Source organism: Arachis ipaensis, chromosome B9 (genome assembly GCF_059453495.1).
Source record: "Arachis ipaensis isolate K30076 ecotype BB chromosome B9, ASM5945349v1, whole genome shotgun sequence".
NCBI classification, from domain to species: domain Eukaryota; kingdom Viridiplantae; phylum Streptophyta; class Magnoliopsida; order Fabales; family Fabaceae; genus Arachis; species Arachis ipaensis.
In genome coordinates, this window is record NC_142444.1 from 149036271 (window position 1) to 149108005 (window position 71735).

The 71735-nt window shown below is 37.0% G+C and overlaps 3 protein-coding genes across 11 annotated transcripts; 1 reads left to right on the forward strand and 2 right to left on the reverse strand.

Moving 5' to 3' along the window:
• The first annotated feature begins 30440 nt into the window (after positions 1-30440).
• LOC107617278 (Duplicated homeodomain-like superfamily protein) lies at positions 30441-38723 on the forward strand. 7 transcript variants are annotated; one of them, XM_021110666.2, is made up of 4 exons: positions 30441-31358; positions 31733-32602; positions 33417-34583; positions 35508-38723. In XM_021110666.2, the coding sequence occupies exons 1-4, from the start codon at positions 31202-31204 to the stop codon at positions 38312-38314; spliced, it is 5001 nt and encodes a 1666-aa protein (XP_020966325.1). In that variant the 5' UTR covers positions 30441-31201; the 3' UTR covers positions 38315-38723. The 7 variants fall into 7 exon arrangements, with proteins under 7 accessions (XP_020966325.1, XP_088353870.1, XP_020966323.1 ...); XM_088497744.1 differs by having other exon boundaries at positions 33420-34583; XM_021110664.2 differs by having other exon boundaries at positions 30442-31358; positions 35505-38723.
• Positions 38724-38979: 256 nt separating this feature from the next.
• Positions 38980-44240, reverse strand: LOC107617279 (Pseudouridine synthase family protein). Of its 2 annotated transcripts, XM_016319015.3 has the most exons (15): positions 43979-44108; positions 43742-43873; positions 43542-43599; positions 42940-42967; positions 42800-42846; positions 42622-42712; positions 42170-42335; positions 41782-41869; positions 41522-41597; positions 41281-41356; positions 41020-41087; positions 40585-40654; positions 39994-40072; positions 39793-39886; positions 38980-39468 (listed from the first exon to the last, which is right to left on the reverse strand). In XM_016319015.3, exons 2-15 carry the CDS (start codon positions 43839-43841, stop codon positions 39418-39420), a joined length of 1092 nt encoding a protein of 363 aa, XP_016174501.1. In that variant the 5' UTR covers positions 43842-43873; positions 43979-44108; the 3' UTR covers positions 38980-39417. The 2 variants fall into 2 exon arrangements, with proteins under 2 accessions (XP_016174501.1, XP_016174500.1); XM_016319014.3 differs by having other exon boundaries at positions 43742-44240.
• A 20866-nt stretch (positions 44241-65106) lies between these two features.
• On the reverse strand, positions 65107-68219 carry LOC107618456 (uncharacterized). 2 transcript variants are annotated; one of them, XM_016320541.3, is made up of 4 exons: positions 67841-68219; positions 66879-67015; positions 66204-66497; positions 65107-66112 (listed from the first exon to the last, which is right to left on the reverse strand). In XM_016320541.3, exons 2-4 carry the CDS (start codon positions 66993-66995, stop codon positions 65456-65458), a joined length of 1068 nt encoding a protein of 355 aa, XP_016176027.1. In that variant the 5' UTR covers positions 66996-67015; positions 67841-68219; the 3' UTR covers positions 65107-65455. The 2 variants fall into 2 exon arrangements, with proteins under 2 accessions (XP_016176027.1, XP_020966326.1); XM_021110667.2 differs by lacking the exon at positions 67841-68219 and adding an exon at positions 67664-67803.
• Between the last annotated feature and the right edge of the window lie 3516 nt (positions 68220-71735).

Below are 71735 nucleotides of genomic sequence, written 5' to 3' on the forward strand. Positions count from 1 at the left end.
GTCCGAAGAAGACTATGAAGCAGACCTTTCAGCAATAGCCATGGTCAACCATGTAGAAGAAGAAGAAGAGGAAATAACCTCTGAAAGGGATGAACCAGCAGCTTCAACTAATCATACTCATGTAGGGTCTTTTGAAGTAAAAACACCTAACAAATGGTTCACCTTTGATGATATCCCACTAGCAAGATATAGAGAAAGGTTAAATGAATTTAGTGCTTGGATTAAAACTCTCACGGCCAACCCAAATCTTTCAAACAGACAAGTCCTTGTAGATTTCATAAATTGGATGACTGGCAATCTCCGAGAATGGGCTAACAACCTTTTTGAGTATGAAAGACTCCAACTCATTAATAGTACTCTTTCTCAGTTTTGGGAATAATATATCAAGAATTCTTGGGAGACATTATAATTATCCAGAAAAGAAATTCCTAAGAATATTTTGAAATGAAGTGTTGTTCACTCAACAGAAAAGACTTGGAGAAACATTACAAGAAGATGGCTGCTAAATATTATCCTCTTGGAGGAAATAATAATCCGCCACTTAAACAAGTCTTCATGGCATCCTTGCCAGATGAACTTCAGCCAGAATTACAACGGATGATGATGACTCTTTGCAAAGAAGTGGCTACCACCATTGGAGAAATATATCAGTTGGCTCTAGCTGCTTTGGACAAATCGTGTGAACAACAACAAATGTTCAAACAGCTCAACAATAATTCAGGCAAACTCAAAGGGGCATGCAATAAATCCTACTTGAAGATCAAATGCAAAGAGCCAAGCATGTGTGAATGTAAGCCAAAGAAGAAGACACATTGGCAACCACCAGCCAGAACATTCCATTAGAAGGCATTCAAAAGGGGAAGAAGGAAGCAAAGATACCATTATTTCAAAAGAATAAAATCCCATACTAAATCAAACAAATGCTTCATTTGTGAAAAACAGGGCCACTTTGCTAAATCATGTCCTCATAAGATAAAGAATGAGATAAAAATGCTTCAGTCTTTAATGGATGCAGCTTCCATCGAAGATGAAGAAGATCTTGAATCAGTACTTGAAGAACAAGAAAGCAGAAATGGTGAAACCCAATATGTTTTCCAAGACTCTGATTCAGGAGGAAGCAGTTCAGAAGAAGACCTACCACCAAAGAGATCAATCTTTTCCATATCCTCCATTGCTTCTATCACCACAAGAATTCCTAAAGGATCAAGCATCCCAAAAGAAGAACTTGGATACCTTGGATCCTTAGGAATAAAACAGATTGATGGTACTCCTCAACCTCATTTCGATTTAAAAGTCAAGACATCCATCTATGACAAACCAATAAAGGCTGTTGCACTAATGGATACTGGATCTTGTGCCACTGTCCTAAAACCACATGTCTTACTAAAAGAAATATGGGCACCTTTTTCCAAAAGGTTCACAGTAGCTAACAGTGAAGTCTTCACCATCAATCTCATTTCCAAAAAACCTATTGGATTGGAGATATTTGCAAGCCAGACCACTTGGCTCAGGGTCCTGGGAAGTTATCTCCCAGACAAAGATGTCCTGTTCGGGTTTGATGCTTTCTTCCGAACCCATGGACTACATATCAAACCCACTGATCTAAGTTACAAAGGGCAGTTCTTGCCTTTTACAGGGATACAAAGCATCCTTGAAATCCAAGAAGCTTGGTGCACGAATTGTGAATCACACTTCTCACAACACGTACCACTAACCAGCAAGTGCACTGGGTCGTCCAAGTAATACCTCACGTGAGTAAAGGTCGAATCCCACGGAGATTGTTGGTTTGAAGCAATCTATGGTTATCTTGTAAATCTTAGTCAGGAAGTCAATTATGTTTATCAGTTGAATTGTGAATAACCCAGAGAGCATAAATTAAAGATTACTTGTTGCGCAGTAATGGAGGATATGTTGGAGTTTTGGAGATGCTTTGTCTTCTGAATCTCTGCTTTCCTCTGTCTTCTGATTCACACACGCACGTCCCCCTATGGCAAGCTGTATGTTGGTGGATCACCGTTGTCAATGGCTACCTTCCATCCTTCCAGTGAAAACTACGCTCACGCGCTCTGTCACAGTACGGCTAATCACCGGTTGGTTCTCGATCCGGTTGGAATAGGATGTATTATCCTTTTGCATCTGTCACTAATGCCCATCCTTCAGGAGTTTGAAGCTCATCACAGTCATTCAATCCTTGAATCCTACTCGGAATACCACAGACAAGGTTTAGACTTTCCGGATTCTCATGAATGCCGCCATCGGTTCTAGCTTATACCACGGAGATTCTGATTAAGAGATCTCAGAGATACTCATTCAGTCGGATGTAGAACGGAGGTGGTTGTCAGGCACGCGTTCATGGTTTGAGGAAGGTGATGAATGTCACTGATCATCACCTTCATCACAGTTAAGCGCGAATGAACATCTTAGATAGGAACAAGTGTGTTTGAATAGAAAACAGAAATACTTGCATTAATTCATCGAGACACAGCAGAGCTCCTCACCCCCAACAATGGGGTTTAGAGACTCATGCCGTCAGAGAATACAAAGTTTAGATCTGAAATGTCATGAGATACAAAATAAGTCTCTAAAAGTTGTTTAAATACTAAACTAGTAGCCTAGGTTTACAACAAATGAGTAAACTATGATGGATGATGCAGAGGCCCACTTCTGGGGCCCACTTGGTGTGTGCTGGGGCTGAGAATTAAGCAATCCACGTGTAGAGGCTATTTGTGGAGTTGAACGCCAGTTTTTGTGCCAGTTTGGGCGTTCAACTCCAGCTTTTGATCCTTTTCTGGCGCTGGACGCCAGAATTGGGCAGAAAACTGGCGTTGAACGCCAGTTTACGTCATCTATCCTTGTGCAAAGTATGGACTATTATATATTGCTGGAAATCCCTGGATGTCTACTTTCCAACGCAATTGGAAGCATGCCATTTCGAGTTCTGTAGCTCCAGAAAATCCACTTTGAGTGCAGGGAGGTCAGAATCCAACAGCATCAGCAGTCCTTTTTCAGCCTGAATCAGATTTTTGCTCAGCTCCTTCAATTTCAGCCAGAAAAATACCTGAAATTACAGAAAAACACACAACTCATAGTAAAGTCCAGAAATATGAATTTTTCCTAAAAACTAATGAAAATAGACTAAAAACTAACTAGAACATACTCAAAACTATCTAAAATTAACCCCAAAAAGCGTATAAAATATCCGCTCATCACAACACCAAACTTAAACTGTTGCTTGTCCTCAAGCAACTAGACAAATAAAATAGAAGACTAATAGGTTGAGAAGCACTAGTATCTTAGAGTTTTTGATTGAAGCTCAGATTCTAATTAGATGAGTGGGACTAGTAGCTTTTTGCTTCTGAACAGTTTTGGCATCTCACTTTATCCATTGAAGCTCAGAGTGATTGGCATCTATAGGAACTCAGAATTCAGATAGTGTTATTGATTCTCTTAGTTCAGCGTGATGATTCTTGAACACAGCTTCTTTATGAGTCTTGGCCGTGGCCCTAAGCACTTTGTTTTCCAGTATTACCACCGGATACATAAATGCCACAGACACATAATTGGGTGAACCTTTTCAGATTGTGACTCAGCTTTGCTTAAGTCCCCAGTTAGAGGTGTCCAGGGTTCTTAAGCACACTCTCCTTTTTGCTTGGACCTTGACTTTAACCGCTCAGTCTCAAGTTTTCACTTGACACCTTCACGCCACAAGCACATGGTTAGGGACAGCTTGGTTTAGCCGCTTAGGCCAGGATTTTATTCCTTCGTGGCCCTCCTATCCACTGATGCTCAAAGCCTTGGGATCCTTTTCATTACCCTTGCCTTTTGGTTTTAAGGGCTATTGGCTCTTTGCTCTTTCCTCTTGGTTTTAAGAGCTTTTGGCTTTTTCTGCTTGCTTTTTCTTTTTCTTTCTATAATTTTTTTCGCTTTTTTAATTTTTTCTGCAAGCTTTGTTCTTTGCTGCTTTTTCTTGCTTCAAGAATCATTTTTATGATTTTTCAGATTATCAATAACATGTCTCATGTTCATCATTCTTTCAAGAGCCAACATATTTAACAGTCTTAAGCAACAAATTCAAAAGACATATGCACTGTTCAAGCATTCATTCAGAAGACAGAAAGCATTGCCACCACATTTAACTAATTAGAATTTCTCTTATTAAAACTCGAGATTTTATTGCCTCTTATTCAAAAGATCTACTACTTTATTCATGTTTGCTGATGATGAGAAAAGTAAACTATAGCTTAATTGGGGATAAAATCAAAATAGACACTAATTACTACTAATGATCATGTAATGAAGACACAAACATAGATAAGCACTTAACATAGAGAAAACGAAAAACAGAGAAAGTAAGAACAAGGAACGAGTCCACCTTAGTGATGATGGCATTTCCTTCTTGAGGAACCAATGATGTTCTTGAGCTCTTTTATGTCTCTTCCTTGCCTTTGTGGTTTGATTCCTAGTGATTTTTTTGTATTTCTATCCTCAGTTGCTTCCAATAATTATGTGGAGGGAAGTGCATCCCCTGAGGTATCTCAGGGATCTCTTGATTTGCAGCCACATGTTCTACCACTGAGCTATAGATCCTTCACATAATTGTTTTACCACACCAAACTTAGAATGTTGCTCGCCCTCGAGCAAAAGAGGAAGGAATAGATGAAGAAGAAGATGTGGAAAAAAAAAACTAGGATTATGAGGAGGGAAGGTGGGGATCCTATGGGGTCCACAGATCTTGAGGTGTCAAGGCATTTACATCCCTGCACCAATTTAGGCATGCAAAATGCCCTTGCACACAACTCTGGGCGTTCAGCGCCAGGTTGGTGCCTATTTTGGGCGTTCAACGCCCATTTACTAGCCATTTCTGGCGTTGAACGCCAGAATCATGCTTGTTTTGGGCGTTCAGCGCCAGGATGTTGCCCATTTTGGGCGTTCAGCGCCAGAACCATGCTCTGTTCTGGCGTTGAACGCCAGACAGGTGCTTCCTCCCGGGTGTGATTTTTCTTCTGCTGTTTTTGATTCCGTTTTCAATTTTTGATATTTATTTTGTGACTCCACATGATCATGAACCTAATAAAACATGAAAAACCATGAAAATAAATAAAAATTGGGTTGCCTCCCAACAAGCGCTTCTTTAATATCTTTAGCTGGACCTTGCTGAGCTTTTAATCTAGCTTCAACCTTGAGCACTCTTGCTCAATATTGCCTTCAAGATAGTGCTTGATTCTCTGTCCATTAACAATGAACTTCTTGTCAGAGTCAATATCTTGAAGCTCTACATAACCATATGGTGATACGCTTGTAATCACGTATGGTCCCCTCCACCAGGATTTCAATTTCCCGGGGAATAGCCTGAGTCTAGAGTTGAACAGCAGAACCTTCTGTCCTGGTTCAAAGATTCTAGATGACAGCTTTCTGTCATGCCACTTTTTTTATTTCTCTTTATAAAGCTTGGCATTTTTGAAAGCTGTGAATCTGAACTCCTCTAGCTCATTTAGCTGGAGCAATCTTTTTTCTCCTGCTAATTTGGCATCAAAGTTTAGGAATCTGGTTGCCCAGTAGGCCTTATGTTCCAGTTCCACGGGCAGGTGACATGCCTTACCATACACCAGTTGGTATGGAGAGGTCCCTATAGGGGTCTTGAATGCTGTTCTGTAAGCCCACAGAGCATCATCCAAGCTCCGTGCCCAATCCTTTCTACGGGTATTTACTGTCCGTTCTAGGATTCTCTTTAATTCTCTATTAGAGACTTCAGCTTGCCCATTAGTTTGTGGATGATATGGAGTAGCCACCTTGTGGTGAATTCCATACCGAACCATGGCAGAGGAAAGCTGTTTATTGCAAAAGTGAGTGCCCCCATCACTAATTAGTACTCTAGGGACACCAAATCTGCTAAAGATATGTTTCTGGAGGAACTTCAGCACTGTCTTAGTATCATTGGTGGGTGTGGCAATGGCCTCAACCCATTTTGATACATAATCAACTGCCACCAGAATATAAGTGTTTGAGTATAATGGTGGGAAAGGTCCCATGAAGTCAATTCCCCATACGTCAAACAACTCAATTTCTAAGATTCCTTGTTGAGGCATGGCGTAACCATGGGGCAGATTACCAGCTCTTTGGCAACTGTCACAGTTACGTACAAACTCTCGGAAATCTTTATAGAGTGTGGGCCAATAGAAGCCACATTGGAGGACCTTGGTGGCTGTTCGCTCACCTCCGAAATGGCCTCCATATTGAGATCCATGACAATGCCATAGGATCCTCTGTGCCTCTTCTCTAGGCACACACCTACGGATTATTCCGTCTGCACATCTCTTAAAGAGATAAGGTTCATCCCACAAGTAGTACTTTGCATCAGTAATTAATTTCTTCTTCTGTATCCTGTTGTACTCCTTGGGTATGAACCTTGCAGCTTTATAGTTTGCAATATCGGCAAACCATGGTGCTTCCTGAATGGCAAATAAATGCTCATCAGGAAACGTCTCAGAGATCTCAAGAAAGGGGAGGGACGTCCCTTCCACTGGCTCTATCCGGGACAGATGATCAGCCACTTGGTTCTCTGTCCCTTTTCTGTCTCTTATTTCTATATCAAACTCTTGCAGAAGCAATACCCATCTGATGAGCCTGGGTTTTGAATCCTGCTTTGTGAGTAGATATTTAAGAGCAGCATGGTCAGTATACACAATCACTTTTGATCCTACTAAGTATGATCTGAACTTGTCAATGGCGTAAACCACTGCAAGTAGTTCTTTTTCTGTGGTTGTGTAATTTTTCTGGGCATCATTTAGAACGCGACTGGCATAATAAATGACATGCAGAAGCTTGTCATGCCTCTGTCCCAATACTGCACCAATGGCATGATCACTGGCATCACACATTAGCTCAAATGGTAATGTCCAGTCTGGTGCAGAAATGACTGGTGCTGTGACCAGCTTAGCTTTCAGCGTTTCAAACGCCTGCAGGCACTTTGTGTCAAACACAAATGGCGTGTCAGCAGCTAGCAGATTGCTTAGAGGTTTTGCGATTTTTGAAAAATCCTTTATAAACCTCCTATAGAATCCTGCATGCCCCAGAAAGCTTCTGATTGCCTTAACATTGGCAGGTGGTGGTAATTTTTCAATTACCTCTATTTTTGCTTGATCCACCTCTATTCCCTTGTTTGAGATTTTATGCCCAAGAACAATTCCTTCAGTCACCATGAAGTGACACTTTTCCCAGTTTAAAACTAGGTTGGTCTCTTGGCATCTTTTCAGGACAAGTTTCAGGTGATCAAGACAGGAGCTGAATGAGTCTCCATATACTGAGAAGTCATCCATGAAGACTTCCAGAAATTTTTCCACCATGTCAGAGAAAATAGAGAGCATGCATCTCTGGAAGGTTGCAGGCGCATTACATAGCCCAAATGGCATCCTTCTATAAGCAAACACTCCAGATGGACATGTGAATGCTGTTTTCTCTTGATCCTGGGGATCCACTGCAATCTGGTTGTAGCCTGAGTAGCCATCCAGAAAGCAGTAATAATCATGACCTGCTAGTCTTTCTAGCATCTGGTCTATGAATGGTAAAGGAAAATGATCCTTTCTGGTGGCTGTATTGAGCCTTCTGTAGTCAATACACATGCGCCACCCTGTAACTGTTCTTGTAGGAACCAGTTCATTTTTTTCATTATGAATCACTGTCATGCCTCCCTTTTTTGGGACGACTTGAACAGGGCTCACCCAGGGGCTATCAGAAATAGGATAAATAATCCCAGCCTCTAGTAACTTGGTGACCTCTTTCTGCACCACTTCCTTCATGGCTGGATTTAGCCGCCTCTGTGGTTGAACCACTGGTTTGGCATTGTCCTCCAATAGGATTTTGTGCATGCATCTAGCTGGGCTTATGCCCTTAAGGTCACCTATGGACCACCCAAGAGCTGTCTTGTGTGTCCTTAGCACTTGAATAAGTGCTTCCTCTTCCTGTGAATTTAAAGCAGAGCTTATGATCACTGGAAAAGTGTCACCTTCTCCCAGAAATGCATATTTCAAGGATGGTGGTAGTGGCTTGAGCTCGGGTTTAAGGGGTTTTTCCTCTTTCAGAAGAAAGTTCAGAGGCTCTTTCATGTCCCCTGAATCCTCCAAATCAGGCTGAACATCTTTAAAGATGTCTTCCAACTCTGATTCGAGACTCTCAGCCATGTTGATCTCTTCTACCAAAGAGTCAATGAGATCAAATTTCATGCAGTCTGTTGATGTGTCTGGATGCTGCATGGCTTTGACAGCGTTCAACTTGAACTCATCATCGTTGACTCTCAGGGTTATTTCCCCCTGTTGGACGTCAATGAGGGATCGTCCAGTTGCTAGGAAGGGTCTTCCTAGAATGAGAGTAGCACTCTTGTGCTCCTCCATCTCCAGCACAACAAAGTCAGTGGGAAAGGCGAATGGCCCAACTCTGACAATCATGTCCTCAATCACGCCTGATGGGTATTTAGTGGAACCATCAGCAAGTTGGAGACATATCCGGGTTGGTTTAACTTCTTCAGTTAAGCCAAGCTTCCTGATAGTGGATGCAGGTATTAGGTTGATGCTTGCCCCAAGATCGCATAAAGCTGTCTTGGTGCAATTACCTTCTAATATGCATGGTATCAGAAAACTCCCAGGGTCTTTAAGCTTTTCAGGAAAGCTCTCTAGAATGACTGCACTGCATTCTTCAGTGAGGAGAACTCTTTCTGTTTCTCTCCAATCCTTTTTATGACTCAAGATCTCTTTCATGAACTTGGCATAAGAAGGTATTTGCTCGAGTTCCTCTGCAAATGGAATCTTTATTTCAAGAGTCCTGAGGTAATCTGCAAAGCGAGCAAATTGCTTATCCTGCTCCTCTTTCCGGAGTTTTTGAGGATAAGGTATCTTGGCTTTATATTCTTCAACCTTAGTGGTTAAAGAAGCCTTTTTAGAGGGGTTGTTATCAGCACTTGTGTGTGTCTGATCCCTCACTGGCAATTGAGTGCCAGAGTCAGAAGCTGGAGTGACGTTAGACGCCAGCTCACTGTCTGTTCCTGGCGCCTGAATGCCAGAAATGTGCCCATTTTGGGCGTTCAACGCTGGATTCTGCCCCAATTGGGCGTTCAACGCCAGGTTCTTGCCCATTTCTGGCGTTGAACGCCAATCTTGCCTTGTTTCTGGCGCTGAACGCCAGTTTTGGGTATGGTCTGGGCGTTCAGTGCCAGCCTTCCACCCATTTTCTGGCGTTTTAGTGCCAGAATTATTTTTCCCTGGGCTCTTACTGTCCTCAGGTGAATCTTTGGTGGGTCGCTCATTTCTTGAATTTTTGATGCCTTGAGGTGGGGTATTTAGTGTTTTCCCACTCCTCAATTGAACTGCTTGACATTCTTCTGCTATTTGCCTTGATAGATGCTGCTTTGTTTGCTTAAACTGTTCGTCCATATGTATATTAGCTATCCTTGTCTCCTGTAGCCTGTCCTTGAATTCAGCTAACTGCTTTGTTAGAAAATCCAATTGCTGATTGAATTCAGCAGCTTGTTTTACAGTACTGAATTCAGCAGTTACTGTTTTAACCTCTTCATTCATGGAAGGGTTGCTGCTTAGATACAGATGCTGATTCCTGGCAACTGTATCAATGAGCTCTTGAGCCTCTTCAATTGTCTTTCTCATATGGATAGATCCACCAGCTGAGTAATCTAGAGACATCTGAGCTCCTTCTGCAAGCCCATAGTAGAAGATGTCTAACTGAACCCACTCTGAAAATATTTCAGAGGGGCATTTTCGTAGCATCTCTCTGTATCTCTCCCAGGCATCATAAAGAGATTCATTATCTCCTTGTTTAAAGCCTTGGATGTCCAGCCTTAGCTGTGTCATCCTTTTTGGAGGAAAATATTGATTCAGGAATTTTTCTGTCAGCTGTTTCCATGTTCTTATGCTGGCCTTAGGTTGATTATTTAACCACCTCTTAGCTTGATCTTTTACAGCAAATGGGAACAGTAATAGTCTGTAGACATCCTGATCTATTTCCTTATCATGTACTGTGTCAGCAATTTGTAGAAATTGTGCCAGAAACTCTGTAGGTTCTTCCTGTGGAAGACCGGAATACTGGCAACTTTGCTGCACCATGATAATGAGCTGAGGATTCAACTCAAAGCTACTGACTCCAATGGAGGGTATGCAGATACTACTCCCATATGAAGCAGTAGAGGGGTTAGAATATGACCCCAGAGTCCTCCTGGACTGTTCATCTCCAATTATGTCCATGATGGATATATGGATATAACTTGGACTGATTTACCTTTTTAATTATTTTATTTTATGGAAAGAGGACAGCTTAACCAAAAATAAAAATTATGATTTTCGAAAAAGTGAGGGGAGAAAAAGTGGTTAGAAAGTTTTGAAAAAGATATGATTTGGAAAAGATTTTAAAAAATATTTTTTTTTATATGATTTTCGAAAATTTGTTTTTTTTTTAAAATAGAGAGAGAAGATATTTTTGAATTTAAAGAGGAGAGAGAAAAACAATAAGATAGCACAAGATTTAAAATTTTTAGATCTAATGCTCCCTATTTTCGAAAATTTTGGAGGGAAAATACCAAGGAACACCAAACTTAAAAATTTTAAAATCAAGTCAAAATTTTTGAAAACCAAAGGGAAATCAACAAGAAAACACCAAACTTAAAGTTTGGCACAGGATTTAATAGAAAAAATTATTTTTGAAAAAGGTTTTTTTTTTTAAAAAAAAAAATATGATAGCCAATTACCATGAACATAAACACCACGTTCTAACTAATTGAGCTATAGATTTAAAGTGTTTTAACAAGGGATAAATAATAAAAGACTCTAAACAAAAAAGAAATTTTTCCTAATCTAAGCAACAAAATAATCCGTCAGTTGTTCAAACACGAACAATCCCCGGCAACGGCGCCAAAAACTTGGTGCACGAATTGTGAATCACACTTCTCACAACACGTACCACTAACCAGCAAGTGCACTGGGTCGTCCAAGTAATACCTCACGTGAGTAAGGGTCGAATCCCACGGAGATTGTTGGTTTGAAGCAATCTATGGTTATCTTGTAAATCTTAGTCAGGAAGTCAATTATGTTTATCAGTTGAATTGTGAATAACCCAGAGAGCATAAATTAAAGATTACTTGTTGCGCAGTAACGGAGGATATGTTGGAGTTTTGGAGATGCTTTGTCTTCTGAATCTCTGCTTTCCTCTGTCTTCTGATTCACACACGCACGTCCCCCTATGGCAAGCTGTATGTTGGTGGATCACCGTTGTCAATGGCTACCTTCCATCCTTCCAGTGAAAACTACGCTCACGCGCTCTGTCACAGCACGGCTAATCACCGGTTGGTTCTCGATCCGGTTGGAATAGGATGTATTATCCTTTTGCATCTGTCACTAATGCCCAGCCTTCAGGAGTTTGAAGCTCGTCACAGTCATTCAATCCTTGAATCCTACTCGGAATACCACAGACAAGGTTTAAACTTTCCGGATTCTCATGAATGCCGCCATCGGTTCTAGCTTATACCACGAAGATTCTGATTAAGAGATCTCAGAGATACTCATTCAGTCGGATGTAGAACGGAGGTGGTTGTCAGGCACGCGTTCATGGTTTGAGGAAGGTGATGAATGTCACTGATCATCACCTTCATCACAGTTAAGCGCGAATGAACATCTTAGATAGGAACAAGTGTGTTTGAATAGAAAACAGAAATACTTGCATTAATTCATCGAGACACAGCAGAGCTCCTCACCCCCAACAATGGGGTTTAGAGACTCATGCCGTCAGAGAATACAAAGTTTAGATTTGAAATGTCATGAGATACAAAATAAGTCTCTAAAAGTTGTTAAATACTAAACTAGTAGCCTAGGTTTACAACAAATGAGTAAACTATGATGGATGATGCAGAGGCCCACTTCTGGGGCCCACTTGGTGTGTGCTGGGGCTGAGAATTAAGCAATCCACGTGTAGAGGCCATTTGTGGAGTTGAACGCCAGTTTTTGTGCCAGTTTGGGCGTTCAACTCCAGCTTTTGATCCTTTTCTGGCGCTGGACGCCAGAATTGGGCAGAAAACTGGCGTTGAACGCCAGTTTACGTCGTCTATCCTTGTGCAAAGTATGGATTATTATATATTGCTGGAAAGCCCTGGATGTCTACTTTCCAACGCAATTGGAATCATGCCATTTCGAGTTCTGTAGCTCCAGAAAATCCACTTTGAGTGCAGGGAGGTCAGAATCCAACAGCATCAGCAGTCCTTTTTCAGCCTGAATCAGATTTTTGCTCAGCTCCTTCAATTTCAGCCAGAAAAATACCTGAAATTACAGAAAAACACACAACTCATAGTAAAGTCCAGAAATATGAATTTTTCCTAAAAACTAATGAAAATAGACTAAAAACTAACTAGAACATACTCAAAACTATCTGAAATTAACCCCAAAAAGCGTATAAAATATCCGCTCATCAAAGCTCCAGAAGAATATAAGGAGGTCCAGCAACAACTCCTTAGTACCTGTTGTGACAGTCATGATCAATTCAACCATCCTGCACCTTTGTGGAAGAATCCAAAATTTTATGTTTGTCTCCCTTCAAAAAGAATGAGGAGATCAACCCAACAAAGGCCACACACTCAGGGATGAATCTTGAAGATCTCAAGTTAGCAAGAGCTGAATGTGCAGCCCTTCTTGTTCAAGGACTCATTGAACCAACCAATTCTAACTGAGCATGTCAAGTCTTTTACGTTGAAAAAAGAGCCGAGCAAAATATAGAAAAAAAGAGGCTTGTCATTGACTATAAGCCACTTAATGTCTTTTTTGGCAAATTGGGCTCCATCCTGAAGATAGATACAAAACAGCATTTTGCATCCCTGAAGCCCAATATCAATGGACAATAATGCCATTTGGACTCAAAGTAGCCCCATCTCTTTTCCAAAAGGCCATGACCAAAATATTTGAGCCCATACTACACTCCACACTTATTTGCATTGATGATATCTTATTATTCTCAAAGGATAATGAAGCCCATAAGACACTCCTGGCCCAATTCACTCAAATTGTCAAAAAATAGGGAATCATGCTATCATCAAAGAAGAGCTCTCTTGCTAAAACAAAGATTGAGTTCCTCGGAATGGTCTTCAAAGATTGATTCTTTCAACCAGGAGATCATATTACCAAAGAATTAATCCACTTCCCTAATGAAAACATGACGGTCAAACAAGTCCAACAATTCTTGGAAAGTGTAAACTACATCAGAGACTTTATCCCAGATGTGACCAGACACACCAGTCAGCTGTCAAAACTCCTGAAAAAGAAGCCCTACCATGGGGACTTGAGCAAACCACAGCTGTCAAAATCCTGAAGAAGATAGCACAAGACCCCCTCCTTTAAAGATTCCCAGCACAGGAAAAAGAATATTGCAGACAGATGCTAGTGATGAATTTTGGGGAGCTGTGTTACTTAAAGAAATTGATGGGACAAGACACTACTATGCGCATGCTAGTGAACAATTCAAAGAATCTGAAAGACATTACCATGCCACTTACAAAGAGATTCTTGCTGTTAAACGAGGGATAAAAAATTCAATTTTCACCTCAGTTCTTATCATTTTACTGTGGAAATAGATAATACCTCTTTCCCATCAATGCTGGAAGTCAAGAAAAAGATCCTACCAGACTCTCAACTCTTACGGTGAAAAGACTGGTTCTCTCGCTATAAATTCGAAGTGAGACACATAAAGGGACACCAAAGCACACTTGCTGATTTTCTATCTAGACCTACCAAAGAACCAATCCCAAAAATAATCCATTATATTTACACTATGAGTACACACAATCCTTCATACACCATTCCATTCCCTGATTGTCCGCTCCACAGAAGCCCATACAGAAGAAAGATTGGTCTTTATCCTCTCAAAGCAAGACCCCGGACAAAATTTCAAATAGATTATCTAGCCAGACAAACCTTGTTCTATTGGCTACATCAGCTCCTTATCATAACCCAAATCCATCCGAACCCAAGGTACTTCAACATGGATACCCCTTTTTGCACTATACCAATAATCCAAGGACCTATACCAGAGGAAATGATGTGGTATATTTGGGCTCTGTCTTCCATATATACACCTGTCATCATAGTGCTGATAAACCCCATTTTTAGGGTTTATCTTGTAGTAATTTTAGGGAATTTTATCACTTTTTACCCACATTTATCTAAGGAAATAGCATGGTTTCATGATTGTCTCCTAATTTGTGTTTAAGTGTGAAAACATGCCCTTAATTGGTTGATTTTAACTCACCTTTGATTTCACTAGATGTCTTGATGTGTGTGTTAGTGATTTCAGGTTGAAAAGGCTAGGAATGGATCAAAGGAATGAAGAGAAAAGCAAGCAAAGTGGAGAAATCATGGAAAATCAAGGATTGGGAGAAATTCACTCCACGCGCACGCGCAGTAGACGCGCACGCGTGAAATGAAGAGGTCGCATGGCAACGCGTACGCGTGGATGGAAAATTGCCAAGCAACGTGTACGCGTGACGTGCACGTACGCGTCGGTGTTCGCACGTGACCCATTTAAAGTGAATCCACTGGGGACGATTTCTGGGCTTTCCAGACCCAAATCCAACTCATCTCTGATGCTATTTAACCCAAGGACTGAATGGGAATCACAACTTTAGAACACATTAGTTTAGTTTTAGTTTAGTTTTGGAGGGAAAGTTAGTTTTAGAGAGAGAAGCTCTCTCTTCTCTCTAGGATTAGGATTAGGTTTAGGTCAATAATATTAGATCTAGGTTAATTTCATGCTTTGATTTACTTTTCCTTTGCAATTTCTTCTTCTTCTACCTTTCCTCTCTCTAGCCTAACATTTAATTCTTGTAATTCTTTACTTTTATGTTGATGCACTTTTGTTCTTCCATTTTCATTTTAATACAATTCATGTTTTGATTTCCTTTATTGATTGATCTGCTTTATTGTTGTTGATTCCTTGCAATTGAGTAGTGTAGATGCCTTCCAAGTGTTTGATAAAATGCTTGGTTGGATTTTAGAGTAGGTTTTTCTCCTCTTGGCCTAGGTAGAGTAATTAGTGACTCTTGAGTTATCAAACTCCTTTGTTGATTGATAATTAGAAGTTGCTAATTAACTTGAATGCCACTAAAGCTAGTCTTTCATCATGATTAGGCTAGGACTTGTGGAATCAAGTTAATTCATCTACTTGACTTTCTTCCATAGTTAGAGGTTAACTAAGTGGGATCAATGGACAATTCTCATCACAATTGATAAGGATAACTAGGATAGGACTTCTAGTTCTCATACCTTGCCAAGAGCTTTTCTAGTTGTTAGTTTATTTCCTTTGCCATTTACATTTCTTGTCTATTAATAAAAAAATCCCAAAACATACTTCATAACCAATAACAAGAACATTTTATTACAATTCCTAGGGAGAACGACCCGAGGTTTGAATACTCCAGTTTATAATTTTAGGGGTTTGTTACTTGTGACAACCAAATTTTTGTATAAAAGGACTATTGTTGGTTTAGAAACTATATTGCAACGAGATTTCATTTGTGAATTCTAAACCGTCAAGAATCCATTCATCAAGTGCCAATCTTCCCTGTATACCATATCCTGTGTAATCGCACTCAAGCACAATCCCATCTAGTCAAGTTATTCTCTATGTATGCCCCCACTTGATGCATGGAGAGGAATGTTATATAACATGCTTGGCCGGCATCAACTGTGGGATAAATCTTCTCAGGCAAAACAGAAATTCTGTTGTTTTGTCACCTTACAGAGGAATTATTTTACTGGAGGAGACCCACACACCATGAACATAGTCGATATTGTTGGATACTCTACCATATGGCCCACGGATGAAAAGACAGTCATAAATGCCTTGGCCAAATACCTCTGTCAACTTTGGAAACCTGGATTATATGGAGAAAGAGATGCAGTTGAAGGACTCCCATTTCAAACATATGTACCGCCAATAACTCTCCAAGAGTTTCAGTCCAGATTCGTAACTTCAGGAATAATTAATCAATTTGGACAATACTCTTTTTATTCTTCAAGAGACCAGCCTAGCACGTCTAGACATATCTGATGCGTGAGCATCTTCTCTATCTTTTCCTAGTAAAATTGCATTCAAATTGTTGAGTTTAATCAAGATTTAAATATATTTTAGCTACTATGGATGCTACTTTGAGTTATGCACAATTCTATTTATTTCAGGTAGCATCCGGAGGGATTTGACGGAGTTTTGTAGCAGAAAAGGGAGAAAGCGAATGATGCTGTCAATCCTGACCTCCTTGCACTCAAACTGGAACAACTTGAGCTATAGAGGTCCAATTGACGTGATTTCAGCGGCATTAGAAAGTTAACTTTCAGAGCTTTCCAAAGATATATAATAGTACATATTTCTCCTCCAGCAACCTCTGCATCCCCCATGTTGAACTTGGTTCCTGCCAAGTTCAGTGTGGATTGGAGAACTTCCAAGGAAGAACTTGCTGCCTTCTCCACGCTGAACTTGGGAAAAGCCAAGTTCAGCGTGGATTCAAAGGAACATGCTGAAGCACTTGCTGCCTTCTCCACGTTGAACTTAGAAAAAGCCAAGTTCAGCGTGGAGCTTAATGAATCCAATGGTCCTCACACTCTTCAAGCCCCGCACAGATCAATTAAATTAATTTTGATTCAAATTTTATTTTATTTACAATTAGGAAAAGATATTATTTTAGTTTTAGAAAATATATTTTACATTAATTAGGATTAGATATAAAAGGGAAAAGAATCAGCCCTTCGGGTTTCTCTTCTCTTCTCTTCTACCTCATTCCGCAATTTACAGTATTTCAGAATCCTTATTTTCTCTCTGAACCATGAGCAACTAAACCTCCATTGTTAAGGTTAGGAGCTCTATCTATTGTATGGATTGATACTATTATTTTTCTATTTTAATTCATGTATTGATTTCTATTTCAAGAATTGTTTTCGTTCTTTATTTTATGAATTTGGGTGGAACGGAAGTACGACCCTTGTTCTAATTGAGTTCTTGTATAACTTGAAAAAGCTCTTTACTTGAACAACAGCTTGAAAACAATTTCTCCCAAACTTCTAATATATCTGGATTTAACGGGATACATGACATATAATTCTTTTTTGTTTGGGTAATTAGAGTTTCTGTGGCACATAAACTAGAATTGAACTTCATCCTCTAATTGGAATTAAGTGACCAAGGAATTGGCGGTTGATGAAAGTTAGAGTAGACTAAGAAGGTCTAAGGAATTAGGGCTTAGTCATATATAGTTTGCCATGAATTGAATCTTGTATGATTAAAATAGTTAGTAAGAAAATTCAATCCGGAAAATAGATATCTCTAAAGCCTTATAACTGTTTCTCCATATATTATTCTCATCAATTTACTGCTTACTTTTTTTAATTTCTGAATTATTGTTTAATACTTTTGAATACCAAAACACTCTCTTCTGTTTGTCTAACTAAGTAAATTAGTCAACCATTGTTGCTTAATCCATCAATCCTCATGGGATCAACCCTCATTCACTTGAGGTACTACTTGGTACGACCCGGTGCACTTGCCGGTTAGTTTGTGGTTATAAATTCCACACCAATATCCCAAACAGAAATTCTTAGGAAGATCTGAATTCTGAAGATCTAAGTGGAAGAGTATATGCCTTACCACCAAACCCAACTAGAATTGATGCAGGGATACCCAATGACGCTGAAGGCCCATACTCAGACCCATATGACTCATATCTGTAAGATGCCCAAGATCCTAATGAAGGAAACACGGAAGACCCGTTTACCTATCTACAAGACCCGGATATGGATCTCAGAGTAGTCAATTTGGCCTCTAATGAGACATCATCCTTCTCAGATGGTGATGGGACCCTTCCAGAAGACTATTTCAAGCCATCCCTTTATTAAGACAATGCTCCCACTATGTTTAATTATTGAGTGCACTAAAATAAAGTGACCTCTGTCACCTGTCTAAGAAAAGTCAGAAAGAGATAAGGCTTATTCCTTATCCTCCAGCTGGCATTGTATGATAGATTTGTTTAGATTATGTAAGATATTGTTGCTATCTAGAGACCTCTATAAAAGGAGGAGCTCACCCCAGTTATAATCAGATTTCAATGAACATTGTAATATATCTACTCTTCCTATCTTACAAAATGTTCAAAGTTTTTCTTCTCTCTCTGAAAGTTTAGCTAGTGTTATTTCCTTCTTCCTCATCCAGTGCCATAAAGTATGCTCTGAACTTGCCTCTACAGAGGATCCTGCTCATCAGAAAATGGCATGAATAGGATCCACGAAAATTTTTCATATTGAAAAAAGGACTCGATGTTATAATACCAAGTTTTGCTCAAATCCTTCAATCTCACTCGATAAAATAGTTGATAAGAGTGACTGGAATAAGCATCCAAGGTATTAATAAATTATATAAATTATGCCTAATTATGTGAATTTGAGTTACATTATGGAAATGATATGTAATTATGTATTATTTTCTTAGATAGGGTTAGATGTAGAAAAAAAATTTTGAAACAAAATAAATAAAATTAATTTATTCGCAAAATAATTTTGATGGTTTAAATTAGATTTATTTAATTGAATTTAAAAAAGAGTAGTGCTATGTGACCAACAAATTTTATCAGTTTTTAGTAAATACTTAACTAACACTCTAAATACTAATTACTTAATTCTAAAATTTAAACTCTAAACTATAAATTTTAATGATACAAAAATACTAAAATAGTGTTGACAAAAAATGCTAGTACTAAAAAGTCTAACATTTTTTTAAAAAAATAAAATAAAATTTTAAATTACATTTAAGTTAAATATAACTTTTCAACATAAAATAGACTTTTAAAATGGTCTCAAATTTAATATTCAAAATATTATGACTTAAATTTGTGGCTTTATTTGATTTAAAAAATAAATTTAAAAAATAAATAACTAAACAAAAATCTTTTTATAAGGAAAATGAAAACTTATTTATATTGATAAACCATGTTTAAATTAAATACAATTTTAAAATTATAAATTTTTTAAACTCAATAAAATGAAGGCCATTCAAATCATCAAATTTTATATTTTAATATTTATATTTAAGGTGCACTTGTTAATTTAATTAAATAATACTTGATTCTAAACTTAGTGCAAACTAACAAAAGTTAAAAAAATTGTAACTTACAAAAAAAGTTCGAAATCAAAGGAAAAGAAAAAAAAAATGAAAAGCTGCCGTTTGAGATAATTTGAGATAATTTTAAAAGTCTATTTTATGTTAAAAAATTATATTTAACTTAAATGTAATTTAAAATTTTATTTTTTTAAGAGAAATATTAGATTTTTTGGTGTTAGTATTTTTTATTAACACTATTTTTGTATCATTACAATTTATAATTTAGAGTTTAAGTTTTAGAATTAAGTGATTAGTATTTAGAGTGTTAGTCAAGTATTTACTAAAAAATAATAAAAATTTGTTGGTCACATAGCACTACCTTTTTTTTAAATTCAATTAAATAAATCTAATTCAAACCATCAAAATTATTTTGCAAATAAATTAATTTTATTTATTTTGTTTCAAAAATTTTTTTTTACATCTAACCCTATCTAAGAAAATAATACATAATTACATATTATTTTCATAATGTAACCCAAATTCACATAATTGAGAAGGCATAATTTATATAATTTATTATTTTATTTTTATAAAATATTAGTTTTTAATTTATATTTAACAGTTAACGAAAAAAATAATTTTTTGGCCTATCAAAAAATTATAAACGGCACAAAGATATCAATCCAAAAGTTTAAGCTAATTTTGAAGTTAACCAAGAATCGAACTCTTGATCTTTCGGATCTAAAGTTTTAATATCATGTCATAAAATCACTCATTTCAAAAGTTTAAGCTGATAGGAAAAGGTAACATTATCTCTAATACTGAATCGAATTATCTCTAAACCTCCATTGTATATATTGTACAAATATTTTATTAACTCTCTATACTTTTTCTTTATTAATAGTATAATATGTTGATTTTTGGGATAAATATGATAGAATCTTCATGACTTCTATTAGTCCGATGTTCAAAAATCTATAATTATTTGGGTGCTTTATTCGAGTACTCGTCTACTCGAATACTTAGGCTTTATCTGTAACAATTTATACATAGTATATAATTAAATTTTACGGTCTCTAATGGAAAAAAGATTAAAAAAAAAAAAAAAACCCATAACATTTATATATTAATTTTGAATAGGTAGAATTTGAAAGAGAAATGAAGTAAAAGGTTTATCTATTCCCTAAAATTGTGCATAAAATAATTTTAGTGGGATAGAGAGTCAACTATTTGATATGTTTGTGCTTAGTAAGGTAAACTATATATATATATATATATGTTGTATTAATTTTTATAATTTTATTAAATTTTTAATTAAATTTTATATATATTTTTTAATTAGATTTTTATATTACTTTTAATTTTGTAATTAGATCTTTTCTAATGTAAAATATGTTAGAGTTAATTGAATATTTTTTCACAAATTAAATATATCTATAATTAAAATTCTAATTAAATTTTTTATCACATATATATATATATATATATATATATATATATATATATATATATATATATATATATGTATGTGTTGTATTAATTTTTTATAATTTTATTAAATTTTTAATTAAATTTTTATATATATTTTTTAATTAGATTTTTATATTACTTTTAATTTTGTAATTAGATCTTTTCTAATGTAAAATATGTTAGAGTTAATTGAATATTTTTTCACAAATTAAATATATCTATAATTAAAAATCTAATTAAATTTTTTATCACATATTTTTTAAAAAATATTTTGTTAATTTTAATATTTTTTACATGAAAAAGACTTAATCATAAAATTAAAAACGATGTAAAGATCTAATTAAAAAAAACATAAAAATTTAAATAAATTTAATAAAATTATAAAAACCAACAGAATAATCAAATCTAAAATATAATACCTACTAAAAATTATGTCACCAGGCTTAATTCCAAGGGAAATGCTATGCTGAGGAACATCATTTTTTTTCTACACACGAAAAATTTAGTTGGCATTATCTATTAAGTGTCATCTGTCAGCTTTTAGCCGTTTACAGACCACAATACAAAATTTGAAAGCATTTAATGTGGTGTCAGTACATTTTAAATTGTAGTTAATTAAAAAATGTAATTAAGCCTTTTTTAACTCTCTAATACTTTGAATTATTATCTAAGTTGTGGGCCTCTTTTTTAACCGACTTATGTTTAGACTTTGAAAAAATAATTAATTGCACTAATTTTTTTATGATACATTATTGATATTAGGCACAAATAAAAAATCTTATTAATTAATATGTCCATTTGAGATAATATTTGATAATTTGTCTTTTTTACATATATTCACATTTTTTTGTTTTTTTTTTATCTAAATGATTTGTAATTTTTACTTGTTTTTTATTTTGAATATTAAAATAAATAATTTTGTATTGGCTTATTAATATTAAATGCAATTATATTCAATGTGAAATAATTTTAAGTCTAAAGATTATTTTTAAGAGTTAAAATTTGATCTAATGCTAAAGATAAATTTGGTATAAAAATTGTTAAAATATTTTATTATTAGTAACACTTAGTGTGTTCTGTATAATAAATATAGAGTTGATGAAAGACAAAAAATTTTTACTAATAAATCTCAATATATTTATTGTCATCTATTGTATTTCGAAAAAAAAAAGATAAATTTTATATATTAAAAATGACATATAATAATAACAATAGTGAGTATTAATAATGTAAGTAAAAATAAATAATCAATGTAAAATTAGTTAAATTATCAAATATTTAGATTTTTTCTTAAAGATTATAAATTTAAGCTGAAAAGATTTTAAAAATATATATTTAATGAGAAAAAATTAATCTTCTATAAAATTTTCAAATTATATATAAATATGTTTATTATGTACAAATTCAATTTTATCGTTATTGTTAAATGATCAACTGGACTATATATCTTTTGGGAAGTAAACTAATTTGTGCCAAAAGATATAAGATATATAGTTCAATTGATCATTTGACAATAACAATAAAATTGAATTTGTACATAACAAGTATATTTATATTTATATTTATGTTTGTGTCTAATATCAATCTTATATCATAAAAAAAAGTGAGTGCAATTAATTATTCCTCCAAAGTCTAAACATAAACCGGTTAAAAAAAAAGGCCCACAACTTAAATAATAATTTAAAGTATTAGAGAATTAAAAAAGACTTAATCACATTTTCTAATTAACGTGTAATGTACTGACACCACATTAAATGCTTTCAAATTTTGCATTGTGGTCTGTAAACGGCTAAAAGCTGCTCTCCTTCGGTTGGACAGATGGCACTTAATAGATAATGCCAACTAAATTCCTCATGTGTAGAAAAAAATGATGTTCCTCACCGTAGCATTCCCCTCATTCCAATGAGAAATTCTCTACATACAAGTCTTTTTACATACAAGTTATATAAGTCATTTTTCTTTTTCTTTCTCCATGCTTCCTCTTTTTCTTCTCCTTCTTCTTCTTCTTTTTCCGTGCCTCTTCTTCTTCTTCGTTTTTGAAGTGTTTCATCCTTGACTGCACGTTTTTCATCTTCTTCCTCCTCATCTTCTGCACCGTCTTCTTCTTCTTCTTGCTGCACGTTTTTCTTCTTCTTCCTCTTCATCTTCTTCTTTTCTTTCGTTTTGCCTTCTCTTTCTCCTTCTTCATTTACGTGCTTTTTTCTCTATTTTCTTTCTTCGTTAATCTCGATTTCCATTGTTTTTTGATATCAAACTCTGAAATCGTTTTTGAAGAAGAAGAAACAGCAGAAGATGAGGAGGAGAAAGAGAAAGAGTTCTGAATTATGCATAAGGTGTACTTCAACGAATTTTGGGTGTATTTCTTAAATCCTTTGGGTGTATTTTCGTAATCCTTTGGTGTATTTCTGTAATCCTTTTGATGTATTTTTATAATCGTTTGAGTGTATTTCTGTAATTCTTTGGGTGTATTTCTGAAGTTCCATTATCTTCAAAACGATTTCAAAGCTTGATTTCAGAAATAATGAAAATCGAAAAAAAAAACGAAGTAAGAATACCATTGATAAATACAGATAAAACAACAAATGAAAAGGCAAAGAGAGAACGCACGAAGGAGATCAAATTTGACAAGAAACTCGTTTTCATAGAGGAAGAAGAAGAATAGTATGAGAAGAAGAAGGAGAAGAAGAAGGAAGAGGAGGAGAAGAAGGATAAGAAGAAGGAAGAGGAGGAGGAGGAGGAGAAGCACGTCATGGAAATTGTATATGGGTCAGCATGTTTTTTGTTATGTTTCTCCCAACTTGTATGATGACTTGTAAACCAAATGATTTGTATGTGTAGCATTCCTCAATTCCAACACCTCTTAAATAACAACTAATTTACTATTGAAGTTTTTGATATCATTTTTGTCCAACTCAAGAATTATGAGTTTATGACTAAAAATCAATTCAGGTAATTACTATTGAACACATACATATGACAAAATCTCATAAATAAACCAAAATTCATATGACAAAATCTCATAAATAAACCAAAATTCAAAGTTGTTCTCTTTAACTTTACAGGAATTGAAGAAGACGCAGAGTGAAAAAAAAAAAAAAAAAGAGGGTCTCTATCTCTAACTCCCCATGCTGCTACCTTAGCCTGCCTTGCAAAAATAAAAAGGTTGTCACTTGTCACCAAGAGTACTACAATTAATGAACCTATGTTTCATATACACTCTAATCATCAAAACTCTAAATACACACTATTTATTCACACTTTTATTTTGGGATTTTTTATTTAAATAAATAAATTAATTATAATAACTGAAATAAATATTCTTCTCTTATTTCGTTTACAGTAATTTTGCACTGTAAACAGACAATAGAAATTGTTATCTCTTATGTTATCTCCCCACTATCCCATCAATATTTTCTAAGAATTGGCAAACGATTATTTTTATTTTTCAAATTTAAATCAATTCAATTGGATCATAATTTAATTTAATTTTTTTAAAATGGATATGTTTGTATTTTTATTTTGGTGGAAACTCAGGTGACAGTCGACTTCACGTGAAGTTGGTATATGATAATTTGACTGATTTGACTAAACTTTCATCTAACGGCTCTCTCCCATCAACATTTTGAGTATCAATTGATCAAATATATCCATTTTAATCTCTTCCTTTTTTTTTTTTTACCAAAGATAGGAGACTCGAACCCGCAACCTCTTAATTGAGTATGGGAAGACTATGTCATTTGAGCTATAACTCATTGGCCATTTTAATCTCTTCTACCAACCTTTTTATGTACTAATTTCATGTTAAAAATTTGGATTATTTATAATATTAATATTTTTTATTATTTTCAAAATTTTTTTTAAAGAAATACATATATCTTATTTACAGTATAAACAAGATAATTTATCTCGTTTATACGGTAAACGAGATATACATGTTTCACGTCCATCTGTCTTATCTCGTTTACACTATAAACGAGATAGATGCAAAATTATTGAAATAAGAGAGGAATATTTATTTCGACAAATATTTTTTAAATTATTTATTTCGGTAATTATTATAATTAATTTATTTATTTAAATAAAAAATCGTTTATTTTGGGCACATTGCCCATTTCTCATATTGAGAATAAGACCCAAGATCAAATTTTTTCTTAATGTTATTTTCTCTAATATGAAGTGATTTATCATTTAAGTATTACTGAAAAGTTAAGACACACAATCACAACTTTCACGAAGGCCAATGGTCAATGTTGGTTTTTTTTGCTTATGCGGTGTGTCAACAATGTTGTTGGATTTTTATTTTGGGCTTGGGGCAGCGACTAGAAGCCCAAAACTTAGCCATGTAGCCTAATACAAACAAAAATAAAACTTGGCCAAAAAAAATAAAACAAACCATTATCTTCTTCTAGCTTTTGTAGTTCAATTTTTAACCAATTAGATTTGCTCAATTGGACGTATAGAAGTATAGAGCTATGTGCTAATTATTATATATATGGAATTGGAGTTTCTAGAAGATTAAAGTTTATAGAAAAAAAATGATCTAAAGTGAAAAAATTAGTAAAATAAAAAAACTATTTATCACTAATTTTATAACTTACAACTCTTAATTAATAGTAATTAAATTTTTATTTTCTCTTTTTATCAACCTCTTTATTTTAGTAGAGGTTATTCCAAAATTTATAATTGTAGTAGCAATAATAGTGATGTTTTTAGTCCTTACAAGTTATTTGTGCGTTTGCCAATGAGTAATAGTTCAAATAGCATAGTCTCCTCATACTCATATAAGAGGTCGCGGGTTCGAGTCTTCCTTTAAAAAAAAAATTATTTGTGCATTTCAAATGCTAAACCATAAACTTTCAAAACCCAAATCCTAAATATTCTTTTACTGCTTTAGCTTATCTCCAAAGTATTTGTACATAGGCTTCAGGGTATGATGAATAGACTAATTAGCCCTACACAGAGTGCTTTTATTAAAGGCAGATTAATCTCTGATAATATCCTAATTGCTCACGAGTATATGCATTACTTGAAGAACAAAAAAAGGGGTATGGAAAATGAAATGGCGCTAAAATTAGATATGAGTAAGGCATATGATAGGGTGGAATGACACTTTCTTTGGTTTATATTGGAGAGGTTTGGTTTTGACTCCCGATGGATCATGTGGATTCGAGAATTAGTGACAACTGTTTCTTATTCTGTTATTGTGGAAGGACAACCTTATGGTTTCTTCAAACCAAATAGAGGTATTCGACAAGGAGATCCTCTATCCCCCTATCTTTTTCTTTTTTGTGCAGAAGGTCTCTCCTTCTTGCTACACAAGGCAGAACAAAACAGACTAATTCAGGGTCTTCAGGTACATAGGCGATGTCCCAAGGTCAACCACCTCCTGTTTGCTGATGATTCCATTTTATTCTGTAAGGCTAATCCTGAAGCATGTTCAAATATCTTGCATTTATTGAATTCTTATGAAAGCATCAGTGGCCAAAGGGTAAATCTTAATAAATCTGCTGTATTCTTTAGCCACAACACTCCGTCCACTACTCGTACACTACTGGCTAACTCTATGAATATTAATCATATTGGGGCTCAGGATAAATACCTTGGTTTGCCTTCTACAGTCTCTAAATCGAAAAATGCTTCTTTTAGTATGATCAAAGAAAAGGTTCGGAAAAGAATCAAAGGGTGGAAGCGCAATCTTCTTTCGTCAGGTGGTAGACACGTATTGCTTAAGGCAGTGGGAGAAGCTATTCCTATTTATACATTGTCTTGCTTCAAGTTGCCTGATGGTTTAATTTCGGAAATTCACTCTCTACTTTCTCAGTTCTGGTGGGGACAAAAAGGTTCTGAAAGGAGGATGGCTTGGATTAGCTGGGACACTATGACTCGCCCCCGAAAAGAAGGAGGCCTTGGATTTAAAGATCTCAGAATCCAAAATCTAGCGCTTTTAGGCAAACAGTTTTGGCGACTTGTAACACAGCCTACTTCCTTATTATCCAAAATCTTAAGAGGTAAATACTTTAGCAATGGTAATGCTATAACTGCAGAAATTGGAGTCTTACCTTCTTGGGGATGGAGGAGCATACTGGAAGGCCGAAAGATTGTAGAAAAAGGTCTTAATTGGGCTGTGGGTACTGGTGAGAATATCCGAACCTTTGAGGATCCTTGGCTGCCTCCTCCGTATCCTTTAATAATTTCTGACATGCCAAATAGACAGGCTATTTCTGAGTTGGTTCCAAGAGTTAAAGATCTAATTACTGAAGATAGAAATTGGAATCAGAATCTCATTCAAGAATTATTTCCCCAAGACGTTGCAAACAGGATTTTGTCAGTTAAAATTCAGCAGAGTAGGGACAAATTGCAATGGAATTTGAACAAATCCAAGCAATATGATACAACTTCAGGTTACAGAATTGGCTATTTATTTTACCATCCGCCTCTGGAGCTTTACCCTAATTATATGCAGCAGAAAAAGCCGTTGATTGATCTATGGAAGTTGAACTTGCCTCACAAAATTAAGCTATTTATCTGGAAAGCTCTCCATGGCCGACTTCCGGTGCTTGCTCAGATTCATCACCGCATTCCATCTATATCACCAATATGCCCTTGCTGTCATGAAGCAACGGAAACAGTCACTCATTATTTGATCGATTGCTCTAAAATTAAAGACGTATGGTCTCAGAGTTATCTTCGTGACTGTCTTCCCCCTCAGAGTTCTAACGACTTTTGGACATGGTGGACTGCATCAATAGAGATACTTAACCCGTTGAAGAATGCTGACCGTAATCCTCAATTGCTTGCCATCATTTGCTGGAACTGTTGGAAAGCTCGCAACTAGTTGATTTTTGAAGGTTCTACTTCTATGCCGTCTGCCATTCTAGCAAGCTCTGTTAAGTTGTTTCGTGAAATCCAAAGAACTCCCAGTTTAGGTCGTCATCTCCATGAGACAAGCTCTTAGTTGCATTCAATTTGATTTATCATTATTTCTTCTTTAAGATTTTTCTTCGTTTTTCGACCACGCACCGTTGGATGAATACTTTCAGTGTAGTGTTTTTGAAAAATCTCCATCTTTTATTATGCTGTTCTGCTTTTGGACATCTTTGTATTTTATTTTTTAATAATTAATGAAATATAACCTATTATCTTTGAAAAAAAAAAAAAAAAAGGGTGTTTTACAGCTTCCTGTATTTTTTTATTTTTATTTTTTACAGCTATAAGGCTTTACACCGTGTTTGTACTTTGTAGTGATTTTGAAATAGAATCTCAAAGAATACTTACTGCAATATAAGTGGCCCACCAGTCAGGCCCTGTACACCAAAAATAGTTCAAATATGAGTGTCTACAGGCCTTAGTCACATGCTTCTGGGCTGTAATTTCTGTGCAACCAAGCTTTGACCAAAAATCAAGTAAACTATTTTGACCAAAAACCTAAACTAAACTATACACTATACTCGATAGAATCCGCTTTGTCGTACATCTGAGTCTTAAGTATCCAACACAGACACGAGGGCATTATCGTCACTTGAGAAGCATCTTTACTGCTATCGTAATTCGTAAATAGCGGCCGAGACCATGGGCTGTCTTGATCACCCAAGAAGCCAATAGAAACCCTCATTCGTCCTTCTCAAAATTAAGTAATAATTTAAAAATTAAATGTCTGTGTAAAATAATAAGTTACCTGGATAACAAATATGGTAATAAATTTAATGTTGATTTGTAAATATTTTAATTAACAATTAAAAAATAACTAATTTAAAATAATCAAAATAACGATTAGCTATACTTTCCAATTTTAAGTTATGTTCAGTTGGAATGAAATGTCGGTAAGGCAGCTAGATGTATGTAACAGCGGAAAGTAAAATATCTGGATCTGGACACGAATTTGGCAAGGAAGAGTACGGCCACGATTATTGATAGGTCGGCAGGTGAAGTCACTTATAAAGACATTCTGATGCTAAAATAAATATATGTATGATGAGACGATTAATTAGAGTAAAAGGACGACGTATCTGAGGGAGGAGTCGGTCCCCCTCCCTTTATTTGTAGTTATCGGGTGGACCTTTTCGTTTAGATCCCTATGTCTGGAAGCATCCATCAGCTGTCAAGACCCTTACTGGGAGATAGCTTCGTGAGAAGTGACTTGGTTCGGGCGGGTCGGGAGACCCGTCGAGTTCGGAAGTAAGTCGGGTGGACCTCCGATTCTTATTGGGCTGAGTCTGAACAAGTTATTTTAGATAAGATACAAAATCAAGATCAATAAAATTGTGAAAAATCTTTAAATTGAATTCGTGATCATAAAATTATAATATGACTATTAATATCATAATCCAAAATTATAATAAAATAATCAAGCTCTAAAGTAATTTTTGAGATTCGTGATATGCATCAATTTCGTTTCTTATTTTTTAATTGCATTATTTATGTCTCTGAAATTGAAAAAAATGTTCTTAATTGGTTCTTTGTCTAATTTTTGGCTAATTAACTTACCACAGGAAGTGACATGACACTGACTTGCTATGCTGGAGTGTCTAATAGTTATATGACTTGGCAATTGAAATTCTTTGACATAGTTTGGTCCCTTATCCCTCCTTTTAACCCTAATTGCAATGGTTATTCATCATGTTCTATTTCTTTTTTTTCATCACCACTATTTGTATATCATCTCTATTTGTTGTTGCATAAGTGCAGACGTGCTACCATAATAGTTTGGATTAGGTCTACTTCATAGTGGTTCATACGCATGGGTTGGTGTGCCGTAGTATTGTTGAGTAGGCGAAGGCCCACTAAGAGACTGAGGTGATGGCTGATGAAAATTGGATGAATAGTTTTGAGAAGGAACATAAGGTGTTTTTTCGACATGCTGGCCAAGTGAAGATTAAACTTGCGACAGATTTATTAGCGAAATTGATGGCGCATATTGAGGTAAATGAGGTGCCCAGTACTGTTGAAGTAGATTAGGTGCTAGTTACTGTTTAAGTAGATCAGGTGTTTATTGAGAGAATTGGGGATGAGGACTCTGTTAATATTGTTGATGTGGGGCGCTTCTGGTTGAAGAAGCTGTTGAGTTTGAGGCACTTACTGTTGATTTAGAATTTCTTGAAGTAGAACCGGTGGTGGGTGGAGTAAAGTATGAGTCTTTATGAGAGACAGTTAGCATTTGGTTATGTGAAAATTGATTTGTAAGTTGAATTAGGTTTCGCGAAGAAATCTTACTTATTTTTTCAATAATTCTGGTTGCCAATAATGAGTAGGGTTCCAACGAATTCTAAATCGCTTCACCATAATAATCTAACGAACATTCGTGGGTACAAAAATTTTGAGCACAAAGTATTTTATTTTCGAAGAAGATGAAAAAGACGAAGTGATATTTTATTTTTAAAGGGAAGTTAAACATTTTAATTCTCTTATTAAAACGGTATTGGAGGTTTAAAGCCAAAATTAATACGCCAATGTTTTATGTGGTTCATTATGATAGTCATTTGTTAAGTCAGCACTTATATGTCATTTACTAGTAGTAAATTAATTAGCCAAAAATTAGACAAGAGACAAACTAAATATATTTTTTACAATTTCAAAAACATAAATAATATAAATGAGAAGTCAAGAACGAAATTAATGGATTTTACAAATTTCAGAATGCCGCTTTCGATAGTAAAACTATATTATAATTTAGTTTATTAATACCAGAATCGAAGGCCCAAAAGATAATAATAAACGAATAAATAAATAAGTAAAAAAAGGAAGGAAAGATACGAAAGCGAATTACAATAAATAAATAAAAAATAAATAATATAATATCGGATTCGAAAGGAGATTAGAATTTGGTTTTATAAGGAGGGTTGAGGTCCGCTACCACTGTTTCTCTCTCTATGTATCTATGTTTTGTTTCTCTCTCTTTCTCTCTCTCTTCTCAAGGTTCTCTTTGTCCCTTATCGTTTCTCACCTTCTCACTTTCTTCCCTATACGCACAATTTCTTCCTCCTCACAAAAAACCACAACCATATTCAGACTCTGAAACCAGCACAACACACCACACCACTCTCTCTCTCTCCGCTGCAGAAGAACGAGGACTCTCTCTTTTTCGAAGGAGCTTCGGAATCCGCAACCATGGCTCTCTCCTCCGCACTCTCTCTACACGCTTCGATCTGAACCGCCGCCTGTTGAAGTTATATTATTCTTCCTTCTTTCTTTCTCTCTCTCTCTCTCTCTCTCTCTCTCTCTCTCTCTCTCCTTGTGAAACACGAAGGCTTGGTTTGGTTTGGTTTTCTCTTTATATATTCTGCGCCGTTTCTTTTGGCTCTTTCTGGTTTTGAGGCTCCGTTTTGTTGCCGTGGCGGAAGCCATAGACTAGATTGCTTTGCGCGGCGGCGATTTCGTTGCCGCGTGTGGTTTCTTGTCCGATCTGTGGACCGGGAAGCTTGCGAATCGGCCTTCTCTTTTATGTCTTTGTTGCCGTCTGTGAACCCTAGATTCGTCGGCGGTGCTGTGAAATTTCTCTGGCGATTGTTTTTGTTTTGAATCTGGAGGTTTGAGGTTCTGTAGATTCGGGTTTGGTGCGGTGAATACGGTTTTCCGTTGGTTTTTGCGTTGGATGCCGATGCTATTGGGTTGATTTTTGATGCCTCCTGAACCGTTGCCTTGGGATCGGAAGGACTTCTTCAAGGAGAGGAAACACGAGAGGTCTGAGTCTCTGGGCTCCGTTGCCAGATGGAGAGATTCCTCTCACCACCGCGACTTCCACCGTTGGGGATCCGCCGAGTTCCGCAGACCTCCGGGTGAGTTTTACTTCTTCTGGTTTTTTCTATGCACTGCTGATATTTTCAACGAAATTTCTGATTATTTAGGTTTTTTATTTGGGGGGAAAAAAGAACTACCGGATTTGGGTTGTGTTTCTGAGTTTGGTTGATTCTTCTTTGCATAATAATAGTGAACCTTGTTCTGAATTTTGAAGATCTGGTTTTGTAATTACAAGAATTGTTACTATAAGGAGGTGGTGTATTCATTCGTTTGTTTCTTTTGGCATGAATTTCTGGTGCTCTCTTTTCTTTTATGTTTAAAAAAAACAATTATGATACTGGTTGTAAGAATATACTCTCCTTGTGTTGATTTTCCTTCTATTTTCCTTTCTTTGTTTAAATATTTTCTGAAGGTCATGGTAAGCAGGGCGGTTGGCACGTGTTTTCTGAAGATTCTGGTCATGGGTATGGGATTTCACGGTCAAGCAGTGAAAAGATGCTGGACGAAGATTGCCGGCCATCAGTGTCTCGTGGGGATGGAAAATATGGCCGGGGCAGTAGAGAAAATAGAGGGCCGTTTGGGCAGAGAGATTGGAGAGGACAGTCGTGGGAAACAACCAATGGTTCTATGAATTTACCAAGAAGGCCCCCGGATGTGAATAATGATCATAGGTCAGTTGACGACAACCTAACATATTCCACTCATCCACATTCTGATTTTGTAAACACTTGGGATCCACACCACTTGAAAGACCAGCATGATAAGATTGGTGGTGCCAATGGGTTCGGAACAGGCGCAAGAAGTGATAGAGAAAATTCTCTGGCTTCAATTGACTGGAAGCCACTTAAATGGACCCGATCTGGAAGCTTGTCGTCGAGAGGCTCTGGTTTTAGCCACTCGAGTAGCTCAAGGAGCGCGGGAGGGGCAGATTCCCATGAAGCAAAGGCCGAGTTACATCCCAAAAACGCAACTGTTAATGAGTCACATTCAGGGGAAGCTGCTGTGTGTGTTACATCTTCTGCACCATGTGAAGATACAACTTCCAGAAAGAAGCCGAGGCTAAATTGGGGAGAGGGACTTGCAAAGTATGAGAAGAAAAAGGTTGAAGTGCCAGATGGAAGTGCTAACAAAGATGGACCTGTCTTGTCTAATGGTAGTATTGAACCTTGTGCTTTCCCCGGTTCCAGCTTAGTAGATAAAAGCCCAAAAGTTACAGGATTCTCAGACTGTGCATGTGCATCTCCTGCAACTCCATCATCGGTTGCCTGCAGTTCCTCCCCAGGTATGCTTAGCCTATGCTGAGTCTCAATGTTGTTGCTTCTATCCTTTAAATCGTGCATGTCATAAATACCTTGATATTATGTTGTTTGTCTTGTTATTTAATATATTTGGTTGTATAGTACTCAGATAACAGGGAGTCCATATTTGTTCACGTCAATATTCTTTACTACCAACTGAATAGTTGAAATTTTAAAGCTGAATTGGGTAGCTTTGCCTCATTGATACTTTCTCTGATGTGTGTTTTTGTGAATTCTTTTGTACTTCAAATGCTGATCTGGTATCCTCCTAATGTCCTAACTCTTTCTTAGGTTCTTTTTGTGTTAATGAATTTGTTGTTCTGCCAGTACTCCAGTAGTCATGCATTGGCACTCATATGCTTGTTTTCTATTTTATAAAGACAGGCAACACGATTAGGACCTTTATTTTTTATTTATTTTTTTTGGTTGGTGAATTACAATTCTGGATATCAGTGAACATATTTCTATTGTAGGATGGATTATCCAAGTTAGCAAGTCAGCACATTTGGAACAGTTGAACACCTTTTACCGCTTGTTTTGGCCAAACATTCTCAATTTGAAATGTGCTTTCCTTGGTTTTCTTATTTGTTCATGCTATTTCTCCTATTGGTTTTATTTGTTTGCCTAGATCCTTTTACCTTCACTCAGTTGAGAAAAACTCATTAACGTCCTGGCCTTATCTTTCAAATTTTCTGTAACCAGTCAAAGTATAATTTAATTATAAGGTATAAAACCAGACTATTTGTTTCCCCTTTTATGGTAATATATATTTGCTAAAATCTTAATTTTATGTTGTAGCAGGTGTGGATGATAAGTTATTTGGAAAACCTGCAAATGTAGACAATGATGTTAGTAATTTGACTTGTTCTCCTGTTCCTGGATCCCAAGACCATTTTCAGAGGTTTTCTTTTAATTTAGAGAAATTGGATATTGAATCCTTGAATAGTCTGAATTCTTCAATTATTGAGTTGATACAATCTGATGATACAAGTTATGTGAATTCTGGTCCAATGAGGTCCACTGCAATGAATAAGTTATTGATATGGAAAGCCGACATTTCAAAGGTATTGGAGACAACCGAATCTGAAATTGATTCACTTGAAAATGAACTGAAATCTCTAAGATCTGCATCTGGGGATAGAGGTTCATATCCAGCTGTTTTGGGCTCACAGATGGTTGGCAACAATGAAAATCCTTTTGAAGTACCTGTTGGTGTCTCTGATGAAGTTACTCGGCCAGAACCTTTGAAAATTCTTTCTTCTGACGACCCTGATGCTGAGAAATTGCCCCTTTCAACCAACTTAAATAGTATTCATGAGAATGGAAAGGAAGAGGACATTGATAGTCCTGGTTCAGCAACATCTAAATTAAGTGAGCCTCCGCCTTTGGTTAAAGCAGTTTCGTCAAGTGATACAAGGAGATATGATACCTTCTTGGAGGATGCCAATGCTGGTCAGTCTAATGGCATGAAATGCTTAATTCCCTGTACTACAAGGAAGTATCCTAGTAACTCTGCTTGCAGTGATGTCAATGCGTCTTCGGAAGTGCCAGATAGTATTATTACTGCCTCTGGTGCAAGCTTATGGTCTAGCACTGAGGATAGTTTATATAAGAAAATTATTTCTTCCAACAGAGAATTGGCAAAAAGTGCATGTGGAGTATTTGCTAAGTTATTGCCCCAAGGATATACTAAAATTGATAAGGTGGGGGCCAGCAGTGACTTGTGCTCTCAGACATCCATTATGGAGAAGTTTGCTGAGAAAAAGCAGTTTGCAAGATTTAAAGAGAGAGTTATCACACTTAAGTTCAAAGCCCTGCATCACCTGTGGAAGGAAGATATGCGCCTACTGTCTATAAAGAAATGCCGGCCAAAATATCACAAGAAACATGAACTAAGTGTGCGGTCTACCTTTAATGGTAATCAGAAGAACCGGTTCTCCATTCGGTCTCGTTTTCCTTTACCTGGTATGAACTTTCTGTCTCTTCTTTTTTTGCGTTTCATACACCAGTACTGTTGGCTCTTTATGCTTGATGTCTTTCTTGTTGGTCAATTTGGTTGTTAGTCCACCTAATTTTGTCTGTGCATGATTGACATATTAATCAAGTGCTGAATTTTCTTGAGTTGTACTGTTCAAGTTCATTAGGTTTTAGGGAGGGAGTGAGTCAGGTTTGATTTGTTATTTAGGTGTTGCTCAATGAGAATAAAAAAGAACAATGACAAGATTATTCTAGTGTTGAATTATAAATTTGTTGTAATGCTTGTAATTTTAAAATCTTGAAAGGAGCTAATTAGTTCCGTCCAGCACCTGGATAGTCCAGCACTTGGATGCTTCTTTTTTTTCCCGCCTGTCTGGTTGGTTTGTTGCTGATTTTGCAGTTGGTATAGACATTTATTTGTCTAGCATTTGTGGCTTATAATGGGATGGTCTTGTGTGAAATATTGGGTTTAATGGGATGATTTCTGGCTAGTTTAAGTGCTCTAATTTCCACTTATAGGATGGTCTTGTGCAAGTCATTACTTAATGTTTTACTATGGGCATCTATGGGATGCTCAGATGTGAATCCTGCATGGTGTTAAATTTCATTGTGTAACTATATTCTTGTTTTTGGCAGTGGTGCATAGTGCTTAGCTGCACTAGTTGTTTGTCAAATGTATGATAGGTTTAAATCATCGCTTAGATGCTGCTGTTCTGTTTTATTGTGTTAAGTCTGAAATTTGAGCATAAATTGGCAGTTCCTATTTTTTCCTTTAACTGAAGTTGTCTTTACATCCTCTTTTTTTTTAGTTTTTCTATTCACATGATGGTATATTTAGTAGTTGCTTGTTCTGTTCCTAAGTTACTCATCCCTTTTTAATAACTTTTTATCCTTCCCCAACTCTGCCAGCAGGAAATCATCTGAGCCTCGTTCCAACAGCCGAGGTAATTAATTTTACAAGAAAACTGCTCTCAGAACCTCAGGTTAAAATTCACAGGGATGCCCTGAAGATGCCAGCATTAGTCTTGGATGAGAAGATCCCAAAGTTCATATCTAGTAATGGGCTTGTCGAAGATCCATTGGCTATTGAGAAGGAAAAGGCTTTGATTAATCCTTGGACATCAGAAGAGAGAGAAATTTTCCTTGAAAAATTTGCTGTCTTTGGAAAAGATTTTCGGAAGATCGCTTCTTTCCTTCATCACAAGACAACTGCTGACTGTGTTGAGTTCTATTACAAAAATCATAAATCGGATTGTTTTGAAAAACTTAAGAAGCAGCAGAAGTTAGGGAAGTCATTTTTAGCCAAAACTGACTTGGTAGCATCGGGTAAAAAATGGAACCATGAAGCGAATACTGCTTCACTTGACATTTTGAGTGCTGCTTCAGTGATGGCTGATGGCTTTGCATGTAACAAGAAAATGCGTCCTGGGAACTTCCTTATGGGTGGATATGTTAATGTGAAAGCCTCAAGGGTTGATGATAGCATCAGAGAAAGATCAAGCAGCTTTGACATTCTTGGGGATGAGAGGGAGGCTTTTGCTGATGTAATGGCTTCATCCGAGGCCATGAGTTTCTGTGGGACAAGTTCAGTTGAACCTGTAGAAGGTAGCCGAGATAGTAGGTTGATGCCTGATACTGCTGAGAATGTTGATGACGAGACTTGTTCAGATGAGAGCTGTGGTGAAATGGATCCTACTGATTGGACAGATGATGAAAAGGCAGCTTTTATACAAGCTGTATCATCTTTTGGTAGGGATTTTGTGAAGTTAGCGCGATGCATTGGAACAAGGTCACCAGAACAATGCAAAGTTTTTTTCAGCAAGGCTCGAAAATGCCTCGGCTTAGATCTCATGCGCCCTATGCCTGAAAACGTTGGATCACCAGCAAATGATGGTGCAAATGGCGGGGGTAGCGACACAGATGATGCTTGTGCTGTAGAGACAGGTTCAGTGGTTGGCACTGACAAGTCTGGCACTAAGACAGATGAGGACCTGCCTTCATCTGTCATAAACACCTACCATGATGAATCAGATCCTGTGGAAGTTAGGAACCTGGCAGCTGAATTAAATGAGCCTAAAGAGGAGGATGATACAGTAGTCGATCATGAAGATGCAAACTTGGTTAGCGATGGGGTTGTCTTGTACAATTCTGATAAGTCTGGTTCAGTCAATGGGCAGGCTCCTATAGTTATGACAGATAGCACAACAGTTGGAAAAGACAAAGCCATTAAATTCGGGGGTGCAGACTTGGTGTCTATTTCTGCCCTCGACACAACTGAACCATGTGAGAGGAGTTTGGCTGGTCAGGATAATGTAGTTACTGAAGTTTCTTCTGGGGTTCTTGGAAGTGGATTGGAGAGGCAAAGTGTTCCTTCAACCCAATGTCCTGATGATAGAGGGGATAAACTGGTGGCTGTTACAGCTGTTGGAGTTGAACTGAAAAGCTCGGTTCAGGATTCATGTACTACTACAGTAAATGCTTCAGTCTCATCTGTGGGCAATTCTTGTTCAGGATTGAGTTTTGATACTGAAAGTAAGCATATGGCCCTTGGAAAGCCTGTATCTGCATTATATGTCGAGGATCTTCATGCAACTGCAAATTCATTGTCACAAAATACTTCTGTTTCAGCCGCCGTTCAATGCGAGAAAACAGCTACTCAGGATCAACTGTCCTGTACTACTGAGACTCCAGGTGGGAGAAATTTGCAGTGTCATAATCCCATCAGCAATGGTGACCATCAGCTTCCTGTGCCTGGGAATCGTGTGGATCGTGCCAACAGCATCCTCCATGGTTATCCTTTGCAAATGGCCATTAAGAAAGAAGTGAATGGAGATATAAAATGCAGCAGTTCAGCAAACGAGTTGCCCCTTCTATCCCGAAAAGATGAACAAGATGATCATTTCAAAGCAAGGTTAAGCTATTCGTCAGATTCGGAAAAAACATCCAGAAATGGTGATGTGAAATTGTTTGGGAAGATATTAACCAATCCTTCATCCACACAGAAACCTAATTTGACCACCAAGTCATGTGAAGAAAATGGCATCCATCATCCCAAATCTAGCAGGCTTTCGAGTTTGAAATATGCTGATGGAAATTTCAAGATGTTGAAGTTTGAACGAGATGACTGCAGTGAGTATCTTGGCCTTGAAAATGTCCCCTTGCGGAGCTATGGTTACTGGGATGGGAACCGAATACAGACTGGTCTCACATCATTGCCTGATTCTGCCATCCTGCTAGCAAAGTATCCGGCTGCCTTCAGTAATTATCCGTCTTCTTCAGCCAAATTGGAGCAGCAGTCGTTCCATGCATTTGGTAAGAATAATGAAAGGCACCTGAGTGGATCTCCTGCTTTTACAGCTAGGGACATGAATGGCAGTAATGCTGTGATTGATTATCAGATGCTTAGAAGTAGGGATGGTTCTGTGGTTGATGTAAAGCACTGCCAAGACGTGTTCTCTGAGATGCCACGGAGAAATGGGTTCGAAGCAATCTCAAGTTTGCACCAGCAGCAGCAGGGCAGAGGAGTGGTGGGAATGAGTAGTGGTGGTGTTGGAGGAACGGGGATTGTGGTTGGATCATGCAGCGGTGTCACGGATCCTGTGGCAGCCATAAAAATGCATTACCCCAATTCTGACAAGTATGGTGGTCAAACTGGGAATAATATCAGCAGCAGAGAAGATGAATCTTGGGCTGGGGGGAAAGGGGACTTAGGGAGGTAGTAGATGATGTCAGCGGCAACTGTTTCTTTTTGCCGCTTCCTGTATAATAGTTTTTTTCTTCCTCCTTAATTTTTTTTTTAATTTGCTCAATCAATACAGTGTAGGGGCGGTTTAATGGTTCTGAAGCCCGTCTTTTTTTTGGTAAAATATTTAGGTGCTTTTTATGTAGCAGCTTTGTATTTGTTGTATTTGATGAAAATACAGAAATAATCCAAGGAAGTTAGGAGGGGCGATTGCCATTTGCCATCCCTGCTCATTCCCATCACTTGCCTCACTGGATGAAGCCTCGTTAGGTTTGGTGGGATGTACTAATTTATTATAGATGATAGATGGTACTTTGTAACTTTCATTAGGCCTCTTTTCTGAGGAAATAGAAATAGAGATCGAAGGTTTTGTTTTGTCTGAGAAATTCGTTGGCCCCCTAAGCTTTTTCAGCGTGAGTTGACATGAGATTTGCGTTTATGATTTTCCACCTGCACATTGCCTTGTAATGTTTCTTGCTTCCATCCCTGCCATGTAAATATTGTCCCCCTTTTTGCTGATTCTGTGGACTGTTGGTGTGTTTGAGTAGAGTTGGGCAATCAGTTCTGCAATCTACAGCTAATTTTAGAAAATGTTCCAGTGTCGAGAAAATACGATCCAAACATTTGGTGGGAGACCATATGTTGTGGATAAACAACAATTTACTTCAATATGTCAAATCTAAAAATATTTTTAACATAAAAGTCCTTTTGAATCATCATCAAACAAAAGTCTCTTAGTAACAAGAGCAAATTTATCACAAATAGGCATAATATGACTAACATTATGCTTGGTTGATGGAGCTAGGGAAAATTGTGTAGATTACAGTAGACTTTCCTACTGGTGTTTGCTGAGAATAATATTTGCATACCGTAACTCTAGCTAAAATTCACTTCTCACTAGTGACAAGATCTCCCTTCCACTCAATTTTGAGGTAAATAAATCCCTATCCTCCATGTTGAGGTGTCGTATCTATGCATTTCTTCAGAGCCTAAAGAACATATTTTTACATTCCTGAAAATTGTGCATGGAAAAAACACCCCCTAAGCGGTTGTCTATTGCATAACGTTGGTTCGCTTGACCTAACTCTTTGTCTGGAGGATTGAAGGAAGGGGTGCAATGATTTCAATAACCTGCAAATACATATAACATGCAAGTTTTAAATTTGAAAATTGGTCAGAAATATAAATCTAGCTATATAAGAAAAACTTGCACAGCATGGAAAAATAGGCTTTTTTAATTTTTACAGATAACAATGCATAGAAATTAAACTCACACATGAACTATAATCAGATAGAGAAGAGGTTAGCTCTCTGCTCTCAATCAATCGGTTTAGATCAAACCTAAGAAATTGAACCCCATTTCTCATTTCTAAATGTCAAAGTCATTAGGACGCTTGCTTTTTATTACCATCAAACTCATACCAATTGATATTTGATACTAATACTTTGCTTTACCTCATTAGTTACTGGGTGAGAGATAATCAATTGATGTGCATGCAAATAATACCCACAATCTCCAGGAACTGGTTTGGTAGGCCTCTCATATCCCCTGTGCAGACCAAGTAGCAACATTCAACTCGGATCAATCTATGGTTAGTTAATATAGGGTGTTAAATGAATGGGAATATCCATAACAAATATAGATACAGCAGTTACCCATCAGCAGCAAATCTCTCATCGATGAAGTCACAATCTAAGCATTTAGGTTGCCCACCAACAGAATAAAGAGGATCACCTGCAAATAAAATCAGGGGCAAAGATAAATGGACATGGGAATATGAATATGTGCATGCCTTCAAAAGATATAGCAAATTTAAGTTCATGTGAAATTTGTAGTATAGGTGCAACTCATGTTCATGTTCTAAAGCAACAGGTTTTTATGATAAAGTTCAATTTCAATTAAGTGAAAAATAAGCAGGCAATACAGCTAGGATGATCATAATCATATCCATATTAGAAACATGATAGAATACCAGCTTCACAAACTTAAAATCCCATTAATCAAACCGCTAATAAATATTCACTACATTATCTATTTGACTTTACTTTCGACGCCAAGGATTTAAACTTTGAAGTGTAAAGCTTATTTACAACTTTAATATTCATTAAAGAAGTTTGAAGGCACACGTGAAAAAGTCACCACATATAAACTTCTAAAATAACCATTTTCAATCTTCACTTACTGCTATGTCCTTAAAACAAATCACACTTATGAAGCACGATAAATGACTTGGGTCTTAAAATTACCTAACAGAGGATGCCCTATGAAAGAAAGATGAATGCGTATTTGATGTGGCCGTCCAGACTCTATCTGAACCTGTTAAACAATCTCGTTATAAGACTATAAGTGGAAGTTATAAGACCTTTCCTATCATGATACACCAAATTGTTTCATATCATTGTGTTGCTCCTGGAAATTTTGAAGTCATTTCTCCAGAGGATTTAAATACAGTAACTACTCAGAGTTAGGCAACAACACTCTGAAGAGTGTAAAAGGAACACTGAATGATCTGAATTTTTACATTCTATCTGATTGCCATCCTGTCACCGATGACATTCAGTTTGCATCTCTAACAATAATTGGTGGTAGAAGATAATATAATTACTTAATTATTTTCTTGTATTCTATTGCATGTCATGTTTTTACAGGAACAAATGGTCATAAACATCAAATTCATCTACCTGGACCAATGTGTTGTTTCCTTGTACGCCTCTCTCAAGAACATTCACTATACTGAGGGCTGGTTTTCCTGGCTCAACAAAAACAATTATGCTTGAGAGGGGATTTCAAAAGTAACAGATGGCGATGATAGGAAATCAAAAAGTCAATGATTACATGACAAATAGAAGAGAACAAAAGAAGCATGGCTTTTCCTTTTGAGATTCACTCATATTGAAACAGAAAAGGAAAAGAACACATAATGATCAAAGATCAAAACAGACCTGATTCAGAAGCAACATACAACCCTGTAGCGACACCAGGATATTTCACTATTCCAATTGGTTGATTAATAATCACCTGTAAATAACAACAGCTTTTAAGAGTAGAATCCACAAAATATCTATTCTTTATTAATCTTTCATCTTTTATTCTATATTTTTTCTCCCAATCCGGAGATGGGAAGCAACCAAAAACCACTTATAAACAAATGTCTATAAGAAAAAAAGTACGTCAGAATATTACCTTATCATTATCAACTATCCCACTCACAAGTGCACGGTATATCTTTGCAATCTTCCCATGCTCCTTGTTTGTATCTCTGCTTATGTAAATAACAAAATACAATTAGTTCAATATGTTAACTAAGCAAGAAATTATAACTTGCAAGTTTAAATGTATGCTTAGACTACTTGTGTGTGTGTCTATTCTACTTAAGATAAACAATCCACTACCTTACAAAACTAAATTTAAAAGGTTTAACAAAAAAAGGGTTTTTCCTTAACCTTTTTCCTCCAATCTGAGAAGTTCCATCAGCAAAATAAGATGCAAGCCGAGCTTTGGCCCGTTTTGTCTTTGCACATAATAATAATCCTATAACACAGTCAATCAATCATAAAAGCATGAGAATGTGCTATGCGAGAGCTATTTATAACATTAGAGGAAAAATAAAGGATCAACTCATTCTTATATAACATCTCTTGGTAGCATGTTGATATCACTACCACTTTAGTAAAGAGCCTTAAGCTTTACAAAGCTGATAATGAAGTTACTTATTTGCAATTTTTCATGGAGTTCCTAAGACTTACATCAGTTCAAGTATAACATTTTTCAAAGGAAAGTAACAGATACAAGAAAGTACTTTGACATTTCAATAGAAATATTTAGTCTAACCTGAAGTTCCCCTCCCTAGGCGATGTACTGGAACAGAATGAAGCCTTTGGTGTGCTTTAACGGTACTCTGCTTATTGGCTTCCCATTTAAGCTGCGTTAAAACTGTCCTTTGCTGGAAAAGACCCCCAGGCAGAACTTGCAAACCAGAAGGCTTATTTAGAGCAATCTGAATTTGTAATCAACACCCTTAAGAAAACAAATATTGAAGCCATTCTGACTAACTGTAAAAGTATGTTTTGGTATGCAGAAGCAAAACTTGTTCATGAATTAGCCTAAACTAGCACACAAGTATAATGTCACTTGTTCCTTATAATTAAGATTCTAAAATCCGAAGCACAATTAGCAATGAAAATAATTTCATATTTTCAACTTGATGTAAATGATCAAAAGAAAACTGTTATAGGAGAGAAAGCAAGCAGAGATATACATGATGTGCATGAAGTAACAGTTACCATGTCATCATCTTCATACAAGATTTCAAGAATGTACGGTGCATCAGGTTCCTTCCATGGAAGTCTATGATAGACTAGCTTAAAGCCAACTCTAAACATGAAGAAGTTGAAAAGTAAAATATTATGGAATAAAACTATGTAATAGAAATAGAAAGGAGACAAAGATCTAGCAAGGAACCTTAGGACTGCATCGGGATCTGTAACAACACTCCCATCAACTGTTATCTGTAGATGACATATATTGATTAATATGAATATGGGCCATTCAGATGATTCATTCCATGCAGTCAAGTATTTCAGATTTCTTCATGGTCAAACCTGCTTGTTTTTTATACGCTGCAACCAACTGCTAAACAGATCAGTACATGTTCGGGATCAAGCAACACATTTGTTTCAAAATAACCATTGAAACCAAAATGTTTCTTTAAGATAAGAAAGAAGTATATAATTTTTATTGAGAGGAAAAACACAAGAATACAAGAGAGGATGGCTAACATTCTTTGTAATAACAAAGAAAGCTCAGGACAATCGAAATGCACACCAATGGCCTTCCAGTACCTCAGCAATCCAATAAATAAACTGTGCTAAACAAACCATGGAAGACTATTCCTAAACCAGAGCTGAGTTCAATGGCCTTATATAATTGGCCAGGTCTAATTTGTATCACAACTATAACACCTACCAGCTCAATGCACTCCAATTTCCTCAGTTTTAGATAACATTTTAGTTACTGATATTTGGCTAAATCATGGATGATCCTTACCCATGTCAACCTTTCTACAGGTCTCAAGGAAGCAAACTATAGCTCCAAGTAAAATAATAATAAAAATTGTCTTAGTTGCCTTGTTTAGTGTTTCAAATTTAAAAATGTCATCTTTTTTATGAGAAGGGAATTGGGGTTAGGTCAAGGCATTGCTTACCCTTGTAATGGAGCTGAACTCTTGTACTTGCTGGAGTAGAACTGTATCAGTGTCAACCCTGAATTTGCAACACATATTTATCATCGCATTCAGATGCAATAATAGCTCATAAGCAATGATTATACGCTTAATTTGAAAATGTGCAAATAAAAGTCAAACTTTTTGTTGAGAGAGAGAGAGAGAGAGAGAGAGAGGTTGACCGTCATCGGGGGGTGGAACGACGTCGTGGTAAATGAGGCCGTCGTTGAATTCGGGCCAGGGACATCCGAATTGGCGCGGCGGTGAAGTGTTCGCCGACATTGATGGACGTGCTTTTCAAAAATTTACCCTTTCTGAAGAATTAGGGTTAATGACACAAAATCGTATTAGCTAGAAGCGAGTTTTAAATTTTTAAGGCCTATATAAACCACTCTTTTTAGTTTCTCTCAGTTACTCACCCTTTTGGTTACTCTCCTCATCTCTTTCAGAAATTTCTTTATTTCTTAGACAAAAATCAAAAGTCTGAGTCTTTCACCAAATGTGCGATATTTCTCGCGTTTGAAGATCGGTATTCTCGAAGCGCTTCATGTTGAAAGTTCTAAAGAAATATCAGAGATTTCCGACAGGATTCCAATGACAGTTGCACGTACGGTTCAATACAATACGTACCAGATTTAGTTTTGAAAAAAAAAAAAAAAAATAGGGTTCTTCACCAAACATAATAAGAATTTTTTATTTTTAATATTGGAGTGGTAGTGGTATTTTTCTTAAATGTGGATTGTTGGGGTGTTATACTTAAATGTGGGATCGTTTAACTAGAGAAGTAGAAATCGGACCGTCCGATTTGTTAGAGGTACACAAATCGGACCGTCCGATTTCTAGAGGTATACAAATCAGTCCCAGGAATTTCTGAGAGGTACACAAATCGGTCCCAGGGATTTGTGTTAAAAAAAATTAAAAAATTTTAAGTACAGAAATCGGACCCAGAGATTTGTGTACTTCCACAATTTTAAAAAACACCAAAAATTACCATGTTAAAGTATATCACCACTTTTACTTCCATAACAAAAAAAATTAGCCAACATAATAACTTAGTAATATTTTTAAAATATATATATATTTGTCAAGTTATACAATTCTTTACAAAAGTTACACAGGGGTAGATCTCCAATAGTTCAGGAGATTGATACTATAATATCTTTGAATGCTTATCCCTGTCACTTTTTCAAACATTGTATCGAGAGCAAAATTTCATATTATAACATCGAGTCCTTTTTTCACTAGATAAGGAAGAAGGAAATAACACTAGCTAAGCTTTCAGAGAGAAAAGAGAGATTTAGAACATTTTGTTAGATAGAAAAAGTGGTTATATTACAATGTTCTTTGAGATCCGATTACAACTGGGGTGAGCTCCTCCTTTTATAAAGGTCTCGAGATGACAGCAATATCTTACAGAATTTAAACAAACCTATCATACAATGCTAGCTGGAAGACAAGGATAAGCCTTATCTCTTTCTGACTTTACCTAGATAAGTGACGGAGGTCACTTTATTCTAGTGCACTCAATAATTATACATAGTGGGGACATTGTCTTTAGTAAATGGACGGCTTAAAATAGTCTTCTGGAAGGGTCCCGTCATCGTCTGAGAAAGATGACGTATCATCAGAGGCCAAATTGACTGCTCTAAAATCCATATCTAGGTCCTGTAAATAGGTAAACGAATCTTCAGTGTTTCCTTCATTTGGATCTTGAGCATCTTGTAGATATGTGTCATATGAGTCTGAGTATGGGCCTTCAGTGTCATTGGATATCCCTGCATCAATTTTGGTTGGGCTTGGTGGTAAGGCATATACTCTTCCATTTAGATCTTCAAAATTTAGATCTTCATCAGAATTTCTGTTTGTTGTTGGGATACGCTTGGATGTGCTAGGTTGATCTCTTGGAGCGTAAAAAGAGTATTGTCCAAACTGATTAATTATTCATGAGGTTATGAATCTAGATTGAAACTCTTTGAGTGTTATTGGCGGAATATCTGTTTGGAATGGGAGTCCTTCGACTGTATCTCTTTCTCCATATATTCCAGGTTGTCAAAGTTGACAAAGGTATTTGGCCAAGACATTCAAGACTGTCTTTTCATCTGTGGGCCACGTTGTAGAGTATCCAACAATATCAATCATGTTCATGGTGTGTGGGTCTCCTCCAGTAAAATAACTCCTCTGTAAAGTGACAAAACAACCGAATTTTTGTTTTGCCTGAGAAGGTTTATTGATGAGCGGATAATTTATCCACTTTTTAGCACTGTTTTTAGTATGTTTTTAGTATATTTTAGTTAGTTTTTATTATATTTTTATTAGTTTTTATTTAAAATTCACTTTTTTGGACTTTACTATGAGTTTGTGTATTTTTCTGTGATTTCAGGTATTTTCTGGCTGAAATTGAGGGACCTGAGCAAAAATCTGATTCAGAGGCTGAAAAGGACTGCAGATGCTGTTGGATTCTGACCTCCCTGCACTCGAAGTGGATTTTCTGGAGCTACAGAAGCCCAATTGGCGCGCTCTTAATTGCGTTGGAAAGTAGACATCCTGGGCTTTCCAGCAATATATAATAGTCCATAATTTGCCCAAGATTTGATGGCCCAAACCGGCGTTCTAAGTCAACTTAAGAATTCTAGCGTTTAACGCCAGAACTGGCATAAAAGCTGGAGTTAAACGCCCAAATTGGCACAAAATCTGGCGTTTAACTCCAAGAAAAGTCTCTACACATGAAAGCTTCAATGCTCAGCCCAAGCACACACCAAGTGAGCCCCGGAAGTGGATTTTTACACTAAACACCCTAGCTTACTCATTTTCTGTAACCCTAGGTCATTAGTTTACTATAAAAACTACTTTTAGTGATTCATCTTGTACCTCATGACACTTTACACGTTTCATATTGTATCTTCTACGGCATAAGTCTCTAAACCCCATTGTTGGGGGGTGAGGAGCTCTGCTGTTCTTCATGAATTAATGCAATTACTACTGCTTTCCATTCTATCACGCTTGCTTCTATTCTAAGATATTCATTCGCACTTCAACCTGATGAATGTGATGATCCGTGACAATCATCATCATTCTCACCTATGAACGCGTGCCTGACAACCACCTCCGTTCTACATGAAATCAAGTTTGAATGTGTATCTCTTGGGTTTCTAATCTAAGATTGGAACCTTCGTGGTATATGCTAGAATTATTGGTGGCCATTCCTGAGATCCGAAACGTCTAAACCTTGTCTGTGGCATTCTGAGTAGGATCTGAGAAGGGATGACTGTGACGAGCTTCAAACTCGCGAGTGTTGGGCGTAGTGATAGACGCAAAAGGATCAATGGATCCTATTCCGACATGATCGAGAACCGACAGATGATTAGCCGTGCGGTGACAGTGCATTTGGAACATTTTCACTGAGAGGACGAGAAGTAGCCATTGACAACGGTGATACCCAACATAAAGCTTGCCATGGAAGGGGCCTTGCGTGCATGAAGAAGAAGACAGTAGGAAAGCAGAGATTTGGAAGACAAAGCATCTCCAAAACCTCAACCTGTTCTCCATTACTGCATAACAAGTATTTATTTCATGTTCTTTTACTTTTTACAATTAAATCTGAGAATTATTGATATCCTGACTAAGAGTTACAAGATAACCATAGCTTGCTTCAAGCCGACAATCTCCGTGGGATCGACCCTTACTCACGTAAGGTATTACTTGGACGACCTAGTGCACTTGCTGGTTAGTTGTGCGGAGTTGCAAAAGTGTGATTGTAATTTTGTGCACCAAGTTTTTGGCGCTGTTGCCGGGGATTGTTCGAGTTTGGAGAACTGACGGTTTATTTTGTTGCTTAGATTAGGAATAATTTATTTTGGTTTAGAGTCTTTTATTTGAGCTTAGTTTCATATTTTAAGTTTGATGTCAATTGCATGCTTTTATTTTCTTTTAATTTTTCGAATTTGCTTGTTCCTAGTCTTTTCTTGATCTTTAAAAATTCTAAGTTTGGTGTCTTCTTTGTGTTTTCCTTTAAATTTTCGAAAATTTGTGTTTTATTTTCTAAAAATATTTTAAGTTTGGTGTTTTTGTGCTTTTATTTACTTAAAAATTTTTCAAAAATTTGTTCTTGGTGTTCATTTTGATCTTCAAAGTGTTCTTGGTGTTCATCCTGACATTCAAAGTTTTCTTGTTTGTTCTCTTTGTTTTGATCTAAAATTTCTAAGTTTAGTGTCATTTTGTTGTTTTTCTCTTTCCTCATTAAAATTTAAAAATAAAAAAATATCTTTTCCATATTTTATTCATAAATTTCAAAATTTTGCATTAAATTAGTCAAAGATTTTCAAAATCATATCTTTTTTTTTAGTCAAGTCAAAATTCTAATTTCAACAATTGATCTTTTCAAATCTTTTTCAAAAAAAAAAAAAAATCAAATCTTTTTAATTTCTTCAATCATATTTTTTTTATTAAATTGCAATCATATCTTCTCAATCATATCTTTTTCAAAATAATTTTCAATCATATCTTTTTGATTACTAATTTCCAAAATCTTTTTAATCAATTAATTAATTTAGTTTTCAATTTGCTTTTATTTCATTTTCTTCTAATTTTTGAAAACCATATCCAGAATTTTTCAAATCTTTTTATTTAATTAGCCATTTGAGCATTCGAATTATTTATCTTTTTACTTTTTCTCTTAATTTTCGAAATTTTTATTCTTTTTTTCATTTATTTGGTTTCATTTTATTCGGTTAATTTTAATTAAAATAAAATAAAAACAAAAATATATTTTATTTGTAAATCCACATCATCTCCCTTTCTCCATCATGGACCTAAGTGGAAGTAAACAGTTCAGAAGGACTCTGAGGTCATATGCTAACCCCATTACAGCTGCATATGGAAGTAGCATCTGTATACCTCCCATCAAAGCAAGCAGTTTTGAGCTAAATCCTCAACTCATTATCATGGTGCAGCGAAATTGCCAGTATTCTGGTCTTCCACAGGAAGAACCTACTGAGTTTCTGGCACAATTCTTACAAATTGCTGACACAGTACGTGATAAAGAAGTGGATCAGGATGTCTACAGGTTATTACTATTTCCATTTGCTGTAAAAAATCAAGCTAAGAGGTGGTTAAATAACCAACCCACAGCAAGCATAAAAACATGGAGACAGTTATCAGACAAATTCCTGAATCAATTTTACCCTCCAAAAAGGATGACATAGCTAAGGCTGGACATCCAAGGCTTTAAACAAGAGGATCATGAATCCCTTTATAATGCCTGGGAGAGGTACAGAGGGATGCTAAGAAAATGCCCCTCTGAAATATTTTCAGAGTGGGTACAGTTAGACATCTTCTACTATGGGCTTACAGAAAGAGCTCAAATGTCTCTAGATCATTCGGCTGGTGGATTTATACACATGAGAAAAATAATTGAAGAGGCTCAAGAACTCATAGATACAGTTGCTAGAAATCAACATCTGTACTCAAACAGTGAGTCCTCCATAAAAGAAGAGGCTATGGCAGTAACTATTAATCCTAATCCTCAAGAATAGATTGTTGAACTTAATCAGCAATTACTCCTTATGACAAAACAATTAGCAGAATTTAAAGAGATGCTCCAAGACAATAAAAATGCTAACAAGAATATAGAAGCACAATTAAATCAGACAAGACAGCAGCTATCTAAACAGATAACAGAAGAATGCCAAGCTCTTCAACTAAGGAGCAGGAAGACATTGAATAATTCAGCTCAAAATAGTAAAAAGCCAAGAAAGAAACAATTGACAGAGGATGACCAAACCACTGCCCAAAATCCCTCTGAGGACAGCAAGGGCCCAGAGAGGAATAATTCTGGCGTTCAAACGCCAGAAAAGGGAGAAAAGTTGGCGTTGAACGCCCATTCCTTACCCAGTTGTGGCGTTCAAACGCTAATGAGGGATTAGACACCTGCAAGTGCTGATAGTAACCCCTCTAAGAAGGCTTCTCCAACCACTTCTGTAGGGAATAAACCTGCAGCAACTAAGGTTGAAGAATATAAAGCCAAGATGCCTTATCCTCAGAAACTCCGCCAAGCGGAACAGGACAAATAATTTGCCCGCTTTGCAGACTATCTCAGGACTCTTGAGATAAAGATCCCGTTTGCAGAGGCACTTGAGCAAATACCCTCTTATGCTAAGTTCATGAAAGAGATCTTAAGTCATAAGAAGGATTGGAGAGAAACTGAAAAAGTGTTTCTCACTGAAGAATGCAGTGCAGTCATTCTGAAAAGCTTATCAGAAAAGCTTCAAGATCCAGGAAGCTTCATGATACCATGCACATTAGAGGGTGCTTGTACTAAGACAGCTCTATGTGACCTTGGAGCAAGTATCAACCTACTACCTGCATCTACTATCAGAAAGCTTGGGTTGACTGAAGAAGTCAAACCAACCCGGATTTGTCTTCAACTTGCTGATGGCTCCATTAAATATCCATCAGGCATAATTGGGGACATGATTGTCAAGGTTGGCCATTTGCCTTTCCCACTGACTTTGTAGTGCTGGAAATGGAGGAGCACAAGAGTGCAACTCTCATTCTAGGAAGACCTTTCCTAGCAACTGGACGAACTCTTATTGATGTACAAAAAGGGAAAGTGACCCTGAGAGCCAATGAGGATGAGTTCAAGTTAAATGCTGTCAAAGCTATGCAGCATCCAGAAACATCAAATGATTGCATGAGCATTGATATTATTGACTCTTTGGTGGAAGAGATCAATATGACTGAGAGTCTTGAATCAGAGCTAGAGGACATCTTTAAGGATGTTCAGCCTGATTTGGAGGAACTAGAGAAAATAAAAGAACCTCTAAAAATCCCTTAGGAAGAGGAGAAACCTCCTAAACCTGAGCTCAAACCACTACCACCATCCCTGAAATATGCATTTCTGGGAGAGGGTGACACTTTTCCAGTGATCATAAGCTCTGCTTTAAATCCACAGGAAGAGAAAGCACTAATTCAAGTGCTAAGGACACACAAGACAGCTCTTTAGTGGTCCATAAGTGATCTTAAGGGCATTAGCCCAGCAAGATGCATGCACAAGATCCTATTGGAGGATGATGCTAAGCCAGTGGTTCAACCACAGAGGCGGCTAAATCCAGCCATGAAGGAGGTGGTGCAGAAAGAGGTCACTAAGTTACTAGAGGCTAGGATTATTTATCCTATTTATGATAGCCCCTGGGTGAGCCCTGTCCAAGTTGTCCCCAAGAAGGGAGGCATGACAGTGATTCATAATGAAAAGATTGAACTGATTCCCACAAGAACAGTTACATGGTGGCGCATGTGTATTGACTACAGAAGGCTCAATACAGCCACCAGAAAGGATCATTTTCCTTTACCATTCATAGACCAAATGCTAGAGAGACTAGCAGGCCATGAATACTACTGCTTTTTGGATGGCTATTCAGGCTACAACCAAATTGCAGTGGATCCTCAAGACCAAGAGAAAACAGCATTCACATATCCATCTGGAGTATTTGCTTACAGAAGAATGCCTTTTGGTCTGTGCAATGCACCTGCAATCTTTCAGATGTGCATGCTCTCTATCTTCTCTGATATGGTAGAAAAGTTCCTGGAAGTCTTCATGGATGACTTCTCAGTATTTGGAGACTCATTCAGCTCCTGTCTTGATCATCTAGCACTTGTCCTGAAAAGGTGCCAAGAGACTAACCTGGTCTTAAACTGGGAAAAATGTCACTTTATGGTGACTGAAGGAATTGTCCTTGGGTACAAAATTTCAAGCAAGGGAATAGAGGTGGATCAAGCCAAGGTAGAGGTAATTGAAAAATTACCACCACCTGCTAATGTTAAGGCAATCAGAAGCTTTCTGGGGCATGCAGGATTCTATAGGAGGTTCATAAAGGATTTTTCAAAAATTGCAAAATTTCTGAGCAACCTACTAGCTGCTGATATGCCATTTGTGTTTGACACAGAGTGTCTGCAGGTGTTTGAAATCCTGAAAGCCAAGCTGGTCACAGCACCAGTCATCTCTGCACCTGACTGGACATCACCATTCGAATTAATGTGTGATGCCAGTGACCATGCCATTAGTGCAGTGTTGGGACAAAGGCATAACAAGCTTCTGCACGTCATTTACTATGCCAGTCGTGTTCTAAATGATGCACAGAAGAATTACACAACCACAGAAAAAGAGATGCTTGACAAGTTTAGATCCTATTTAGTAGGATCAAAAGTGATTGTGTACACTGACCATGCTGCTCTTAAATATTTACTCACAAAGCAGGATTCAAAACCCAGGCTCATAAGATGGGTGTTGCTTCTGCAAGAGTTTGATATAGAAATAAGAGACAGAAAAGGGACAGAGAATCAGGTAGCTGATCACCTGTCCCGGATAGAACCAGTAGTTGGGGCGTCCCTCCCTTCTATTGAGATCTTTGAGACCTTTCCAGATGAACAACTCTTTGCAATTCAGGAAGCACCATGGTTTGCAGACATTGCAAATTATAAAGCTGTGAGGTTCATACTCCAGGAGTACAGCATGGTACAAAAGAAAAAACTAATTTCTAATGCAAAGTACTACTTATGGGATGAACCATATCTCTTTAAGAGATGTGCAGACGGAATGATCTGCAGATGCGTCCCTAGAGAGGAGGCACAGAAGATCCTATGGGATTGCCATGGATCACAGTATGGAGGACATTTCGGAAGTGAGCGCACAGCCACTAAAGTCCTCCAATGTGGCTTCTACTAGCCTACTCTCTATAGAGATGCCCGAGAGTTTGTGCGTAACTGTGACAGTTGCCAAAGAGCTGGCAACTTGCCTCATGGTTACGCCATGCCTCAACAAGGGATCCTAGAGATTGAGTTGTTTGATGTATGGGGTATTGACTTCATGGGTCCTTTCCCACCATCATACTCAAACACCTACATTCTGGTAGCAGTAGACTACGTATCTAAATGGGTGGAGGCAATTGCCACACCCACTAATGATACCAAGACTGTGCTGAAGTTCCTCCAGAAACATATTTTCAGCAGATTTGGTGTTCCCAGAGTACTAATCAGTGATGGGGGCACCCATTTCTGCAATAAACAGCTTTACTCTGCTATGGTCCGATATGGAATTAGCCACAAAGTAGCAACTCCGTATCATCTACAGACAAATGGACAGGCTGAAATGTCTAATAGAGAGCTAAAAAGAATCCTGGAACGGACTGTAATTGCCCATAAAAAGGATTGGGCAAAGAGCTTGGATGATGCTCTGTGGGCATACAGAACAGCATTCAAGACTCCTATAGGAACCTCTCCATACCAGCTTGTGTATGGCAAGGCTTGTCATCTGCCCGTGGAACTGGAACATAAAGCCTACTGGGCAACCAGATTCCTAAACCTGGATGCTAAGTTAGCTGGTGAGAAAAGACTGCTCCAGCTAAATGAGCTAGAGGAGTTCAGACTCAATGCTTTTGAAAATGCAAAAATTTATAAGGAAAAAGCAAAAAAGTGGCATGACAAGAAATTGTCATCTAGAGTCTTTGAGCCAGGACAAAAAGTTCTGCTGTTCAACTCTAGGCTCAGATTATTCTCCGGGAAATTAAAATCCCGGTGGAGGGGACCATATGTGATTACAGGAGTGTCACCATATGGATATGTTGAGCTTCAAGATATTGATTCTGACAAAAAGTTCATTGTTAATGGATAGAGAATCAAACATTATCTTGAAAATAATTTTGAGCAAGAATGCTCAAAACTGAGGCTTGAATGAAGCTCAGTAAAAGTCTAGCTAAAGACAATAAAGAAGCGCTTGCTAGGAGGCAACCCAGCCATTAGCAGGTTATTTGTTTTAATTAATACTTGTAGAAGTTTGATATACATTTTCTTCAAAGGTTAATCATCAAAACTGAAGGAATTCACAGAGTTACAGAAGGATTCAGTGCAAAAAGCAGAGAAAAGGAGCTTGCTGACAAGAAAATGCCAGTAAAGGGCATTTTGGGCATTTAATGCCAGAATGGCAGGGGGAGGAGATTTTTTTTCCAACTTCAAATTTTTTCAAATTTTCATGTTTTGACTCATACTTTTCTGCATAAACATGTTTCAAACTTTCATCATTCACCCTCAATTTTCAAAAATTCAAAAATTTTCTAAATCTATTTTCAATTTTCTTTCAAATCCTTCCCAAATCTTCTTCAAAAACTCAATTATCTTCTTAATTTCTTTCCAAATCTTTTTCAACTCATCATATCATCTCTTAATTCTTAGATGGATAACCAAATTTTCAGATTTAACATCTTTATATCTTTTTCAATTAAAAAAAATCTCATCTTTTTCATATCATGATTTTATTTTCTTCCATCAATCATATCTCTATATCATATCTCTTTCAAATTTTTCAAAATCCCTCCCCTCCTCCTATAAATATACATTCGGCCATCCCCTCCTCTCCACCATTCGAATTTGCCTCTTCTCCTCTCTCTCCCCTTTCCTTTCTTTGGCTTGAGGGAAAGCAAACCTCTAAGTTTGGTGTGTTTTTCCGTGATCACTGAGCTAAGACTCATCAAGATCATGGCACCTAAGGAAAAACAAACCAAATCAAGAGGCAAGAAAGAGAATACTCCAAAGAGTCTTTGGAATCAAGAGAGGTTCCTAACCAAAGAACATGCAGACCATTACCACAAAATAATGTGTCTGAGGTCAGTGATCCCGGAAGTTAAATTCAATCTGAAAGAAGATGAATATCCAGAGATCCAAGAGCAAATTCGAAACAGAGGATGGGAAATTCTAGCTAATCCTGAAACAAAGGTTGGAAGAAACATAGTTCAGGAATTCTACTCAAATCTGTGGCTAACAGATAAGCAGAGAATAACTGGAACCGCCTTTCATACCTACCGAACCATGGTCAGAGGGAGGCTTATTTACTTCCATCTGGACAAAATAAGAGAGGTCTTCAAATTGCCTCAACTACAAGATGATCCAGAATCCTTTAATAGGAGAATGGTGAGAGTAGATAAAGGGTTGGATCAAGTTCTAGAGGACATATGCCTCCCTGGAACTAAGTGGATAACCAATTCAAAAGGTGTCCCAAACCAACTCAAGAGGGGAGATCTCAAACCAGTTGCAAGAGGCTGGTTGGACTTCATTGGGCGTTCTATATTGCCCACTAGCAACCGCTCTGAGGTCACTATCAAAAGAGCAGTGATGATTCATTGTATTATGCTTGGAAAAGAAGTGGAGATTCATCATCTGATTTCTTGTGAGATTTACACAATTGCAAACAAGAACTCCACTGAAGCCAAACTGGCCTACCCAAGCTTAATTTCTCTGCTATGTAAAGATGCTGGGGTGAGGATGGGAGTAGATGAATTCATCCCAATCGAACACCCAATCACCAAGAAGTCAATGGAAGGACAAGTGCAAGACAACTCCATAAAAAGGAGGGCGCAGGAGTTCCTCCCAGAAATTCCTGAAATTGACTACTGGACCCACCTAGAAGCATCTGTTACCAAGCTGCAAGAAGCTATGGAACAACTTAAGGAAGAACAGCAGAATCAAAACTGCATGCTCTGCAAACTGCTGAAGGAACAGGAGAAGCAGGGGCGTGAGCTACAGGAGCTGAAGCGCCAGAAGCTCTCCCTTGAAGGACCAAGCACCCCACAGATTGAGGGAGCATCCACTTCTCAAAATCAAGGTTGTTGAGTCCTAACTCTGTGATAACCTTTATTATTAAGAGTCTATTTTGAGAGTCATTTATTTTTCTATTTTTTTTTATTTTCCGTCTTCTATTATTATTAGAGTGCTCTTATATTTATTTTTGAGTCTTATTGTCATTCCATGATTAATAAAATTTAAAGTTTATGTCTTAAAGCTATGAATGTCCTATGAATCCATCACCTTTCTTAATTAAAAAGTATTTTTAATTGAAAAAGAAAAAGAAGTACATGAATTTCAAATTTTAAAACAGTTTAATTATTTTGATGTGGTGGCAATACTCTTGTTTTCTGAATGAATGCTTGAACAGTGCATATGTTTGAATTTGTTGTTTATGAATGTCAAAATTGTTGGCTCTTGAAAGAATGATGGAAAAGGAGAAATGTTATTGATAATCTGAAAAATAAAAAAAATTGATTCTTGAAGCAAGAAAAAGCAGTGAATAAAAAAAAAGAGAGGATGATATGCGAAAAAAAAATAGAGAAAAAGAAAGAAAAAGCAAGCAGAAGAAGCCAATAGCCCTTTAAACTAAAAGGCAAGGGTAATAAAAAGGATCCAAGGCTTTGAGCATCAGTGGATAGGAGGGCCCTCAAGAATGAAATCCTGGCCTAAGCGGCTAAACCAAGCTGTCCCTAACCATTTGCTTGTGGCGTGAAGGTGTCAAGTGAAATTTGAGACTGAGCGGTTAAAGTCGTGGTCCAAAGTAAAAAGAGTGTGCTTAAGAGCTCTGGACACCTCTAATTGGAGACTCTAGTAAAGCTGAGTCACAATCTGAAAAGGTTCACCCAGTTATGTGTCTGTGGCATTTATGTATCCGGTGGTAATACTGGAAAACAAAATGCTTAGGGTCACGGCCAAGACTCATAAAGTAGCTGTGTTCAAGAATCAACATACTTAACTAGAAGAATCAATAACACTATCTGGATTCTGATTTCCTATAGAAGCCAATCATTCTGAACTTCAAAGGATAAAGTGAGATGCCAAAACTGTTCAGAGGCAAAAAGCTAAAAGCCCCGCTCATCTAATTAATACCGATCTTCATAGATGTTTTTGGAATTCATTGTATATTCTCTTCTTTTTATCCTATTTGATTTTCAGTTGCTTGGGGACAAGCAAGAATTTAAGTTTGGTGTTGTGATGAGCGGATAATTTATACGCTTTTTAGCACTGTTTTTAGTATGTTTTTAGTATATTTTAGTTAGTTTTTATTATATTTTTATTAGTTTTTATTTAAAATTTACTTTTCTGGACTTTACTATGAGTTTGTGTGTTTTTCTGTGATTTCAGGTATTTCTGGCTGAAATTGAGGGACCTGAGCAAAAATCTGATTCAGAGGCTGAAAAGGACTACAGATGCTGTTGGATTCTGACCTCCCTGCACTCGAAGTGGATTTTCTGGAGCTACAGAAGCCCAATTGGTGCGCTCTTAATTGCGTTGGAAAGTAGACATTCTGGGCTTTCCAGCAATATATAATAGTTTATACTAAGCCTAAGATTTGATGGACCAAACCGGTGTTCCAAGTCAGCTTAAGAATTCTCATAAAAGCTGGAGTTAAACGCCCAAACTGGCACAAAAACTGGCGTTTAACTCCAAGAAAAGTCTCTACACATGAAAGCTTCAATTCTCAGCCCAAGCACACACCAAGTGGACACCAGAAGTGGATTTTTACACTAAACACCCTAGCTTATTCATTTTCTGTAATCCTAGGTCACTAGTTTACTATAAAAACTACTTTTAGTGATTCATCTTGTACCTCATGACACTTTACACGTTTCATATTGTATCTTCTACGGCATGAGTCTCTAAACCCCATTGTTGGGGGTGAGGAGCTCTGCTGTTCTTCATGAATTAATGCAATTACTACTGTTTTCCATTCTATCACGCTTGCTTCTATTCTAAGATATTCATTCGCACTTCAACCTGATGAATGTGATGATCCGTGACAATTATCATCATTCTCACCTATGAATGCGTGCCTGACAACCACCTCCGTTCTACATGCAATCAAGCTTGAATGTGTATCTCTTGGGTTTCTAATCTAAGATTGGAACCTTCGTGGTATAGGCTAGAATTATTGGCGGCCATTCCTGAGATCCGGAATGTCTAAACCTTGTCTGTGGTATTCTGAGTAGGATCTGGGAAGGGATGACTGTGACGAGCTTCAAACTCGCGAGTGTTGGGCGTAGTGACAGACGCAAAAGGATCAATGGATCCTATTCCGACATGATCGAGAACCGACAGATGATTAGCTGTGTGGTGACAGTGCATTTAGAACATTTTCACTGAGAGGACGGGAAGTAGCCATTGACAACGGTGATGCCCAACATAAAGCTTGCCATGGAAGGGGCCTTGCGTGCATGAAGAAGAAGGCAGTAGGAAAGCAGAGATTTGGAAGACAAAGCATCTCCAAAACCTCAACCTGTTCTCCATTACTGCATAACAAGTATTTATTTCATGTTCTTTTACTTTTTACAATTAAATCTGAGAATTATTGATATCCTGACTAAGAGTTACAAGATAACCATAGCTTGCTTCAAGCCGACAATCTCCGTGGGATCGACCCTTACTCACGTAAGGTATTACTTGGACGACCTAGTGCACTTGCTGGTTAGTTGTGCGGAGTTGCAAAAGTGTGATTGTAATTTCGTGCACCATTTATCCCACAGTTGATGTCGGTCGAGCATGTTATATAACATTCCTCCCCATGCATCAAGTGGAGCATACATAGAGAATAACCGGACTAAATGGGATTGTGCTTGAGTGCTATTACACAAGATATGTTATATAGGGAAGATCGGTACTATAATGACACATGTGTATGTAAAAGAGAGAGCCCAGATATACCACATCATTTCCTCTGGTATAGGTCCTTGGATTATTGGTATAGTGCAGAAAGGTGTATTTATGTTGAAGTACCTTGGGTTCGGATGGATGTGGGTTATGATAAGAAGCTGGTGTAGCCAGTAGAACAAGGTTTGTCTGGCTAGGCAATCTATTTAAAACTCTGCCTGGAGTCTTACTTTGAGAGGAAAAGGATCAATCTTTCTTCTGTATGGACTTTTGTGGAGTGGACAATCAGGAAACAGAATGGTGTATGAAGGATTGTGTGTACTCATAGTGCAAATGTAATGGATTTGTTTTGGGATTGGTTCTTTGGTAGGCCTAGACAGGAAATCAGCAAGTGTGTTTTGGTGTCCCTTTATGTGTTTCACTTCAAATTTATAATGGAAAAACCAGTCTTTCCATCGTAAGAGCTGAGAGTCTGGCAAAATCTTTTTCTTGATTTCCAGCATTGATGGAAAAGAGGTGTTATCTATTTCCACAGTGAAATGATAAGAACTGATGTGGAAATTGAATTTTTCTATCCCTTTTTTGATAGCAAGGATTTCTTTGTAAGTGGCACGGTAGTACTTTTCTAATTCTTTAAACTTTCCACTAGCATGCGCACAGTAGTGTCTTATCCCATCAATTTCCTCAAGTAACACAACTCCCCAGAATTCATCACTAACATCTGTCTGCAATATCCTTTTTTCTATGCTAGGGATCTTTAGAGGTGGGGGGTCTTGTGCTATCTTCTTCAGGGTTTTGACAGTTGTAGTTTGTTCAAGTCCCCATGGTGGGGGTTTTCTTTTCAAGAGTTTTGACAGCTGGCTGGTGTGTCTGGTCACATCTGGAATAAATTCTCTGATATAATTTACAATTCCCAAGAATTGTTGAACTTGTTTGACCGTAATGTTTTCATCAGGAAAATGGATTAACTCCTTAGCAATATGATCCCCTGGCTGAAAAAATCCGTCTTCAAAGATCTTTTCGAGGAATTCAATTTTTGTTTTGGCAAGGGAGCTCTTTTTTAATGATAGCATGATTCCTTGATTTCTGACAATTTGATGAATTGGGCTAAGAACGCCTTATGGGCTTCATCATCCTTTGAGAACAATAGGATGTCATCAATGTAAATAAGTGTGGAATATAGAATGGGCTCAAAGATTTTGGTCATTGCCTTCTGAAAGAGAGATGGGGTTATTTTGAGTCCGAATGGCATTATCATCCACTGATATTGGGCCTCAGGGATACAGAATGCTGTTTTGTATCTATCTTCAGGATGGAGCCCTATTTTCCAAAAACCAGTCGTTAAGTCAAACTTGCTGAATATTTTTGCTCCACTTAGTCTTTGTGTAATAACCAAGATTCTTGGCAGAGGAAATTTGTCATCTTGCAAAAAGACTTTGAGTGGCTTATAATCAATAACAAACCTCTTTTTTCCTCTATTTTTCTCGACCCTTTTTTTAACATAAAAGGCTTGACATGCCCAGTTAGAATCGGTTGGTTCAATGAGTCCTTGAACGAGAAGGGCTGCACATTTAGCTCTTGCCAACCTGAGATCTTCAGGATTCATTCCCGAGTGTGTGGCCTTTATTCGGTTGATGTCCTCATTCTTTTTAAAAGGAAGACGAACATAAAAATTTGGAATTTTCCACAAAGGCGTGGGATGGTTGAATTGATCATGACTGTCACAACAGGCATTAAGGAGTTATTGCTGGACTTTCTTATATGCTTTTGGAGCTTCTTGAATTTCAAGGATGCTTTGTATCCATGTAAACGGCAAGAACTGCCCTTTGTCACTTAGGCCAGCGGGTTTGATATGCAGTCCATGTGTTCGGAAAAAGGCATCAAATCCAAACATGACATCTTTGTCTGGGAGATAACTTCCCAATACCCTGATCCACGTAGTCTGGCCTGCAAATATTTCCAATCCAATGAGTTTTTTGTAAATGAGATTGATGGTGAAGACTTCGCTGTTAGCTTCCGCAAATTTCTTAGAAAAAGGCGCCCACATTTCTTTTGGTAAGACATGTGGTTTTAGGACAGTGGCACAAGATCCAGTATCCATTAGCGCAACAGCTCTTATTGGTTTGTCATAAATGGATGTCTTGATTTTTAAATCAAAGTGAGGCCGGGGAGTGCCATCAATCTGTTTTATTCCCAAGGATCCAAGATATCCAAGTTCTTCTTTTGGGGTGTCTGATCCTTTGGGAATTCTTGTGGTGATGGAAGCGATGGAGGCTATGGAAAAAAATTGACCTGTTTGGTGGGAGGTTATGAAATGCTCCCAGAATCTTTGAAAACATATTGGGTCTCACCTTCTTTGCCTTCTTGTTCTTCAAGTACTGATTCAAGATCTTCTTCATCTTCTATGGAGGCTGTATCCATTAGAGATTGAAGCATTTTTATTTCCTTCTTTGTCTTATTGGGACATGATTTAGCAAAGTGACCATGTTTTCTGCAAATGAAGTATTTGTTTGACTTTTTGGTATGGTGTTTTCTTCTTTTGAAGTAACGGTAAGATCTTTGCTTTCTTCTACCCCTTCTGAATATCTTCTGTTGGAATGTTCTAGACTGCTGCTGCCAATATATCTTATTTTTTGGCTTACATTCACATATGCTAGGTTCTTTGCATTTGATCTTCAAGTAGGACTTACTGCATGCTCCTCTAAGTTTGCCTAAATTTTGATTGAGTCTTTTAAACATCTGTTGTTGTTCACACAGTTTATCCAGAGCAGCTAGAGCCAGCTGATATATTTCTCCAATGGTGGTGGTAGCTACTTCTTTACGAAGAGTCATCATCATCCTTTGTAATTCTGGCTGAAGTTTATCTAGCAGGGATGCCATGAAGACTTATTTGAGTGGTGGATTATTATTTCCTCCAAGAGGATAATATTTAGCACCCATCCTCTTGTAATGTTTTTCCAAGTCCTTTCTGTTGAGTGAGCAGCACTTCATTTCAAAATACTCTTGGAAATTTCTTTTCTAGATAATTGTAATATCTCCCAAGAATTCTTGGTGTAGTATCCCCAAAAACTGGGAAGTTGTACTATTAATGAGCTGGAGTCTTTCATACTCAGAAAGGTTGTTAACCCATTCTCGGAGATTGCCAGTCATCCGATTTATAAAATTTGCAAGGACTTGTCTGCTTGAAAGATTTGGATTGGCCATGGTAGTTTCAATCCAAGCACCAAATTCATTTAACTTTTTTCTGTATCTTGTGGCGGGATATCATCAAAGGTGAACCATTTGTTAGGAGTTTTTACTTCAGAAGATCCTGTCTGTGAAGGATTAACTGAAGCTGCTGGTTCATCTCTTTTAGAGGTTATTTCTTCCTCTTCTTCTTCTACAGGGTTGACCATGGCTATTGCTAAAAGGTTTGATTCATAGTCTTCTTTGGACCATTCAGCAGTTTCTTCACTAGATTCAGCAGTTTCATCACCAGATTCATCAATGATTTCTTCAGTGTGTGATTGATTATCCAGTGTAAGGGTATTAATTGTTCGGCTTGGTACAGGTGACCCTTCTTTGATGCTCTTATCTTTTGTAGGGGCATTAAATGGTGTATCTTCTCTGAAAAAATTTTCTGGCTTTCAAGGAGGACGAGGTCTGGGTTGGAGAGATGGCTGTGACTGATATGAAAAGCATTGTCCTTGAGGAGAGACAGATTTTTTGGTGTTGACTTGTCTGGCTAAATGATAAGTTGGTTTGAAGATGGATTCATAATCTGGGGTTTCAGATGGTGAATATGTTGAGGGAAACAGAACAGGTGAATATGATGGATATGGTTTAGGTACATGGATAATGGGTCGATAGCCAAAGCCTGAGGTGCAGCTATTTTATCTCTGTCCATCTCAATCTGGCGAAGTTGCGCTTTAACTTGGTCCAGTTCTCTACTTTTCTTATGGAACTCTGGGCCAAAGTACCTATTATCAATATAGGTTTTGAGTTCTTAGTGAAGTTGAAAAGCCTGTGTAGAGAGCCGGTTTTTGAGTTCAGCAACTTGTTCTGCCACAGAACCTAGTTGTGCTAAAAGACCTTCAGTTTTTTCTACAAGAGCATCAAGAATGTGGTCTATTCGGACTAATACTTTATTTTTACTGATTGTATTATCTGTGTGCCAATTAAGGACTTCTTCTTGAGGAGTTGTTACTTGATGTCCATATGGAGTAATCCCTGAGGAATTACATAAGGTCTTCTAGTGATTTTCTTTTTATCAGTCTGGGTCACTAAAAGTGAAAATTCATCCTCATAGGTCTGAAGGTTGCAATGCATGGAATTGTTTTGACTGACTGATAAAGATAATCTGTAGAACCTTTTTGGGACAGCCTTTTCTTCCTAAGCATTGGTGCCACATCTGCATTATCAGGGGGCTCAGGTCTCTTATATGAGCAATGGGCTTGCTGTGATCTCTTCTTCTTTTTCTTGTTCCTCCACCACTTATCATAATCTTCATCATCAGTGTCACTCCATTGGTTAGTACACTCACAGTCGGAATCACACATGGAGGGATCAACATCCCAGATGAAGTGGCCATTTATATGTGAAACATAAACAGGTTTGTCATTTTCATAGAAATGTACAGGTGGATCATCTTAATCATGGGTTGTTTGCACCTGAATAGGAGAGATCATATTAATCCTCCTAAAGGATGGTCCTCTCAGGGAAGTTTGCTTGATTACTCCTGGTTTCTGGAAAACAGTTAGAGGTGTTGTAGTATGAACATCAACCTGTTCTTTTGGAAAAGCTTTCTCATAATCAGTAATCCATTCCAATGGAATGATAAAAGAAAGTTCTTCAGTGGTGATCATTCTTGGAATGTTTACAATAGCTGGTCCTCATGCATTATCTATTAATTAGATAAGTATATATATTTTTTTGTTTGCACCAGGGTATCTATTAGGCCGAAAGTCCAATGACTAATCCCTCGGGTACTGCAGAGGCAAAGTGGGCGACCCTCCCAAGCAAGTAAGTTCTATTCCCATCCTCCAGTGAGTATCAAACTGGGAGAGATGGTTAAGGGACACAGATCCTCATCCATCTGTGCCAACTTGCATTGGTAGGTAAGTATAATTTTGTGTTAATGATTATGATTATATTTTTAGATTTTTTTTTTATTTTGGGTTCAATAACATTTTTTGTTATGTTGTAGTGTGAACTATTTTGTTGTTTTATTGCGTTGTTGGGTATTTGATCTTTAATTTTTACTCATTGAACATAGTATAAAATTATTTTTTTATTGTGGAAGGTAGAAAAAAAGATTAATTGCTGTACATTTGATTAGTTTATATTATTGAATAGATTATCTAATAAAAATAAAAATTGTCAATTTTTGAGATTCTGAATATTTTCTTACAAATAAAGATTAATTTATTTTAGTTTTATAATAAGTAAATTGGTTAGAGTTTCATTTCACAACTCTATTTTCTTCTTTAATCATTTAATAATGTGGTTAAATATTTTTTTATTCGTGTTTTTTTATTTTATTAATCATGTTATTCTTGATTTGTTGGTTTTTATTTTATTGTCGTTTAGAATATTCAAAACAACAAAAACGTCTATTTCTTGTGTTTACATACTTTTGTTTTATGTTGTTGTGTTACACCCTGAAGTACGATCGGTATACAAAACAAAAATAAGTAACAAAAGTTCATATTGTAAGTCAAAGTGAATAAATAAAATATATTAATATGGGTTTAAGACTTAAAATGATGTGTATTTGATTTTTTTCAAAAATAAATTGGTTTATAAATTTAAAATTCGTGAATATTAATTGAAAATAAGAACTATAAAAAATTAAATTTGATATTATTATCATTTTATTTTTTATTTTTTTTGTTTTCCACGGTATTGCCAAGCCGGCAGGCTAAGAACTAATCTGCCGCGGTACCAACTAACTAGTAAACTAACCACTAGACCAACCCAATTTGATTTTATTCTAATTATTGTTATTGTTGTTATCTCCAACCCGTTGCTTCCCCTTCATCAGCTTTTGATTTGTCAAGCCTTTCAGCGTGCCATCAACTTTCTTTCACATTTACACACCGACAGAGAATCAGAGACATACAGGCTAAGAACTAATCTGCCGCGGTACCAACTAACTAGTAAACTAACCACTAGACTAACCCAATTTGATTTTATTCTTATTATTGTTATTATTGTTATCCCCAACCCGTTGCTTCCCCTTCGTCAGCTTTTGATTTGTCAAGCCTTTCAGCGTGCCATCAACTTTCTTTCACATTTACACACCGACAGAGAATCAGAGACATACACCCTTCTCTTTAAACCGTAACTCTTTCAACCCTTCTTTTCACATAGTTATTATTATTATTATTAAACGAGACTTAAGCTCAAAGAGAGAAGAGTTAGAATATTATAGTTTTATGAGGTACAGACTACAAGCACTCCATTTTGGTCATCAACAAAGAGAGACCCTAAATCAACAAGTGGTGTCTAAAAATCAAGAACCTGTGTCTAGTTTAAGTTATTCTTGGCTAACCAATCTTTATCTCCCAATCCATTTATGTGGCAAAAAGATCTAACTGCCAAAAATGTTACTAAGTCTGAAATAAAAAAATCCAAAAATATAATCATAATCATTAACACAAAATTATACTTATCTGATTAATTTTTTTTCATGGTTCACAGTCTACAACTTCTTCTTTCAATCAAGACATCTTTCGAAGAACAAGATAACACATGTTTAACAGCCTATAGGCGCCCGCCGGGGGGGTGGTTTATAGTTGAAAACAAGGAACTTTCTGAGATTTTCCAACAAGCATTGAATAATCTCCAACAACTATGGTAGAATAGTCAAAGTTCCTCATTTTATTTGCCAACTTTGCATGTGCTTCACGCCTCACTCAGCTGCAAAATTGCGTCACTCCAAGGAATGATGTTATACCTGGTATGCGAAATGATTCATCAAATTTTCTTGCCATGAAAGTTTGTCACAACTTTTCTTAAGCAGTCAAATTGATTTGGGAACAAGTTTGTCACAAAAATGTGAATTATGACAAATAGTGTTACCATCATTACTAAATAAAATAATGAGTACTAACAAACAAGATTGCAAACTTTCACATTCGGAGGATATCCATCTTGCCAACTCACAATTGTATATGAGCATTGACAATGAATCAATGGAAAATGCATACAAATCCAAGTACACAATAAGTTCTCTAGTTGCATTATGTTTAATATTTATGCCTTGGAATGCTCCAAATTGGGCACAAAAGCAAATAAAGACACTATAAATGACAAAACATGTCAATACTTTTATTTTTCTTATCTGCCAACTATGGCATTCATAGTCAAGATGGAAGCACAGAATGAAGGGTAACAAAAAATACACACTCAGATAACAAAGGGAACTGCAAGGCAGCACTCAGATTACAAATTAATCATCAACAAAATACATCAGTTGATGATGGTCCAGCAAGCTGAAGAGACACTGCATTCCAATCCATTGTTTCACCACAGTGCCTCTCTTTTGTTTTAACAATCTGTAACTTGTCCGAAGCCAAAGCCAAAGCCGAAGCTGAGGCAGAAGTAGATGCAACATCAGAGGTATCTGGTATAGATAGTTTTCTTGCGGCGATTGCCTTCAACCTGTACCTCTCTGCCCTTGATCCAATCACTTGGCCCAACACAGATGCTGCAATAGTAAACGCCATAGCCGATTTGGGCATCAGGACAGACTTCCTTAGCATCGCTATGAATGGAACAGCTGCATGGACGGCGGCAAACCATGAGGGTGAAAATTTCTTTGTATGCTCTCTCCATACACCCAAGGGAACATTAGCAGCCATTCCTAGCATCCCAATCGCAAGAACTTTTGTGGGTAGGGACTGAGGGCGAAGGTTCTTTGCAAACGCGGTGCGCGCTAGAGCTGCCCGAGCAGCAACTACTGCTGGCGGGCACTTGTATTTCATCCCTGGAGGAAGTTGTACAACCTTTGCGACAAGTGGAAGGACATTACTAACTGCTCGGTATGACTTTGCAATTGGACAATTACCATTTTGCAGCCAATCATTGCCTGTTGCCTCATGGTGTGAACCATCCTGATTCACGAAAACACAGATTACGAACATTGCAAAAGTAATTCCAATGATTTATAAGTGGCTAGAGCAGCAAGTTGGATACGCCATATACCTGTGAAGAAGGCTCATTTTTTGATGATTTGGATTTTCTTTTCTGGTTGTTCCATTTCTCAGAAAATGCATCAAAACCAAAAGCCCCACCAAATCCAAATGATGACAGACTAATGGTAGCAGCCTTTGCAGCCAAAGGATTGAATTGGGATGAGGGAGCCTCAGGCTTCACTTTCTCTGTACGTCGAAAAGATCTCTCAGATAGGGGGACGACACCATCACTTCCATGGAAAAGCCTAAACGCCAAATCAAAATTGGGACCATCTTCAAAAATTGGACCTTTAGCTTCACGCACCTGTGTATGAACAAAATATTAAGTAACTTCGCTGATTACTATCAAACGTAATGACAGAACAGTAACAGGTAAATGGTGTGATTACAGCAATAAGTTACAGCCCCACAAACAACAGATGATTTCATATGATATTATATGGAAGAAAAGAGAAATAGGGATTAAAAGAAAGAAAAATTGCATAGTCTGTTTCGTGACACAGAAGCTTAAGCTTACAATACACATGTTTATGGCCTGAACGGTAGATAAATCCAAGAAGTAATAACAAGACATAATAGACATCACTCCCAATCTTAATATGTATGCAAGAAGGCAGCAACACCCGTGAATGAAAGCTTGTGAAAGATACAATGAGAATCACCACGACTCAAAGGGAAAACTTACAGGCATGGAGAAAGCCAAAGGAGAAGAAAATGAGAAGTTAGTAGGTTCATTGATGTTCCTCAAGAACGGGCACCTAAGAATAGAGTCCTCATTTATGTCTCTTGAAGAGAAATCCATTGTTTCGCTTCGAATTTAGGCTGCAAAAGCACAAAAGGCATAAATAAGAAGAAATACGTCATGAATTATCAGCAATAGATATTTACTGTTGAAGATTCAGTTATTCAATGTGAAATTAACAAGTTAACACTACATGGTTGAAGAAATCAAGAGACTAAATCTCTCAAATCACATAGAGGCCAAAACCAAAAGATAGGCACACAAACCACAACTCAAGCAAGTCCAGATCATGATTTGAAACCTAATAGTTGAATAGTTAATACTGATTCCATATGATATCGGGAAGCAAAACTAAATTACCAAAGTTTTAAAGAGAAAACATTTGCAAACTAAATAAAAATTCAATTGTAGAGATAAACATCATTGAGTAACTAGATATTTAAATCAAGTTGAGCATTTCCAAATTTTATCACCACAAAACAGATTCAGTTATCTCAGATCTTCTGCATCCACAGAAGTCAACTCAAGGGACAATTCCAATGAAACTTCTGGATTCAACCCCAACACCACAGCCCATTTCAAATAACACAAACCCAATCTCCAAATTTTCCCTATTAAACTCAAAACAATTGAAAAAATCGTAACTTTTTCAACAATAACCGTTAAAATCAAAACCTTGAACCAAAATCAAAACTAATTCGTTGCACGAGTAAAAAGGGCGAACCAACCCAAACGAAAATATGCCAAATTCAATCCACGCCTTAGACCTAGAGAATGAACAACCACCAACAGCATAAAAATACAGAAAAATCAAATTTATTAAATTAAAAAAATTGCATATGATATCTTTCAGGGGTTCCAATAAGGCAAATGAAAATAAAAAGTGTAGATGAGTAAATGTGTACCTTTCAGAACTTGCAAGAGGCACACGCCAAGCAGAGCGAGAAGCTAGAGAGAGAGAAAAACAGCGAAGAAAGGAATCAAGGAATGGAAACGTGGGTTAGGTGAAAGGTGGATGCTTTTGCTATCAACTATACACCAAAAGAGAAAGGAAGGAAGAAGAAGAACGTGCTTTTTTTCTTCTCTCTCTTAATTTTCATTTAATGATATTATTGAAAACAGAAATGTATTAGTTAAAGTCAAATATGGCTGTGACATGCACACGCCAAATCCCATAGTTGAATATTTATTTATTATTTATAAAATTTCGGTTTCCAATTTTGTTATGACATTTTCAGTTGGTCTTTTTAATTGATTTGGGTTTGATTTTTTCAGTTGGTGGTTAGTTTCAGGGTTGGCTGTAGTTGGAGGTGAAGTTGGAATTGGCAATCCTTTTGGAAGTTGTGTCCAAGTGAAAATCCATTATTATCCCCTTATCCTTTTTTCCTAAGTAACCATTTCTCAAGAGTAAAGACTCGATATGAGATATTTACATTAATTTATTTTTTATACGGTGATGTTATGTGCCAAAGTAATTTTGGTAACTAAATTCAATTAAAATGGTACAAGTTTAGTGGTGCACGAAATTGTGATTACACATTCATAATTTGTCACAACTTCGATACAACTAACCAGCAAGTGCACTGGGTCGTCCAAGTAATACCTTACGTGAGTAAGGGTCGAATCCCACGGAGATTGTTGGTATGAAGCAAGCTATGGTCACCTTGCAAATCTCAGTCAGGCAGATATAAAATAGTAATGAGGTTTTTGAAATTAATTAATAGAATAGGGATAGAAATACTTATGTAATTCATTGGTGAGAATTTCAGATAAGCGAATGGAGATGCTTTCGTTCCTCTGAACCTCTGCTTTCCTGCTATCTTCATCCAATCAGTCTTACTCCTTTCCATGGCTGGCTTTATGCAAGGGCATCACCGTTGTCAGTGGCTACATCCCCTCCTCTCAGTGAAAGATATGCTTACATGCTCTGTCACAGCACGGCCAATCATCTGTCGGTTCTCGATCATGCTGGAATAGGATTCACCCTCCTTTTGCGTCTGTCACTAACGCCTAGCACTCACGAGTTTGAAGCTCGTCACAGTCATTCAGTCATTGAATCCTACTCGGAATACCACAGACAAGGTTTAGACTTTCCGGATTCTCTTGAATGCCGCCATCATTCTAGCTTACGCCACGAAGATTCCGGTTAGGAGATCTAAGAGATATTCATTCTAGCTTATTTCATGTAGAACGGAAGTGTTTGTCAGGCACGCGTTCATAAGGGAGAAGGATGATGAGCGTCACACATAATCATCACCTTCATCATGTTCTTGGGTGCGAATGGATATCTTAGAAGCGAAATAAGAAGAATTGAATAGAAAACAGTAGTACTTTGCATTAATCTTTGAGGAACAGCAGAGCTCCACACCTTAATCTATGGAGTGTAGAAACTCTACCGTTAAAAATACATAAGTGAAAGGTCTAGGCATGGCCGTGTGGCCAGCCCCCATGGTCTAAGAACAATGCGTTCAAAGATGTCTAATACAATAGTAAAAGGTCCTATTTATAATAAACTAGCTACCAGGGTTTACAAGAGTAAGTAATTGATGCATAAATCCACTTCCGGGGCCCACTTGGTGTGTTTTTGGGCTGGGCTTTAAGTGTTGCACGTGTAGAGGTCTTGCTTGGAGTTGAACGCCAGCTTTTGTGCCAGTTTGGGCGTTCAACTCTGGTTTTGGCTCCTTTTCTGGCGCTGGACGCCAGATTTGGGTAGAAAGCTGGCGTTGAACGCCAGTTTACGTCGTCTATTCTTGGCCAAAGTATGGACTATTATATATTGCTGGAAAGCCCTGGATGTCTACTTTCCAACGCAATTAGAAGTGCGCCATTTCGAGTTCTGTAGCTCCAGAAAATCCACTTTGAGTGCAGGGAGGTCAGAATCCAACAGCATCAGCAGTCCTTCTTCAACCTCTGAATCTGATTTTTGCTCAAGTCCCTCAATTTCAGTCAGAAAATACCTGAAATCACAGAAAAACACACAAACTCATAGTAGAGTCCAGAAATATGAATTTAACATAAAATCTATTAAAAACATCCCTAAAAGTAACTAGATTCTACTAAAAATATACTAAAAATAATGCCAAAAAGCGTATAAATTATCCGCTCATCACAACACCAAACTTAAATTGTTGCTTGTCCCCAAGCAACTGAAAATCAAAATAGGATAAAAAGAATAGAATATACTATAAATTCCAAACTATCAATGAAACATAGCTCCAATCAAATGAGCGGGGCTTATAGCTTTTTGCCTCTTGAATAGTTTTGGCATCTCACTTTATCCATTGAGGTTCAGAATGATTGGCATCTATAGGAACTCAGAGTTCAGATAGTGTTATTGATTCTCCTAGTTCAGTATGATGATTTTTGAACACAGCTATTTTATGAGTCTTGGCCGTGGCCCTAAGCACTTTGTTTTCCAGTATTACCACCGGATACATAAATGCCACAGACACATAACTGGGTGAACCTTTTTAGATTGTGACTCAGCTTTGCTAAAGTCCCCAATTAGAGGTGTCCAGGGTTCTTAAGCACACTCTTTTTTTTTTGCTTTGGACCTTGACTTTAACCGCTCAGTCTCAAGCTTTCACTTGACACCTACACGCCACAAGCACATGGTTAGGGACAGCTTGGTTTAGCCGCTTAGACCAGGATTTTATTCCTTTAGGCCCTCCTATCCACTGATGCTCAAAGCCTTGGGATCCTTTTTATTGCCCTTGCCTTTTGGTTTTAAGGGTTATTGGCTTTTTCTGCTTGCTTTTTCTTTCTATATTTTTTTTTTCGCCTATTTTTTTCTCTCTTCTTTTTTTTTTCTGCAAGCTTTGTTCTTTGCTGCTTTTTCTTGCTTCAAGAATCATTTTTATGATTTTTCAGATTATCAAATAACATGTCTCCTAGTCATCATTCTTTCAAGAGCCAACATATTTAACATTCTCAAACAACAACTTCAAAAGACATATGCACTGTTCAAGCATACATTTAGAAAACAAGAAGCATTGTCACCACATCAATATAATTAAACTAAGTTCAAGGATAAATTCAAAACTCATGTACTTCTTGTTCTTTTGAATTAAAACATTTTTCATTTAAGAGAGGTGATGGATTCATAGGACATTCATAACTTTAAGACATAGTTACTAACTACTAATGATCATGTAATGAAGACACAAACATAGATAAGCACATAACATAGAAAACGAAAAACAGAGAAAGTAAGAGCAAGGAATGAATCCACCTTAGTGATGATGGCGTTTCAATGATGTTCTTGGGCTCTTCTATGTCTCTTCCTTGCCTTTGCGGCTTGATTCCTAGTGATTTTTTTTTTTTTTTGGGATTTCTATCCTCAGTTGCTTCTAATAATTATGTGGAGGGAGGTGCATCTCCTGAGGTATCTCAGGGATCTCTTGATTTGCAGCCACATGTTCTACCACTGAGCTATAGATCCTTTACATAATTGTTTTACCACACCAAACTTAGAATGTTGCTCGCCCTCGAGCAAAAGAAGAAGGAATAGATGAAGAAGAAGATATGGAGGAGATGGATGGCTGTGTGTATTCGGCCATATGGGTGGGATTAGGTGGGAGAGAGATGTTGAATTTTGAAGGTAAGTGGGTGTATGAATGTGAGTGGTAAAGGGTTAATAGGAAGAGTGTTTATTGGGAATAGAGGATGATTGAGAAGAGAGAAGAGAGTGAGTGGAGGTAGGTGGGGATCCTGTGGGGTCCACAGATCCTGAGATGATCCTGTGAGGTCCACAGATCTTGAGGTGTCAAGGCATTTACATCCCTGCACCAATCTAGGCAT

Excerpts from the sequence above, each read along its gene's own strand:
- LOC107617278 (XM_021110664.2), top strand. The coding sequence starts at position 31,202 with ATGCCTCCTGAACCGTTGCCTTGGGATCGGAAGGACTTCTTCAAGGAG. Across the intron at positions 32,603-33,416 it reads TGCCTGCAGTTCCTCCCCAG|CAGGTGTGGATGATAAGTTA; the intron begins GTATGCTTAGCC and ends TTTATGTTGTAG. Across the intron at positions 34,584-35,504 it reads GTCTCGTTTTCCTTTACCTG|CAGGAAATCATCTGAGCCTC; the intron begins GTATGAACTTTC and ends CAACTCTGCCAG.
- LOC107617279 (XM_016319014.3), bottom strand. The coding sequence starts at position 43,841 with ATGTCGGCGAACACTTCACCGCCGCGCCAATTCGGATGTCCCTGGCCC. Across the intron at positions 42,847-42,939 it reads AGCGTATAAAAAACAAGCAG|ATAACAGTTGATGGGAGTGT; the intron begins GTTTGACCATGA and ends TGTCATCTACAG. Across the intron at positions 40,073-40,584 it reads CATAGGGCATCCTCTGTTAG|GTGATCCTCTTTATTCTGTT; the intron begins GTAATTTTAAGA and ends TTTTATTTGCAG.
- LOC107618456 (XM_016320541.3), bottom strand. The coding sequence starts at position 66,995 with ATGGATTTCTCTTCAAGAGACATAAATGAGGACTCTATTCTTAGGTGC. Across the intron at positions 66,498-66,878 it reads CTTTGGCTTTCTCCATGCCT|GTGCGTGAAGCTAAAGGTCC; the intron begins GTAAGTTTTCCC and ends GTTCATACACAG. Across the intron at positions 66,113-66,203 it reads AAAATGAGCCTTCTTCACAG|GATGGTTCACACCATGAGGC; the intron begins GTATATGGCGTA and ends TTCGTGAATCAG.